At 38.4% G+C, this 72,089-nt stretch overlaps 1 long non-coding RNA gene across 2 annotated transcripts; it reads right to left on the bottom strand.

Moving 5' to 3' along the window:
• Window positions 1-30,913: 30,913 nt before the first annotated feature.
• Window positions 30,914-45,942, bottom strand: LOC118352104 (uncharacterized). Of its 2 annotated transcripts, none has more exons than XR_007405314.1 (5): window positions 45,864-45,942; window positions 44,786-44,907; window positions 40,244-40,327; window positions 38,871-39,071; window positions 30,914-31,267 (listed from the first exon to the last, which is right to left on the bottom strand). It is a non-coding gene; the product is annotated as an uncharacterized LOC118352104 (long non-coding RNA). The 2 variants fall into 2 exon arrangements; XR_004808656.1 differs by lacking the exon at window positions 45,864-45,942 and adding an exon at window positions 45,126-45,282.
• Between the last annotated feature and the right edge of the window lie 26,147 nt (window positions 45,943-72,089).

The following is a 72,089-nucleotide window of genomic DNA, read 5'->3' as shown; positions in this document are numbered from 1 at the left end:
TTTGTAAAACCTAGTTGTGCAACAGGATATCCGAATGCAAGGAACAAAAAAAGGTAAAGCCTTCCTCCTGACACTTCCTTCAATGAGCCAGAGGAAGAATGTGAACCTGGTTTGAAAGTGGACTTGTGTTTAACCAAAAGAAAAGCAAGAAAAAATATGTTGGGGCATGTGGTTTGAGCACCAAACTTCAACACTGAAAGCAAGGTAGTCTGGGGTGACTCAGTTTCATTAAAATGGTACTATGACAATGTTTGCTGCAGGAAAGAAGGAACCATGACTTTTAAAGGTTTTATTTCTTTCTGCTATTTCTAATGAGAGCATTAAAGAAGGTGGGAGAGAGAAAAGATCAGATCTCATTCAGAACTCAAGTAGTAAAGTACTCATCTATAAATTTGCTTCACATTTACATTCTCTCTCTCTCTCTCTCTCTTTCTCCCTCTCTGGTATCCTCAGCTGTAGGTGACACTGTGGTGGCCACACTGCAAATCTGCACCTGCTCTGTCATCTCTGAATTTAGGTTGCACTTTTTTGTATCGGCCCCAGTGATCTTCTCTCTCTCTCTTTTTCTTGCCTTGCACCTCTTTGCTCACTCACTTCCTGACGAAATAAAACTAATTTTCATTCTGAAACTGTATTTAACCCTCTTCACTGTTGCCAGTAATTCAAAACCAATAATTCCCCAGACTGTTTATATTCAAGGAACTTTATTAAATTTCCAGGTTACTGTGATTTTCTTTAAGAAAGCTAAAAGAAACTTTCTCACTGTGCTTCTGCATATGGAACTGCCACCTTATTGCATATTCCACCATCTTTGCAAACTCTTAATCTCTCCATAGATCTATGGCAATCACTACTCTCAAGTTTATTTCCTGGCAGTGAACTCAATAAGCAAAAACTCCCTTTATTGTGGAGGCCCAGGGAAACTTGAAAAATCGTCACTTTGCTGAATGGGAAAGATTTAAGTTTTGGATGGCACTGCAGTTAATAAAGGTGACGTCTGAAAATTTGCCCTCTTTTAAAATTATCACCATCACAGTTATACTGCTTTCAACATGCAAGATTTCTCACCTGCAGGGACACAGGAGAGTAGCAGAACCACCAGATTTCATATCTTTGAGAAGCTATGTCAATATTGTACACATAAGCGAGTCACGGACACTTAGGAGTATTGTACATTGTAGCTATCAGCATGCTAACTGAGCCGTGAGACTATTTCTTCACACTTTCTGTCAATAGTAGTTCTGGGTTAGGTAGATGTGTTTGAGCTTTGAACTGAACAACCCAAAATCCAAAAAAATATATAAAAGTTCTAAAGTTAACAGTAAATCCCGTCTTGAATACGTATAGAATCTCAATACTCCTTTGAGAGCAGAATCGTCGAGGATCAAAGTAAGTAAGGAAATAATTAGTATAAATATTAGTTGTATCATGCTTAGCAATCTTAAGTGGTTTTACATAATTATTTTACTTGATTTTTTACAATAACCTTGGGAATTATATGTGACAGGTTTTCTTAGTGTTCTTGTTTTACTGGTGAGGAAATTAAAGCTCAATGTGTAAATGACAAGCCTAAGGTCACGCAGTTGTTAGTAGCAAAGATGAGTACAGATATCTACGTTCTTAGCTTAGAATTCAGTGCTCTTTTTGCTACATAGAATTGGCATTTTTATGAACCAAAATTAAGCTGGACATAAAATAAGTAATAATAATAACAAGTTAGGGTAAATACTTAATATTATGATTATTATATTATTATTATTACTCTACCAGCAAATCCAAACATGAACATTTATCTTTTGAAAAAACTGACTTCAAAATCGACTTGAACAATTTTATTCCCATGGATTAAGTAGGAAAATGCACAAAGCAGTAAAGAATGGTCAGAGCCTTTTTTATAGATTGGAGAAAAGATGCAATCATGTTCCTTTGGCCTTTGGATAAAGGAGAGAAAGAAATTGCATTTTTCCCATGGCTAGCAAAACTGCTGAAAATGGATGAGTCGCCAATTTTGATAAGATCCATGACTGGTATCATAATTTGCAGTGATTCATCTGTGATTTTTTTTCCCTTTCCAAAATAAGGTCTGAAACAAAACCAAAGCCTTAGGAAAAAGATAACAACTGGCATTTTTATCTCTTGTGTGTGTGTATGTGTGAAATGGAACTTACTTACGATAGATTTAGAATACATTTGATTCTGGCTCAGTAAGCAATCTTAAAGATCATCTGGTCCACCCCCTCACTGCTCCTCTTCCAAATTCTAGGGCTGAAGAAAATGAGGCCTCAGGGTGGGTCCTTCAACTAACTAGTTCATGGGAAATCTAGGACGAAAATCCAACTCCCTTTCTGCTACATTAATTGTCCTTGTGATACAATATTCCTTCTTCCCGGCTTATTTTTAAAAATTAGAGAAAATAGGAGCAGTTTTCCTCCACCATGTGATAGGTCTTTTTTATTTTTTCCTAAACATTTTTAGTCATCCTCCTTTACTCTGATATATAATTTGAGATTATAGTTCATACATAAATGTGTGGTTCCCAAACAATATAAATTGTTCCATGTCATGATGTTTTATTCTCTTTTTCTTGTGCCCATATTTCTTAGTAAAACTAAAACTAACATCCTCAAGTGAACCCAGAATACTCAAGCATTTAACTCTATGGCACACACATTTGTAAGCTATATTTTAAAGGGTTCCCTCTTCAATAAATTTACAGATAAAAATAACTGGTGGGTCCTTGTGAATTTTGAAAAATAAATTTTAAAAATTGGGATGAGAAAAACAATAGTACTATGTTGTTTTTCTTGCTACTTTTTGGATGCCAGTTAACCAAAGATTTGAAGGAATCTGTTTGATTGCTGGTGATTATTGTTATCGCACAATTTCTCAAATGAACTTTTCTGTTGGGATTTCAAGTTGTCTGATTCAATTGCATTTTTGAAGAGGCTAGTATCTGTTTTCTGCATGTTTGGGGATATTGTTTTAGAATAGAGGCAAATCTCAATCAATGCTGAGGAATTGTAGACACTCTGGATTTGTGTGCGCACATGCCTCTGCCTGCCACCTTTGCTTTTCATAATAAGAAAAGACAAAAGAAAAATGAGAAAATAAACAGTGAAAAGATTTTTTTCGTTCTTTTCCCCTACTAATTTGATTTGTGGCTTTTTAGAATGAAAGGTCTTTGTAATCATCTCTTTTGTCTTTCTAGATATTTCATTCTGCAGCAAGAACCCTTTGGATGTCCAGAGACCAACGACTCTAACATGATAATACTAAGAATCACTTCTATGTAACTTTGCAACAAAGCAAATCCCCAACTCCAAATTTCATTGGTTAGAGTTTTGGACCCATTTTTGGAACTATTAATATTTATTGGCTCAGTCAAGTTTTAAAAATCATTCTCTTCTGGATCATGTGGAAAAGATTAGAAAACTTCTCTTATCAATGCTTATTCATAACTACCATATGTGGTGCTAAATTATTATAAGAAATTGAGCTGAGTATGGGCAGTGAATATTAATTTGCTGCCTAAAATCTCTTCATTTTTGGATCTCAGTGTTACCTTGACAAGCATGTTTTTTCTTTCAGTGAGGGGCTGACAAGGTGGTGAAACATAAAAGCTGAGAAAAAGCAGGGGATTGGTGAGCGGAATGCTTCTTTGGGCCAACAACATAAGAGAAACTTGCAAGCATGAAATATAAGTTCATAAATAAAACTCAGGAGGCTTGCGGTGATCTGTTCACAATCATGATCTACAGCCAGCCATGGCTTCAGCACTTCTAGGAATATATATTCCTAAAATGATAACATGAAAAGTAAATAATTCGTACTACAAAGCCCAGGGAGCTGGTGGGAGGCAGACGCTGTGTAATGGATGACAATGAATACCTACATTGGATCTCCTGGCCTTCCTAGGATTGGACCAAAGTCTAAGTCCCCAGTCTCTGACAGAAACAGGCGTGTTTCTAGGAAAGAAAGAAATAGCACACTCAAGCAGGGTAATTGAGAAGCATTTAATAAAGGAAGTCTTTACTGCAGTATAGACAGGGTTAAAGGAAACCAATGAAGGGTAGATTACTCAAGGGCTAACACTACTGGGGAACCATTGGCACACTTAAATCCTAATGGGCAAGTGGAAGAAATGATTAATGGAACCCAGAGAGAGCTACTTGTAGCTGTAGAAAAGGTCTACATGAAAAGAAATATGGCTTTTCAAAGAAGATGCAGCAGAAGTGTCATGACCCAACCTGGATGGAGCCAAGGGACTCCAATCTCCCAGTGGTGCTTCCTATTGGTTAAACTCAACTGGAAACCAGATGACAAGGGAATCAGTTGATGCAATCAGTGCACATCAGCCTCCTGTGACACAGAATAGGATCTGTGGATCTGAGAGGCAAAGACAGTATGCCCAGACCAGCTCAAGGCTGCTCTGAAGGAGGTGGTGAATTTCCAACGCAGGCAGAGTGCTTTGACAATTCAGATCCTTCGAAACTCCAAGCAGTGGCAAGGCAGTGTGTTTGCACTTCTTGTAATATGATTGAGAGGACTGGATCAATTAATCTCTTAATTCTTCAGTGACCCCTTTGCAGGTAAGATTTGTCCAAGCTAAGGATAATGCTGGCTATAGAGGCATGTGGTCCCCAAATTTTAGGATTACATATTCTATGTGTTTCTCTGCTATAGATCCTAGATCATATGATGACAAAGAGAAAAAGAAAGAGAAAATAAAATAAAAATCTTACTGATGCCCAGAACACTTCCATATTCACTAATATTCTGTTTTATATTGATCATTTATGGTAAATTTTAAGTAAAAATATGTACAGCATGTTGAAAGTCAATTTTACTAGTGTGCCTTAAAAACACAAACAAAACAAATTAACAGTTAAAAATTGTTATAATGCTACTTGGTAGTTTTCACTGCTCTGATACTAAAACTCAAAGACGATAAATAAAACACTCAAGTTATATTATTGGCAATAGATTTTTAGTGCTAGATTAAAATCTGACAAAAATAATAACTATATGATATATGAACTATTGTCTTTAAGGTGGAATGGAGGAAAAATGATATAATGGCCTCTAAGAATATTCTCATCCAAATATTAAAACATTTCTGAGGGTTGCCTGGGTGGCTCAGTGGGTTGAGCATCTACCTTCTACTTAGGTCATGATCCCAGGGTCTTGGGATCCAGCCTTGTATTGGGCCTCGTGTCAGGCTTCCTGCTCAGTAGGAGAGCCTGCTTTGCCACTCTTCCTGCTTGTGCTCTCTCTCTCATGAAATAATTTTAAAATTTAAAAATCTTTTAAAAATAAAACATTTCTGATAGATTCACCAAACATTTGTAGTAACAATTACTTTCCATTCATAAAAGTTAAATGACATTTGAGTTTTTTGCTTGACATTAGTATTTACCCCTAGATGCCCAGGTGAGGTCATTGCTGGAAAAAGGAGTCATATATTCTAAATTAATGAGAAATTTATGTCTGTTTTATCAACTAAAGTATGTACTAGACACCCAATTCAGAATAATCACTGATACAGAGATAACTAAGGTGATAATGTCATAATACCTTCAATAATCTTACAGTTAGTAAGAACTAGAATGTAATACCTATTATCTTTAAGGTTATATTGTAGAATTTTCTGAGGAGTCATTTGAGATTCTGTAACATGTTCAAGTTTGTCATCTGCAAGGAGCACATCATGCTCCTGTCACCATTTTTAGAACCATTCATCCCTATTTAAGGGAAAGCAGGGTGAACGAAAGTTTGGGATGCTGCAAAGGGTCTCAACTTTTATCTGGAACTATCATAGGTCAAATAAGTGATCTGATGAAATAATGAGTAAGGCTGTGCTGGTGAAAGAGAAGATGTCAGTGATTCTAGTAGAGGGGGAGAATGACAGAGGAGCAGCAACCCAAAGGACTGTCTCAGGCAAGCAGAGAAAGAACCATATCATAGATATATATGGTTTGGCAAGAAAGGCAGTTGGGAAAGGTAGAGTGTCCATGTTTGTTTTCTGCTCGTCTGCTGAAAACCAGATGGTTAATTCTTTGCACATAGGCTCAACAGATTTTTAGGTTAGCATGGCAACTGAGTAAGAGGATCCATCATTGGTTTTGAAAATGGACAAATAAAACAAAATAAAACTGTGTTATATTGATGCCATTTCCCTAAATTTATGTCTTGTTCCAGTGTCATAGGCTGGGGAGAGAAAGTAGAAGTTGCCTTTACCGAAATCATTTTCTCCTTTCTTTTGCTTAATGAATCCTGCTCATCCTATTCCCCGCACCCCCCTCTCTCTATATATAAATATTTTTTGGTTGCCTTTCTAGATTCCCAAAGAGGTCATTACCTTGTAACACATTCTCTTATCCTCTTAGCATCTCCCTCTGTTCTGCACCCACAACATACAGTTATTCATTTCCTCCTTTACTATCATTTCATTTGGTACCTGGAAGGAGCAGAAATAAACACTGTGATGACTAATTTTGTGTCAAGTTGGCTAGGCCATGGTACCCAGATGTTTTCTCAAACACATCTGGATGTTTCTGTGAAGGCATTTTTAGGTGGGATTGACATTTATATCAGTAGACTTTGAATAAAGATTACCTGCAATAATGCACATGGCTTCATTCAATCAGTTGAAAATAGACTGACCTCCTCCAAAGAACAAGGAATTCAGCCAGCCAATTCCCTGTGGACTTGAACAGAGACATCAGTTCTTCCCTGGAACTCCAGTCTGCCAGCCTATCTTGCAGGTTTTGGACTTGACAGCCTCCAGTCATGTGAGTCAATTTCTTGACATCAATCAACCAATCCCCTTGTCTTTATTTTTATTTATATGTATTAATATATAATATATAAATTATTATAATATGTAAATTAAAAAATAAATTACAAATAAATATGTAAATTGAATTTATAACAATATATATTATATATTATGTATATCTATTTATAACTTAATATTATATTTTAAGTTATATATTCATATATAATTAAAAATAAATAAATAAATATGTGTGTGTGTGTGTGTGTGTGTATATATATATATTTCTCTAGAGAACCCTAACACAAACACATGTTCATTCCTCCAGGTTAACTGGAAGTCACACTTTATCTGCATTTAGCATGATAAAGTGTCAATTCTCCTTATATTTACTATATTCACATAATTGATATATTGCTTTTTCTTACATAAAAGGCGGCATATTTACTGTTTTGTATCTTTTCTTAACCTAAAAATATGCTGAAGATCTCTCCATCTCAGTGTGGAACAAATTTTCTTTTTTATGACTGCCTACTACTCCATTGTTTGGATGTGTCCTAAAGAAGGTCATCAGGATCGTTCATAAGCTTTTGTAGATAAACATTTCTGAAAGGAATGACTTTGTGCATAAATATATGTTTTTGTGAGTTTAACTTATGGATTTTTAGAAGTGGAGTATAGAGGGTTGGGAAGATAATGCATGTGATTTTTCTAATTAATAACAAAATTCCCTCCGCTAGCCTTTTGCATTTTATATTCCCACCAATAAAGTAAGATAAAAAAGAAAAAACCCTTATTTCTACACAGCTTTTTTTTTTCTACACAGTTTTGTCAACAGAATACTTGTCAAACTGTGATTTTTGCCAATCCAGTAGGTAAGAAGGAGAACTTCATGTTGTTTTATTTTTATTTTCCTAAATAAAGGTGTAAGGTTGAGTATATTTTCATGTGTTAAAGAAAATATTTTCATGTGTTAATCTGTGGGCTGTCTGCTCCTGGCTTTTCCTCATTGTCTATTGGTATGTTAATTCTGTCCCTCAGATTTTAGCATTTGTGTATGAGAAATATTGATCTTTTGTGTTATAAATTTTCCAAAAGTTTTTTTTTATATTTGCTGGGTTTGCCTTTAAATTTTTTAATGGAATAATATTTACCTATATTTAGTTGCTTTTTAGATTTTCAGTCATAGTTAAGAAGAATCTCCCATGTCCAAATTATAAAATTTTCTTCCAGTATTGACAGTTTCAATATTTACCTTTAGCATCTGTGGTCTAAATGTATCCATGATGTTTCTATGAGATATATATCCAATATCATAATTGCTTTTTTCCAAAATGACAATCTAGTTAAGCCAATACTGTTTATTAAAAATTCCATCTTTCCTGCATTGATTTATGCTGTCCTTTTTATAAAACACTTTATTCCCATAATAATTGGTACCTTTTTCTTTGTTAGTCTCTCCATCTACTCATGCAACAATATTTACTATACTGTTTCAACTGTAGAAAGCTTCTAGAAGTTTACTTTTAGGTTTTAATATCTGAAAGGGCTGATATCTCTGTATGGCTCCTTTGTTGTGTCAAAGAAATATCCTTTGATTCTTATTTCAGTGAGTGTGTTTATCAATATTGTTGAGTTTTCTCCAATGTCTTTTGATATATATGAAGATCAACATATAATTTCTCCTCTTACTTCTATCAACATGACATGGTATCCTATAGATTTCCTAATATTCAACAGTCTTTGTATTCTTGGAATGATTCTTTGTATTCTTAGAATGATTCTTGGTCATAATGTATTTTTTTAAACTTTTATTAGGAAATAACTTTAAACTTACTTTGTATTATTGTAAGAAAAAATGTAAAAAAAAAAAAAAAAAAAAAAAACAAAAAAAAAAAACCAAACCTTTTTGAACCCATAATTCAGCTTTTCTCATTGTTAAGATTTAGCACATTTAATGTATCATTCTCTGTTTCTCATTCTGTTTTTCTTTACACAAAACACACACACACACACACACACACACAATTATCTAAATGCACATAAACCCAACTACGGGTAAACCTTACATAAAATTTTTTTTCCTGAACAATTTTAGGGTGTTATATCATACTCCTTTACCCTTAAATACTTTGTTGTGAATTTTTCAAAAACAAGAACATTCTCTCACATAATCTTACTGCTATTTTCAAATTTGGGAAAAACAGCATTAATTCAATACTATTACCAAATTTTTCTTTAAATATCTGATACAATTCACCAATGAAGCAATCTAGGCCTGTGTTCTTTATGGGAATATTTTTATTGGTAATTGTGTCTCGACTTGTTATTGATCTGTCCAGATTTTCTATTTCTTCTTGAATCAATTTCAGCGGTTTCTGTCATGTAAGGAATTTGACCATTTCATCTAGATTGTCTAATTTGTTAGCATGCTGTTGTTTATAGGATACTGTCATGATACTTTTTATTTCTGTAAGGTTGGTTAGTAATGTCCCTCTTTCATTCCTGGATTTTAGTAATTTTAATCATTCTTTTTTTTAGACAGTTTAGCTAGAGGTTTATTAATTTTTTTTCCAAAAAACCGATTCTTGGTTTCATTGATTTTTCTTCTATGGTTATTGTATTTTTTCCATTTTATTAATTTCCACTCTAATCTTTATTATTATCTTTCTTCTGCTTACTTTAGGTTTTACTTGCATTTTTCTTTTCTTTTCTTTCTTTCTTTCTTTCTTTCTTTCTTTCTTTCTTTCTTTCTCTTTCTTTCTTTTTTTTAGTCTCTTAAAGTAGAAGATTATGCTATCGAGTTGAATCTTTCCTCTTTTTTCATGTAGTGTTTTCAGGTATCATTTTCCCACTATGTGGTGTGATGCTGCATTTCACAAGTTTTGGGAATTGCATCTTGATTTTCATTCGTTTCAAAGTATTTTCTAATTTTCCTGTGATTTCTTTCCTGACCCATGTTTTTTTGGAGTGTGTGTTTCAATTTCCACATATCTGTGAATTTCTGATTTCCTTCTGTATTCAATTCATTGTGGTTGTGAAACATACTTGAATGATTTCAATCATTTTAAATTTATTGAGGCCTATTTTATGGCCTATCCTGGAGAATGTTCTCTGTGCACTTGAGAAGAATATAAATTTTGCTATTATTAGGTTGAGAATTCTATAGATGCCTGTTAGATATTTGCTTTACAGTTGTTCAACTGTTCTATTTTCTGCCTACTTGACCTATGCATTCCTGAAAGTGGGTGTTATAGCTACTGGCTATTATTGTTGAGTTGCCTATTTTTCCTTTCAATACTGTCAGTTTTTGCTTCATGTATTTGGGGCTCTATTTTTAGGTGCCTATATGTTAGACTATGTTTTATCTTTGTGATAAATTGATTCTTTTATTATTATTAAATATCCTTCTTTATAACTTTTTGTATTAAAATGCTTTGTCTGATTATTAGTATAGTCATTTCAGTTTTCTTATGGTTGCTGTTTTCATGACAGTTTTTGTCAGTTGACATTGGTAAGTGAAATTGATCTAAAAATTGTCTTTTATTGGGTGATCTTCATCACCTTTGCTATTCATCTATACTTGTTTTGTAAAAAAAAAAAAAACAATTTTCTTTCTCTGTGTTTGAAGAATTTGAAGAACAACTAATTATAGATAAATTTTAAAAACAATCATGAAAATTAGATTGTGGACTTGAACATTAGATGATTCCAGATAAACATGGTTAATTTTGTGGTATTATGGTTATATAAGTGTCTTAGTTTTTAATGATGCATATTGCCCTATATAGGGACAAAATGATGCAATATCTGGGCCTGCCTTAATACACTTCAGCAAGGAAAAAATATCTTAAGTCTTGATAATTATTAAATCCAGGTAATGGCCACATGAGGATTTATTATATTCTTTCTGTGTTTTTCTTTTTTTGTGTGTGTGTGTGTATGTTATTTTTTTTCGTAACATAAGATAAACTTAAGTTCTAAGCCGGATTTACTTTATTTGAATTTTCAAGTAATAAGCCAAGGAATCTGCATTTTTTAAAAAAACCTCTCAAGAAATGAAGACTATTATTTAAATATACCTGCCCTACGACCCAGCAATTGCACTGTTGGGGATTTACCCCAAAGATACAAATGCAATGAAACGCCGGGACACCTGCACCCCGATGTTTCTAGCAGCAATGGCCACGATAGCCAAACTGTGGAAGGAGCCTCGGTGTCCAACGAAAGATGAATGGATAAAGAAGATGTGGTTTATGTATACAATGGAATATTACTCAGCTATTAGAAATGACAAATACCCACCATTTGCTTCAACGTGGATGGAACTGGAGGGTATTATGCTGAGTGAAGTAAGTCAGTCGGAGAAGGACAAACATTATATGTTCTCATTCATTTGGGGAATATAAATAATAGTGAAAGGGAAAATAAGGGAAGGGAGAAGAAATGTGTGGGAAATATCAGAAAGGGAGACAGAACGTAAAGACTGCTAACTCTGGGAAACGAACTAGGGGTGGTAGAAGGGGAGGAGGGCGGGGGTTGGGAGTGAATGGGTGACGGGCACTGGGTGTTATTCTGTATGTTAGTAAATTGAACACCAATAAAAAAAAATAAATAAATAAATAAATAAATCCACCAGAACAAGGAATGGAAAAGGCATCATCAAATGAGAAATTTCAATAAAATTTTGGAGATGCAAAGCGTTAGAGGTATGGGAGTTGACAAAATGAATTGGGAGAAGGGACAGGTTAGAGTTTTTATAAAGAGGAATACAGAAAGGAGGAGAAATAATGTGCACTACAAGCTCAGATGCATCAATATGGTGCATTTAGGGGCTAAAACTTGGAGGAAATGGATTGGAAATCTGTATTTGGAGGAGCTGACCTCCCTACCTCTCACTAGGGCAAGCAGAACCCAAGCAGCCAGATGTCTACCTCTAGAAAGGAGCTTTTCTCTTTAGAAATTCAATGGCCCCAGATAAAAGACATTGGCACTTAAGAGACTGTTCTGTATCTAGCACTGTACTATTGACTGCTTAAAATGTAAAAGTTGTTTCAAGAGGAACTTGCCTTTAGAAAAGCTCATGCTGATTTCTCTGAAACAATAACCACAAGTATGTCCAACTTTCAAAAAGCTGTTAGATTTGCTCCCACTGTGCTATCTATCCACACAAATGTCACCTTCTAAGGGAAGTTTACCTAGAACCCTCATGTACTTTCCCCCCAGCTTTATTGACATATAATTACCATATAATATTGTGTAAATCTAAGGGTTACAATGTGATGATTCGATACACATATATATCACAAAATGTTCACCACAATAAGGGTAGTTAACACATCCTTCTACTATTTTGTTGTTGTTGTTATGGTGAGAACATTAAAGCTCTACTCTCATAGCAACTTTCAAATATATGATACAATGTTGTCAACTATAGTCTCCATGGTGTACATTAGGTTCCCAGAACTTGCTCATCTTACAAGGGAAAATTTGTACCTTTAAAAAAATTATTTTTACATTTTTTTTTTGAAAGTTTGTACCTTTTGACCAGTCCCCATTCTCCTAGCCCCTGGCAACCACCATTGTACTGTCTGTTTCTATGAATTCAATAGTTTTAGATTCCATATATAAGTGAGCCCCCATGTACTTTGACTCAACATCCTGACACTTAATGAACAAGTCTTAATGAACAAGGGTTGCTCAAGCTCCAATCCTGTCTTTACAACTCAGTAGACTCCATTTCCCAGACTCCTTGCACTTCAGTGTGACTAGTGGAAGGTCAGCAGAAGTAGGGTGTACTACTTTAAGACCTCCCATGTCTGATTTATCTGGCTAGCGTGGAGTCAACCATCAATGTGAACTCAGTAGCCTCCAAATGAAAGGCCCCCCCAGTTTCTTGGTTCCGTGCTTAGAAGAATGTTGTCTGCCCATCAGTAATACCTGGCTTAGGGTTTGGATGTGTGAAATAAACTTGTATTACATTAAGCCACTGGGATTTGGGGGTTTAGTTCCTCAGAGGAGCCAGATAAACTGTAGCTAATGCACCATTCTTTTCTTTTTTCTTATCTATCTGAGCAAATAAAAACACAAGTCCAGTTGCACCTAAAGAAGTGTAGGGAGAAGCAATGGCTTCCCTTTTACCCTTTGTTCTCTTGTAGATAAGTGACTGGCTATTCTACACACTGCAGGAAAAGCAGTGGAATGTTTGAAAAGACCACAGAATGCTCATTTCCAATAAGCAATGGATAATAACAACAATAACAGTAATAGCATTAATGGCAATAATAATAAACATTAATCTCTCTTCAGCAAACTCTGAATGGCATTCAGTGGCCCAAGGGCCATTATGACTTGGGTGTGACTAGGCCCTGCTGTGGGCCTTTTCTAAGGCAAAGAGAGGGACACAAACCTCTAAGCCTGGTACACAATGGAACATAACCTCCTTCTCTGTTGCTTTTCACAAGAAACCAGTGGAGATCTGTCAGGGCAAAAGCTTTCTACAGAGCCTCCCAGAATGAGAATGCCTGGTGCCATACGCTTTTACTGGAGAGCACCAGGCAGGCATAATAAAGTCGGTAATTTCTCCTGCCTGCAGCCTTGAATTAGGCCACATGGTAGAGCTTTTCAGGCTGATGAAAAAAATACCACAGAACTTCAGAAAAATGGTTACGCCTTATTAAATTATTCGAAATCTCTGGAGTTGTATCTCTTTTATGGCCCCAAATTGGCATACCTGTTAACTTACAGAGTTCAAATTTCTCTAAAATATTATTGTATTTAAGACATAGTGCCATCCCCAAAATACATATGAATTACAGAGCGTCAAGGAAAGAGAGAGAGAGAGAGAGACTCGCCATTTCCCGGCTTAAAAACCTTTACCACAATTAGTAGTTAGTAGCTTTCAGAAACATTTGCTGGATAAGTAACCACGGTCAAATCGCATAATTTTGCCCCTACCCCCTCCTTCTCTCTTTTCTTTTATTCCAGGGTTTTGAGTGCTGGTCTAAGAGCTATAATTTCATCTTTAGGCATATTTCTTCAGGCATTCTTAATGAGACATTTGATTTGTCCAGTCCTGCCTTCCTGCTTTCAGCCTTTTAGGGATTTGGGGTTGGGAGAGTGTGGGAAAAAGGGAACGTGGAATACCACCACCATGCTGCTGAGAAAATACAATGTAGGGATTCGAAGAGATTGTGAATGATCTTTTCTCCCCCTTAGGCAAGGCAATCTAAAAGTATTTTCAGCAGATCATTTTCCATTCTCAAATATTTATTTCATGTCTATTGTGTTCTATACATATTCTAGGCATGACGATTACAAAAAGTGAACTTATATTATTTTTTAAAAGCTTTAAAAATGTGGGAAGCTTGTAGTTATGAACTTCTTTTGATGAATTCAGTCTAAGAATAACTAAATATTCCACTTCTGTTATTTAGTAACTTTGGACATGAAAACAAGAAAGAAGTCATCTATTAAAAAACTGGTGTTTCACTTATATGTTTCCTTAGTTCTGAGAGCCCTAAATATGTGCTCAGTTAATATTTCCCTGTAAATGGAAGAGTTATGAGGAAGAAAGCCATTTAGATAGTTATCTGATAATTGAAATAAAACAGTTATGCTGAAATGAAATATTTCCAGGAAAGTTAAATATTTCCATTCTAGGAGTATGAATTTTTGTTTTTATCACTTGACTTTGTGTTTGTGGAGTCCCCAGTGGGTTATGTTGCTGAAGTTTATTTCAAGGGGACTGGAAACCCATCAGTGTCAGAGAAATAATGCCATAAGTGGTGGGTTGGTCCCCAGTCTATTCAACATCCTGCAATGCAACTTTTCAATGGACTAAGTAGAAACTTCTTTTTTGTCAAAATGGGTATATTTTGACAATGAAATTCAGTCAGAAACCATATTCTTTTGCTTAGCTGTTGCCTGAGAAAAGCAGGTTTAGTTAGAAAATAATGAGGATATAGGTACCAATAACTCTGGCAGAGATTTGGAGGTAGATTTTTCAATGCTGTTACTGGTTCGAATAGGTTAGAGCATTTGTTTGTTTTGTGTTTCTTTTTGTGAGGGATGGGTGGGCAAAAGGTTTAACATTTCAAAATGTATTTTATTTTCCTTTTCTTAGTACTATTATATTGATAGAAACTCCCTTCTATATTCACTGGGTAATGTTTTGGTTCACCACCAAAACACAAGAGATGGAAGAACAAAAGTGAAGTGCTTTCTGAGAAGAATAGAAAATGATTGAAATTATTAAGAGATCAAAAATGCAAGGAAGAGGGGCCCCTGCATGGCTCAGTGGTTGAGCATCTGCCTTTGGCTTGAGTTGTGATCCCAGGGTCCCGGGATTAAGTCCCGCATCAGGCTCCCCACAGGAAGCCTGCTTCTCCCTCTGCTGTGTTTCTGCCTCTCTTTGTGTTTCTCATGAATAAATAAATAAAATCATATATATATATATATAATGCAAAGAAGAGACCGTGTGGTGAAAGCAAGAGTAGTAAGTAGTAAAAATAGCGAGATGACAGGGGCCAGGCATTTGTTTACTATTTCTGAGGAGGACAAAATATGGTGTTAGAAGAGAACCTTCTGGAAGTGACTGTCAGGAACAGCCCAAGTGAGCTCCTTAGGAGAGTGTGGTCCAAAGGCAGAAGAGGGAAACTGCATTCAGTAGAACAAGGTAATCTGAGAAATGAATGATGTCTTACTGCTTTGGCTGTGAGCTTTTTGGGGAAGAAGGAAAGACACTTGTTTTTCTTCGAGGGTTGACAGAACTTGTTACCCTGAATGCCAGCTTTCCTTAATATTGAAAGGAGGAGTTAAAAAACCTTTAGTGTGTTAAGCTAGTAGCTGAGAGCAGTATTGTCCCGAAGTTGAAGGTATGGGATATTGAAGGAACAGAAGGAAGGTTTAACTCTGGGGAGAATTAAATTTGGGGGGTGGAATGGGGTGCTAGGTCTTTTGCTTTGTGCCTAGGCAATTGTGCTAAGGTTCTGGGATCTCTGGGATGGGGGATGCACAGATACTGGGACTGAACACTAAGTGTTGGTGACACTGGGAGCTTTGAAACAGATTCTTAAGGCACATTTGGCATAAGGGAGTGGATGCTGTGAAGATTCAGCCTTCTTGCTTTCAAGGGGTCTGTGTAGATTTGGACAATGAGCATCTTAGATGTGACCCCAGTGAACTGAAAGCTAGTGGTTCTCTCCAATGTTCCTGAGTTATCATAGCAGACTTCTTGTAAGATTTCAAGTGAGGAGGAAAGCCATTCTCCAAAACGACTGAGATGTGATTTCTTGGAACCCCTGATGTGTGGGGATTGAACTACATTTAATCTAAATTAGAAAAACAAAAAATATGTTCTGCTGTTGGCGTGTCCTCACATTCTTGTTTTTATAATTTTACTACATATGCAGTGGTCCTTAAAAATACATAGAATTGTTTTGAATGTTTTAGAATTTTATATAAATGGTATCATACGGTTAAGAGGAACAGGATGAGGGAGTAGAGCTGTGTGTGTACAGTGCTATTTATTTTTAAAAAGATCTAAAGCAAATATAGTAAAATGTTAACATTTGTTAAATCTGGATGGTGGATATACAGGTGTCTTATAAGTTTCTATTCCTCTGCTTCTCGGTATGTTTAAAACATTTCGTTATTTTTAAAAATAAAAGAAAAAAATACCAAGACAAAAGCCAACATAATGTTTCTGGACTCCAAACGTCATGGAATGTTTAATACCGATTTTACTTAAAACTGTTTGCAAATTGGTTTGTTGCAACTCTTGAGGTACTTTAACAGCTTGAGTTGAAGCCTTTCCAATTTGATGACATACTGACATTGCCTACTGAACATGCCCCATTTAGAACTCTTGAACTTTTACCACCATGCCTGGTTTCCACTTCTCCATTTTAGTAAAAGTTATAGCTATCCATTCACTGACTCTATCCAGAAACCTGGTGCTGATATAGGATTCTTCTTTCCTCCTAATTTCCCATATTCAAATAACTGATTCTGTCTCCAATTACATACAAGAAGTCCAGACTTTTATCTCCAGCTTTGCTGTCACTACCTTATTTGAGCTATCTTCTTCCCTTCAGAGTACCTTAACAACCACCCAACTAGTATCTCTGGTCTGACTCTTCCCATACCAGCTCTGTCCCCAGAGAGCAGCAAATGTGATTTTCTAAAAAAAAAAAAAAAAGAAAGAAAGAAAGAAAGAAAGAAAGAAAGAAAGAAAGAAAGAAAGAAATTAGATTAATCTATTCCCTGACCTAAAAGTCTCTTCATTTATACTCCAGGTATTAGTAGTTACAGGAACACACCAAGGTCCTTCTCATCCTAGAGGCCTTTGCATTGGTTCTGTCCTCCACCTGTAACCAGCCTTGCCATAGCCAGATCCTTCCTTCCTGAAGTCTAGCTTAAGTCCCTCACTGACCACTGTATTGCAAGTAGATCACCCCTTTTTCATTCTTTATTAACCTCCATTTTTGCTTCATTCCAGAACATTCTGCACTACCAGTTGGTTCACGGTATTTATTTATTGGTTGATTGATTGTCACCCATTGTTAATTTTTGGCTACCCAGAAATCGAAATTCTCTTAATATATTTGAGGAATCTCCCACCTAGGAATCTAAGCCTATCTCCTGTATGGAAGGTGAAAATGGCTGATAACACACTTTCTCAGAATGACTTGCACCTTGGACACATGACCTAGAGACTGTGCCATTCAGATCACTTGCCCAGACTCTGACTTAAAAGCTAGTGAAGTGATGAAGCAGGGACTGCTCAGAATCCATGGTGACAGTGACAGTGACAGCAGTAGCAGCAGTGATTAAATCTGTTTCCAAAAACAACAGAGACTGTGGTTTCAGTGGAATTCGTCTGCTGTCCAGACCCCGTGTGGTGGGCAGTCCACACTTGGGTGTGTCTCTAGCAGAACAGTGTGGGATGTTGCCACTGCACCTGTGGCATATCTGGAGCCTTGTTCCTCACCATGTAGCCTCTGAACCTATTCCCCCAGCATTCTTTGTGATTCTATGAGTCACCCCAAAATGTCTTTTTAACAAACACCTTTTCTGCTTAAATTAGCTCTGCTGGGCTTCTGTTTGCTTGTCAAGATCAGGACTAGGAGATACAAATGAGGCATGTGGGACATAAAATTTAAGGAGGCTCACAATCAGGTCATGAAGTGCCAACCCTGCATTTGCACATCCCTGAGAGTGAAGCCTCTTTAAATTGTGTGCCCTAAGAGTCTCACATGCCTCATAAGTCCCAACCCCATGCTTACAATATAAGAAGATATTTAATCCAACTTTTCCTGAGACCTGGAATCTCTGTAAGCAGATGATGAATGATCTATCTCATAAAACTAGGTGGCAGGATATTTCTGCAGCACCATCTAAGAATGAGAAGCGTGTTCTTCCAGAATTAATCCATTACTCCCTCCCTGTCTGTGTAAGACAAGAAATAAACTTGAATTTGAAGAAGCTGGTAAGAAGAATCTTTTCAGGGAATTGTCTGTATGCTATGTTTCTCTTCTCCCTACCAAGAGGAGAGGGGAAAGACATGCTTTCCCTTCACCTCAAAATTTCAAGGAGTGGCTTGCAGTCCCAACGTCTCTTGGAAGACTGAAGGACACTGGGAACCAGTATTTTGAGCTCATTATAAAGATGAGAGGCTATAGTTGGCTTGTTGCCCTTGGGTGGCACAGTAGACCAGGCAACCTTAGAAATGGCCAGAACTTCCTGGGTTGCAGCAGGACAATTGATAAGTGAGTCCCTTATTGGGAAATTTAGACATTGTAAATAGGAGCTGACCTGCCTAGATTTCCTAAGAGAAAATTATAGAGGAGCTGAGTAGTCCAAACCAAGAGACAGTTGAACAGCCAGAAACCACAAGCTGGTGGAGAGAGTCAGATGTTACCAACCAGCTGGTGGGACCTTGATTTTCTATCAAGGAAAATGCAGATGTGAAATCACCAGCAACAGGAAATCCCTAAAAACCCACAAAGGTGCCTTGGGAGAGAAAGATTCAACACTTGGCCTCTATCACACCCAGAGAGTATTCTAGGAGATTCCAACTGTTGGGTAAAACTTTTTCTTGTCCTGAATGCCTCAATTATTATCTCCTCCCTCATCATTGGTCTTGGCCCTGAGAGGCTTGAAAAATAAAAGGATTCACAACTTTCATACCACCAACACTTCTCACCTTGATGTCTGTAGTAGTCTCCTGATAGGTCTCTCTTTTCCTGGCTTTGCTCCTTTTCCCACCCATTCTAATCACAGCAGCTAAATGATCTTAACCCACACCATATTATGCTATTTCTCTACTCAGAGCTCTCCAGTGTCTCACATTGACCTACAAGGCTCCATGAGATCTTAGTCTCTCTTTACACGTTGGCTTCACGTCTTTCCACTCTCCCCATCCTGCCATCACTCTGCTCTAACAGAACTGTCTTCCTCACTGTTTTGCAAATGAACCAGGTCATGTTCCACTCCAGAGTTTTTGCATTTATTCACCTTTGACTTAGAAACTTTTCTTCCGTTTGTCCATTCATTTACCTTTATTTCTACTTAAAGGTTACCATCTCTGGACATCCCTACCTAACCAGCTAGCACTCCCTAACACTTCTTAACCCCCTTTCTACTATATTTTTTACTCTAGAACTTATCACTATCCTATTATACAATTAATTTAGTATTTATCTATTAAAATATAAACTCCTTAAAGATAGGAAACTTTGTCTATTTTGTTCATTTCCATGTCTTCAGCATCTAGAACAGTATCTGGTAGAGTAGGTGCTTAATAACTATTTGTTCAAAGAGTGGGTCAGTAATGAGTGGGAGTAGAAGTATACCCAAAAAGAGAAAAAGTGATCAAGCCTCTATCTCTCATACACAAATACCCACTGAAGTCTTCCAAACCCCAAACTGAGTATGTGGTGAGATTTTAAATCAAATAGACCTGGAGTTCTGATATTACACTGGAACGAACTATTTGCTACCACAAAACAGAAACTATTTATTACTTGATAACAGCCAGAGAAGTTATGGGAAAACCCAAGATGACATGCTGGGGAAATAGAAGTAAACAGGTTATTCATAAGTGCAGTGTACCAGATAGTTTAGCTTTCTGCTTCTGGGCACAGGAAAGAATTGCACTTCCCCTTCCTCTTTAGGCATTAGGCGTGGCTATATGATTTTCTTTGCCAATGAAATGTGGGTAGAATGACAAATGTCATTTCCAGACAGTACATAGTGTGCCACATACTCTTTCTTTTGCTATGATGGTTGTGAAAACATGTGTCCAGATATCACCTCAGGGTCACTAGTTAGGGTCACTGAGTGACTCCAAAAGGAAAACTCACTTTCAACTCCTGGATGAGCATACAGTAGGGATGAAAAATAAACCTGTGTTGTGATAAGCCTCTATGATCTGGGGGTTGTCTGAATGGGCTGCATATTTGGTGGAGTATGTCACTAAGTTTTTCTAGCTTCCTGCCTTCGAGGTGTGTGGTAGTTTTGAATTTCCTGCCATCTACTTGCCGTGGTTAGTTGGGCCATATGACTAGTTCTGATCAATGACCTATGAGTGAACGTGACATAGATGTCTTATAGATGCAAGCATTAAATGCAGGATGAACCTCCAGAGATCTCATTCCTCTGCCGAAGCGCCTAAAAGTTCACTTTCCTAAGTGAAGTTCTCTGAAATTTAGAGACACAACTGAGATATAGTAATGGTTTATAAAGGGTGAGTTTGCCTAATGAGAAGGCTAATTCCAGTTTGGTTTTCCTTTCTGCCTTCTTTCTTCCCTATTTCTTCCCTGCCTTCTCCTTTGTAGTAATGATTGTGGTTGACCCCTTAAAATCCACTCCATCCCAAATTATTAGTTTTAACCAGTTGGGTAATCCCATTCCCCTTGACAGAAATGTGACCTATTTCTGCCAATGAAACATGACTAAAATCTTCTGGGAAACTTCTGTGAAAGGTTTCCTTGCTGCAAAAAGAAAACACAAGAACAGTTTCCTCCTTTCTTTTAATGTTGTTGTGTCTAGTGTGATGCCTGGAATTACTATAACTATTTTTCTACTGGGTCAAGGATGAAGCAAATACAGAGAAGGACTGAGCCAAGAAAATTGCTAAAAAGCAGATATGGAGCTCATCTTACTTTTGGGCTTTTATTTATTTATTTATTTATTTATTTTTAATTTTTTAAAATTTATTTATGATAGTCACAGAGAGAGAGAGAGAGAGAGAGGCAGAGACACAGGCAGAGGGAGAAGCAGGCTCCATGCACCGGGAGTCTGATGTGGGATTCGATCCCGGGTCTCCAGGATCGCGCCCTGGGCCAAAGGCAGGCGCCAAACCGCTGCGCCACCCAGGGATCCCACTTTTGGGCTTTTATTGTGAGAATAAACAACTTGCCATATTGTTTATATTGGTTAGAGTTAGAGCTCATTGCTGGTTCTGGTCCAAAGAATCTTACCGATACACCTTTATTATTTTATTATTTCCTCACTATGCTTCAAAAACTGAATTTTCATCCAAATGACAATGAATTCAGTGAGGAAATAAAGCCATTTAGTCAATAGATCCATTAAAGAAAATATTTAGTTAAGGACTAAAAAGGTCATGAGTTTGGGAGAATGGGGTGACAGAAATGGAGCCAGAAGGAAGTGATAGGTTTGAAAACCATAGTTTTTGGTAAGACACAGAATAGAGAAAATGTGTTAAGCGGAGCAGAGGCAGATATAGATGGTGGTTTGGGATTCAATTGGTGAATGCTAGTCACCTACTGGAATGTTTCTTTAACATCAGCCAGGAGAGCTTTCGGACTTTAAAGAACCAAATTGTATCATGCAGAAATGACAACACCCTTCATTGTTTTCCATCTTGAACATACTTTTATAAATTAAGGAAATTAAAGATTACGTCAGTATTATCACAACAAATCTCTGCTTTGGGGGCTTTAGTGTCATGTTAGAGAGGAAAATATATTGAACAACCTTACATTTTAAATTTTGTGGTATCTTTTAGTTCTAGCAGTTACTAAGAGTTTTAAAAATTAAACATGTATTGAACCTACTGTCTCCAACACATTGAGGTTGGTGTTGTAGATATAAAGGGTTTAGAATCTACAGCAGATCTTTAAAGAGCAAGCAGTCAGGTCAGGAAGACAAGTCCTTACATAGTTAACATTAAACACCCAAGGAATGAATAAGTGTGAAATAAGGGTTCTTTCAAATGTGCTTTAGGAGCTCTTTGGATGATCATTTCATTTCAACTGAGTGAATTGAGAAAGGCTTAACAGAAGAAGGGAAACACCTAATGGTGTCTTGACTAACAGTAGGCCTTCAAAAGACAAAAATATTGACTGATGTGAGACCATGCATAGAATAAGGAAATTTCCAGGAAAACAAGAAATCCAGGTATGTTGGATAGAGTTATACATAAGGAAGTCAATGGGAGGTAGCCTGGACAGGCTCACTAGCAACTGACAGTACCTGTTAATCATGTAAGGAACATAGTTCTTATCCTACAGGCAAATAAATTGTTTTCAGTCAGGGGAATGAGATCAGGTCTGTGAAAGCTAATGCAAGCAGTAATGTGAGGGATATATGTTCAGGGACAGGGGAAAAGAGAGAGAAGATATACAGATCTCTTAAGGAGTTACTTTGGTGGTACTGATGAAAGATGAAGAGTATCTGTAAAAGACCAGTGTCAAATGAGGGTGGACAAAAAGGAAATACCTTTGAAGTAAGAATCAACAGGCTTGGTGGGGTTTGTGACTGAGTTCTGGTTAATGGAATGTGGGTGGAAGTGAAATAAGCCACTGAAAGTCCTGGTCCCACAAACATTTGAGGTGACCTCACAGTCTCTCTTCCTTCAGAAACAAACTTGGAAGGTGTACTTGATGGTGTGGCCCTGCAATGGAGGGAGCTCAGATAATTTTGTCAAGGGGTACTGAGGAGAGGCACCTACTGTCTGCTGGTTGGTGACATAAGGCTTTTGTTCTATTTGTTACACCAGCATAGTCAAGCCCACCCTGTTTTACTTGTGTTTGGAGAAGTCCATGCATCTGCTTTGAGATATGATGAGTTGGTGGTAACTACCAGGCAGTTGGAAAGGCATGTTCAGCATTCGACAGGATGTTAAGAATAGAGTTGCCACTTTCCTATTTATCCACATAAAAATTTCATATGAAATGATTAGTATATACAGTTCAAATAGTCCAAGAACTTTTATTTTTTCACTTTGAACCAAAGATCTACAGCTAAAGTTAGCTCCAAAATTTGAACTCTTTCATCATTTATCGAAATAAACCTTCCCACCACGGCACTCATGACCAACACTTCAGAAGGAAAGCCTACTCCATCCTTCCAAAGTACTCGGGGGTTGTAGGACACGAGAGCAGGAGAAATCTATTTGTGCGATATGGAGGTCACCAAGGAGGGCTAAAAGCTTCTAAAACCTCTCCATCAGAAGAGATTAAATTGGCATCTGAACAGAGCTTTATATCATCAGGCAAACCTTCTCCTTTAGGGATAAAAGCCCATTCAATCAGATGTGTGCTCACTCTTCTGACTAAGAGTAAAGAGCTTCTGAAAAGGAGATTAAAAAGAGAAGCATAGATTGCTAGACTCTGCCCAGCACCTAACAGGAGCAAGCCTATCCAATCAGGTCGTAAAATCAAGGGCTTTCTTCGGACCCCTAATGACAATAGCAGACATTTATCAAGGTCCTACTAGACCCCAAGTCCCCTGGTCTTGCACTTTTATCTCTTATTTAACCTTCACAATGGCCCTCAGAATTAGATTGTAATAATAGTCCCATTTTGCAGATGAAGATAGAGGCTTAGTGATTTGCTGACGGTCAGAGTACGTAGAATGCCTAGATTTCAAACCCAGGGAATCTGATCTCAGAATTCAAGTTCTTAATTACTATATTCTATTGATTTGAGAACTTCATTTTTTAAAACTCTAACATGTCAGAATTGATTGCATGCTAGACTTTCGATGGGAGTGTCTTTCTTTCCTTGTGGTATATAAAATACTAGTACACCTTACGATTGATTGTGTCTTAGATTCCATAAATATAATACAATGCTAATCGGCCCCTACTGACTATTCAGGCATGTGTAATTAGGCAGGAGAGCAGGGACTGACTTAGTAAGAAGCTATATATATTAGAGAAGAAGCTTTCCAACTTTCTCACAGAGCAGAATGCATTATGCAAACGAAATCTGACACAGAACTCCAATATGTAAAGCAGAGAAAAGTGGCATTTTATTAGTATAAATGTACTTTATGTTCAAATATATAACATGTATTTATTATATGGTTAATCAGGGAGACTATTAGTAGCACATTGGAGACATCTAGTAGGTTGAAGTTCTATTTGAACGTGCAGGGCTTTTTTTTCTTTTTTTCTTTCTTTTTTTATTAGTGTTTTAAAAATATTTGAAGATATAATTTAAGCCATTACATTCAAATCAAATATGAATGTGCAGGTTTTAAAAAATTAGTATTTTAAAAATATTTGAGGATATAATTGAAGCCAAATCATACGATTTAAATCAAATATGCAAGAGATCAGGACACGTCTTTGTGAGTCCATATCTTACAAACCATTCTTTAAAGATGGTTCAAGTAACCACACAACAGTTGTCTTTGTAAGGCCAAAAGATCACTCCAGTTTCTTTTTTTGCACTGCCATTATTATGTTGAAAGTTATCTGAAATGAATTAACTATCAAGGATTAGCAGAGTTTAAGGGAGGCAGGGGGAAGTTCAAGTTCTCTGACATCATCCACCTCATGGGACCATCACCAGGCATTGTTAGCAGTAGAACAGCACTTCCTGAGACCCGCTTCCTGGGTTCGAGTCCCAACTCCATACCTTACTAACTACATGAGCCTGGGCAGGTTTCTTTCCTACCTTTGGATTTCATCTCTAAATAAGAATCAAAATACCCATAGTTATTTTGTAATGCTTTTTTAAGAAACAAGTGAGATAATATGACTAGGCCACTACCCATAATGTCTGTAGTATGCAATTAATAAATTTTAGTTTTTGGGATCCCTGGGTGGCGCAGCGGTTTGGCGCCTGCCTTTGGCCCAGGGCGCGATCCTGGAGACCCAGGATCGAATCCCACGTCGGGCTCCCGATGCATGGAGCCTGCTTCTCCCTCTGCCTGTGTCTCTGCCTCTCTCTCTCTCTCTGTGACTATCATAAATAAAAAAATAAAAAAAAGATTTAAAAAAAAAATAAATAAATAAATAAATTTTAGTTTTTATAGTTGTTATGATGCCGCTACAAAGTGAAAACTACCATGCTAGGGTCTGGAGACAGAAGGACACTCAAGAGATGGCTTCTGCTGTCCAGGAGGTCCCATTTATTTGAGGGAATTAGAAATAAGCATTAAAGTTCAATAGCAAAGAAAGGCAACCCAAAGTAAGAGCCAAGTGAATGAGAGAGACAAAAGTGTTAAAAAAAAATCACAGGAGTCAGAGCACCTTGTCTTCAAATTATGTTTATCAAGCAAGTTTCTAGACCTCATGGCAGTACAAATATATATGACAGAAGTTGTAATCTGGAGGTCTGTGTCATATATCTGCCTCACTGATATGCTGGTATTAGACTCCAGTGTTTGGAAAGATTTGGAGTCAACTTTTAAATATCAGGGTATTTCATTTCCAAATATGGATTTCCATAGACCTGTGGCTCCTGTCACGTCCTAAGACTTCACCTCTTTCTGGAAGAAATGTGAGAAGGAGAAGTCCAGCCTGAGTACAGGAATCAAAGGGAAAACACATTCAAACAACTGCCCCCAAATCTATCAACCATTTGCAGGGGCCTAGTCTTCCTCTGAGATGTGCCTTTTGGGAAAAGTAAATCCAAATGGAAGAGGAAGCTTCACTGGCCATCAAGGGATTGGGCTGAGATCTTTTGGAGGGGCCTCTTCCATTTGCTCAGAGCTATTGTGTTAAGAGGCAGGAACCAACAATCTTTGTGGGGAGGCCCAGTTCTGCTCAACACAACCGAGCATCAGATCAGAATATCATAATAAAAAAAATGTGAATGAAGTTTAGATTTAACTTTTGAGGGAGCAGGATAAACTACCACCCCACCATATGTGTGTGACTTCTCCATTTCTTACTGCAATTTCCATTTCTTAAATAGGGATTTTCAACCTTCTGTGCTTGTCTAATGTCTGCTCGGAACAGTTTGAGACCCTGTTACTGTTTTAAAATGCATGCATGTTAAGATGAATCTCCTACCCAAGGAAAAAAATAAAACTCAAAAAGTTTTGTTTAAAAATAAAATCTGAATTTCCAAGGGTTGTTTTTTTTTTTCTTTATACCAAGAGATCTTATGTGCTGGACCTCCAATTCTGCATATTAACAATCACTTGGGATCAAGCAGTGGTTGCCACTCTTATAAAAGTGAATGGACTCTCTCCTTGGCCACAGGCCTCACCACTCCCTATTGCTCCTCTAGGCTGTGGTTAATCTTACATCTCTATTAGCACTTCCCTGGGCTTTTGTTTGTTGTTGGGTTTTGTTTTGTTTTGTTTTACATCTTCTTTATGGAAATAAAAATTCTAGTTGGCCTTTGAACAACATGGGTTTAGAGCGTACATGTCCTCTTATGCACAGATTTTTTTTATGAGTACAAAACAGTACTATAAATGTATTTTCTTTATGATTTTCTTAATAATGTCTATTTTCTCTAGCTTACTTTGGGTCAGAATACAGTATATAATACACGTAACATACAAAATACATGTTAATTGACTGTTTATGTTATCAGTAAGGCTTTTAGTAGTTAAGTTTTGGGGGGCAGTCAAAAGTTATAGGTGGATATAACCCTAACCCCTGCATTGTTCAAGAGTCAATCATATCACTACATGTTTATCATGCAAACAAATGTCTATTGTACCTGGTTTGCTTTATTCATTTACCATATATCTCTGTCTCCTGTAGGCATTGGATTTCTATCCTTCTATCCGGAATGATTTTCAAAGACTTAGATACAAAATAACACTTGAAGAATGCTTACATTGGGAAACAAAACAAAACAAAAATGTGCAAGGAGAAGAGTGATAACAGGAGCAAAAAACAAATGCTACAGGGATCAAAGAAAGGGATTGGTATGATTAAATAGAATTTCATAGGAGAGGTGGGTCTTGGAGAAAATGTGAGTTCTTGGACTAGAAGGAGGATGTTTGGGCAAGTAAATGTCTAAACTATGCAAAACAAACAGTTGCCTAGAGACTTGATGTATTTTGTCCTGTCCCCAAATATAAGCACACTACTCCCTTGCTTAATGGTTTTCAATGGCTTCCCATAGTCTTCAAGATAAAATCCAAAGGCTTTGGACTGACTGGCATTGGAAACTGTGATGTGGCCCCTGGCTACCTTCCTAGGCTTGTTTCAGGCAGAACAAGCATCTCATATTAGCCCCTGTGACTTAGCCATGCTCAATGGTTTGCTGTTCCCTCAAAGTACCAATCTGGTATTTTGAACACACTGTTTGTTCAGATTTACCCCCTGCCCCACCCCACTGTTGTCTCTTCTGAGAAACCTTCTCTGATATCGTCTTCCTCCAAGGCTGAATCTAAGGCTCCTTCAGAGGGTTCACTTAGCACACTAAGCAGGACTGCATCTTCACATCTGTGCCCCTTGGGTTATCTTGGTCTCCTAGTTCACTTGTCCCCAAGGGGACCAGAGTGCAACTCTGTGAGGAAACATAGTAGGACCTACTACCTCTGAGGGAGTTATTGTATGACTTGGCAGAGCACTGTAGAAATGTTCTTTCTCTCATGCTACTAAACTGACAGCCAGGGTTTCCTGTCCCTCAGGGATTCAAGCTGACTCCTCATGAACTTCTCTGAAAGTCCAGAGCCCTCTCTACAATTTTTGCAAATTCCTGACATCTTACTTCCTCATGTGTCAGTCCATTGACACGCAAGCTACTACACATGAGTCCTCTCTTCCATCCTACGTTGTCTTGGAGGCAACATCCAGCCTCTCTGTCAATCTCTAGGACAGATCCTCTAGAAACTAGCTTTGTATCAATTTAGTTATTTTATTGAAAATTTGAGGGGACGAAGGAGAGATCACCACACATAATCCTCTATGATGCTCGCCTTCTTCCTCAAGCCTTTGTCAGGGTATATCCCTAAGCAAATATTGTATCCTTGCTATACGCAAATAGGATGCCAGCTGTTATACAACGACACTTTACACCACAAACTCATATTAACCCTAAGAGTCTCTCTTCATATATTTCTACCCATTTTATTTAGTTCTACCCTATGGAGTGATCCAAAACAAGTTTATCTTCTGCAAGACAGATTTTCAAATCTTTTACATAGTACCGACTTTCACAGGTCAAACTTCTACGTTATCTTTATCTGGGACTGGGGGCTTTGAGAACTAATTTTTTTGTAGGAGAAAAAAGCTCACAGATTTCCATGGTAATGTTTTTGAGAGTTTTTATGTGCAAACTTTTTTCAAGGTTAGCCCAAATTAATCCTATGAAATCTAAGCTTTCTCTTGCCTTCAGGTGGATGAACACTTTGGGGACAAGTAAAATGGATTATTTCACCTGACTTATTTACACAAAGTAAAAAACAGGTCACAGCCTTTTTATTTAAGCTGATCAACTTAATTATAACTCTTTGGATGCAAGCATTTGCAATGTTTTCTGTGGTTTGGGTGTAATTTCCTGCCAGAGAGGGATGTGGGGGCGGAGGGGAGAGGAGGGGCTGCTGAGTTTTGGCATCAAGTTCCCCAGTCCAGCTGCTCTCTGTTAAGTGTCAATGACCTTACTCAACGGCACCCAGACAGGCAAGGTCCCTATAATGAGAAAACCAAATTACAGGTATGTAATTCTCATAGTTTTCTGCCAGGATCTCCAAGCTGGTGACAAATTGATATACTACTGTCTGTACGAAAGGCTGGCTTTCAGAAAACAGGCCACTCTCAGTTGAAATGCTATACCTGAAGGATTGTGCAATTTCAAACCTCTGAGATATAAAAAACATCCTTCACCCAAGTCTCTGGTAGAATTGTGAACTGTAGAGCACACTTGTTTACACTTGGAAAGCCCTGACAGGAAAACAAAATGTGCAAAAATCTTCAGGCACCGGGAACCAGGAGATCATGGAAAAGCAGCTAACTATGGGAAGATAACGCAGATCTTGAGATTAAAGTCTCACACGGTGAATTTTATTATTCATTCCCCTGCCTAACTTGTACACGTTGACAGTTCTACAATAACTCCCTTATAACTACATGTTTCTGGAAGGTTATTTCCTAAAACAATAATAAAAAATAGTACTCATAATCATAGTAGAAATCATTAACACTAATTAAGATTTGCCTACACATCGAGTTCAGTTCTAAAGGTTTCCCATGGATTTGCTCACCTGACCCTCAATCACTTCACGATATAAGGACTATTGTTGTTTCCATTTTGCAGGTGAGGATGGAGGGGCGCAGAGAGGGTGTAATTTGTCCAAGGTTGTACAGCCAGAGACTGGTAGTTACCAGTAGTCATTCGAGGCAACCTATCTCTGCTAGCTCTCATGCTCAGTCACCAGACTGGGTCTTTGTAAAGCACGGTATCTTTTCCCATACGAGAAAAAGCATCATCAGTTGATATATCCTTTGGTCAAGAGCTTAGCCTTGAATAAAAGTAGATGATAAAATGAATGTCAAAAAAGTGAAAGTATCACTAAATGCATCTCTTTTCAGTAGAAACAGTAAACAGTCGAGGCGAGGACTTCGTTCTCAAATGCAGAAATAGACCCTAACCCTCGAGTTATTCATTGCGCTCAAGATCAAGCACAAGAATCTATATTTCTAACATTTCTCTAGGTGATTCTAAGGCACATACATGTTAGGAGATCAGTCATCTAAGCTTTATTTTCAAATACTTATTGAGCATCTACTATTCACTGGTTAAATAGCAGTTAAAAAAATGCAGCCATGACTTCAAGGTGCTAAAAAATCTAGGTTTGTGTGGGGGTGGAAGGAAATAGGCAAGTAAACAACTATAACACAGTACAACAAAAATCTCTGATAGAGTAAAGGGAGTGAGAGGAAATCCAAGAAAGACCAAGGAAATACTTTGCAAAGAAGACCTTCAGGCTGAATTATCTGAAAAGGTGAGGATGAGTTACTCAGGAAAAGGAAGGTGGCAGAAAAGGGGCAGGGAGGATGTCTTCTGGATCCAAGGATGTGTATTCATTCAAAAACAACAACAGCGACAACTGTTTATTGAGCATGTACCACGTGCGAGGTCCTGCTTACTGTGACAGAACATGCATAAAAGAACATAGAGGTGAGGGTACGTGGTGGGCTCACGGGACTAAGGGCATTGTATTTTGTTTAGATGGGCCACCAGGTTGACGGGCAGTGTGGTGAGAGACATCTCAAGTTGTGTTGCGTGAGATGCAGACACCAAGATGAAGTTTAGCAAGTAGGTTGTTCATCAGGGAATGCTCCCAAGGGCAATACTTGTGGAAAAGAAGGAGAGGAAGTGGGACTGTGCCAAGGCAGAAGCTGAGCTGTGATGCCATCCCTACTGAGACAGGAAGCTCTGGATCTGGGTGGCCAGAAACTCAAAAATCTGTTTAAAACAGAAAAAAGAAACCTTCTAAAAATCTGTAAGTGGACAAAATGATAGGTGTGATTCCTATCTGTTGCCATAATGAGAAGGATGGCGTAAGACTGAGATTTCTGTTTCAGATGCTTGCTATTCTCAGAATACTTGACCACATCTCTCCAGAAGATTCCCTTTTCTTACCCTTTAACCCCTTCTAGTTAATAACCCAGGATGGTGGACTGAGAGACAGAGATGGAGCTTTTTTTTTTTTTTCTGCGCCTCTACCATGCTGCCTATGAACTGAAAACAGAGCGACATGTGGTCCTCTTGCCCCAATGTCAAAGAGCATTGGCTCGTTGGTTGTGAAGTCAGCCAAGAGAGCCATTTTGTTTCTCTTATATTGACAGTTTGATGCTAAGAATTACACAGAATAATAAGTAGAATCACCCCAAATGGATTACCTACCTACTCATAACCAGAATACTGATTTTATTGCTGATATTAATAGCAATTACGTAGGATATTGCTTGCAAAAACACTTTTATTTTAATGGGCTCATTATGCCCTTAACATAGTCTTAAGAGCCAGGTGGCAAGAAATTTAGTTCCATTTTGTGGAGGGACAAATTGTGGCAAAACAACGTTAAGTGTATTACTTGGCCTGATTTCTTCAGGTTGAGGGAATGGCTCTCTCTCCTCTGAACACTTTTATTTTCTCCTTGCTATCTTGGATGGCATTGATTTGTGGGCATGTGTCTCATTCTGCGCCATTAGGTGGTAAGTCCTTTGAGAGCAGGAGTGTTTTGCCTCAATCACCCTTTATATTCCTGAATACATGTCCTCCAGTTCTTACACATCTTCAGCACTCACTTGGCAAGCTGACAGGGGAAGAAAAATGAGTGAATTTTATAAAGTATCACTTGAGGGGCGCCTGGATGGCTTAGTCAGTTGAGTGTACAACTCTTGATTTCAGCTCAGGTCATGATGTCAGGTCCCAACTGGGGGCTCCACACCTAGTGGGGCTCTAGACTACACTTCTTCACATTTAAAGGTATTGAGTTGTTGACCACAGATAAATATACATGCATTAGTCTTCATTATCTGAAGCTTACCTGTATGGTTCAACCATGATTCAAGTGCAATAGACTAGAAGCATATATGGCAACACTTAAGGAAATTGACCTGAAACTAATTAGTTGTGGAAATCAACATTTCATTAAAATAAAATTGATAATAAAAATAAACATAATACTGAGAGATAATACTTATTGAGACTATGGCAGTACTGTCTTAAGTATTTTATTACATAATTTATTATATACCTCATTTACTATATGCCTGGTACTTCTCTAAATATATATATGTGTGTGTATGTATCAGATTTTTCACTTACCATATTTTCCCCTTGATTCTCATTTATTATTAAATGAGACTTATGGGACACCTGGGTGGCTCAGTGGTTTAGTGCTTGCCTTCAGCCTGGAGTGTAATTATGGAGTCCCGGGATCGAGTCCCACATCAGGCTCCCTGCATGGAGCCTGCTTCTCCCTCTGCCTGTGTCTCTGCCTCTCTCTCTCTATGTCTTTCATGAATAAATAAATACAATCTTTAAAAATAAATACATAAATATATAAGACTCATATGCACATACAACTATGTGGGTTAAGTTTTACAGTTGTCTTCACTTCTCAGATGAGGAACGAGGACACTAGCATCCCAGATCACATGGCTACATGTGGAGAGGCTGGACTCACACTTAGGCAATTTGGTTCCTGAGCCCATGCTCTTAATCACCAGCTGAATTAGACTTATAATAACTTTGGTCTCTACATCTACAACAATAAAACGGCTTTGGCAAGAGAATCCCCATACCTAGAAGTAAGGGAAGGGAGCACAAGTTGGGAGATGCAATGGGTCCACTCTGCCTGGATTTTTGGCACCAGACCTTGCTTGGATCTGGGCCTGAATGTCCAGACTCCTGCACCAACCTCCCACATCTTATTCCCTTAAACTCTTGTTACAGCTTAAAAATTCCATTCCATTGTCTTGTGTTTCTGCCTTTCCCCTTGACCCCTCATGCTTATGTATCTATATAAAACTAATAAAACCTTGAACAGGAAATATAAAATCACTGTGAAACCAAACCAAACCTGCAGCAAGACCTCAGAGGGCCCTGTGCAATCAGAACTGTGTGAAGCTATTTTCTGGGAGCTGTAAACCTAATAGCTCGCTCTGTGCGAGGCACAGCTGCAAGGCTCTGGGGACAGATATGCCCCTTGTTGGAAAACAGAAGGGCTTGTAAAGTTATTTTCACAAATATTTTTTTCCTTAATATTTTCCCAGCTACCTCAGGCCCTCCTTAGCTCCTCTGCCCTACTTAGCTAAATAACTGGAGTCTGGGAGAAACAATGATGAAGGAATAATGATTTTTTTCCCCGTTTATCATTATTGAGGAATAGAAGTTATTTTGACAATATTTTCTATACAATGTTTGAATAAATAATTTGTTTGGCTTTTATTTTAATTTGGGGATTTTCTTTCTTTTTATTTGTGGTGTGTTTCTCTGGGTATGTGTTTGTGTTTGTGAGGAGGTCCTCCTAAGTTTGTGGACTTAATTTTGCCACAGGAACATTCTCTTGCCTCCAATGGCCTTTCTTACATCCAAGGCAGTCGTTTATAACTTTGTACCACAACGCTCTCTCCTCATCTCACACAGACATGGCTCTACCTCAACTCTTCCTTCTCTCCCACCCTCCCAGAAGCCTATTCCTCTCTAAAGCTGTATACCTGCACAGTTCTCTGTGTTTCTGGATACTGGGATTATTTTTTGGTGTGTGTTCCCGAGCCTGTTGTCCTGTTAAAAGGGATTGGATGCTCCTTTTATTTGGCTTGTGTTTCCATTCTCTCAGGCGCCAAAGCTTTGGAATCAGCCACAGCCAGGTTCAAAGCTTGTTTTGGTGATTCGTACACATGTAAAATCACCCTGAATGCATCAGCCCATCTCTCTCACACTCAGCCTCCTTAATTATAAAATGTATTCAACAGTATGGGCATTTTAATAACTATTTACCATGTGATCAGTCTCTGTCCACATAGTAACTCGTTTAGTCCTCACATAATCTTTAAAGGAGATACAATCAAGGGGTGCCGGGGTGGCTCAGTCGGTTAAGCATCTGCCTTTGGCTCAGATCCCAGAGTGCTGGATCAAGTCTCAAGTCAGATTTCTTGTTCATCAGGGATTCTGCTTCTCCCTCTCCCTCTCTATGCTCTCTCTCTCTCAAATAAAGAAATACATAAGTCTTAAAAAAGAAAAAAAAGGAGATTCAATTAACATCCTCTTTTATGAAGGAAGAGAAGAGAGGGTAAAATCATGCCCAAGATCACAGATACAGTAAATAAAGACCTGGAATTCACTCATGGGTGTTATGACTCAGGAGTCTTTGTTTTTAATTACCCTGTGATGAGATCTTCTAAACTATAGCATCATTGTGAAACATGAAGAAATGACGAATGCTAATTCCGTGGAAGGCCAGTACCTGGCTCCGAGATTGTGTGCCGTGAATGTTCTTTTTCTTCCACATTTACGCCCAGTAAAACACTTGGAAAAATCACCATTTCTCCCATCTCTTGGTTCACTCTGGCATAACTTATTGCATTTTATCACCTCTGTAGAAAGCTCAGTTGGTTATTCTGTAAGGGTATGTTATCCTAAGTCCATAACCTTCAAAGTTCACATCAAATATCATACGCAAATATGTGGCTATGTGTGCATATGTCTGAGTCTTGTCTAAGACAAGATTAAAATTTGTCACAAACGTTTCATCTTCAAAAGATGGAGAAGGGACAGGCACAAAGGGATGGAGTAGGTGGTAGAGACAGGCACCATCGATCTATGTTCAACATTCACTATAACTCTCCTTATCACTCCTCCCTCCAGATTCTGATGCACACCACCTCCTCATGGACCCACAATAAAAGAGAAGGAGGAAACAAAGACAAGAATTTGATTAAAATGATCATCTCAGGGTGCTTGCATTCACCAAAAATGTAGCAAGATAGATTTAGGTTTTCAGAATAGTGTTCTATCTTAAAGTCAGCAACTGAAGTCCTGTATACTTATAACAGTGGTTCTCAAAGTGTGTGCCCTGTGCTAGCAACATTGGAATTTGACAGAAATGCAAATTCTTGGACATATCCTTGATCTACTGAACCAGAAGCTCTTAGAGAGGGCCCACAAATCTGTTTTAAAAAGCCCTCCAAGTGATTCTAATTTGAGCTCAGATTTGATCATTATTGGTTTGGGAATCTGTGCAAACAACGGCCAAAGTTTTAAAACTGTAGGTGCAAGCTAAATACAACCCAAAACTTGTCTTTATAAATAAAATTTTATTGGAACACAGGCATACCCTATTCATTTATTTATTGCCTTTGACTGCTTTTGTGCTGTAAATGCAGCCTTGGGTTGTATGAACTGCACAACTAAAAATATTTACTAATCTCTAGTCCTTTATAGAAAAAGTTTTCTGCCCCCCGGCTTTGAGAATTGTAGGAACAGAGACTTCCAAACCAACCACTTGGAAGTGGCTCTGTCACATATATGCTTTCTGACTTTGGAAAATTTCCTTCTGATCTTTGTGTTTCTCCTCCAAATGTAGGAAGAATACTCCATCCACTTTGCAGGTTGTGATGATCAGTTAATCTATGCAAAGGTATAAGCAGAATTCCTAACACTTAATAATCAGAGAATAAGTGTTAGTTATTATTGAAACGAATACTAGATAAAATTTAATAATCGATTAGTTTTTAATTAAGTTCGAACAAAAGTAGAAAAAAGTACCCGATTAATCAGCTAAATTAATCAGTTTGGTGGAGACCAAAAAAAATAGTTTAGGTGTATGGTCCTTCAATGGGAAAAGCAAGTTTTCAAAGTAATATGATATACTTCAGTTTGCAGCTCAATTTTAACATTTAAGTACTTAAGTATTTGTATACTTAATGTCTTTTGCCTTCAGCATGGCCAATTAATAAACATTTATCTCTTAATATTTCAGAATTTTGTAAGTATTAATCAATGCTTTTATTTAATTTGAGTATAAATACAGAGAAAAATACTTTTGGAAAAAAGATGTTCATTCAACACAATCTACACTTGACAATTTGTCTTTCCTGTCTACTCTGGGCATTAAAGTTTGATGTCTATACAAATAATAAAAACAACAACAAGAAGAGTCATTCATATCATAATTGTATCTTGTAATATAGATATTATATCTTTTTAAAAATATATACATATATGCATGATTTCTTGCCTTAACTGAATTTTTGCATTTATTGCATTAACTGAAATGTGTGGTTAAAACCATATAACCTTATAATTCTTTACATCTTTACCCTGAAGTTTAAAACACAATGATTCATTATTATTTGTTATTATTCATGATTCTGTGGGTTGACCGGGCTCAGCTGGGCAGTTTCCTAATCTGTGTAGTAGAACTGAGGTCACTCATTTGGCTGCATTCAGCTCAGGTAGCTCTGCTGGAGTTTGGGACTTCTAAGACAATCTCTCCTCTTCCAGGGTCTTTCTCTACATGGCCACTCATCAATCAGAAGTCAGATCAAGCGACTTTCAGAACAACAATGGGCTTCCAAGATGGGATATTCCAAGAGGATAAGATTCAGTTTGTAAGCACTTTTCAAACCCCCTGCTTGCATCAAGCTTGCTAAGATCCCATTGGCCAAAACAGGTCACATGTAGAAGCATAGAGTTAATGTGGGAGAAGCACGAATATACAAGGGCATGAATACCAGGGGCTCACTCATGAGGGGCACAATTCAAGCCAACCACTACCAGTATCTTCTGAATAATGAGAATTTAGTGAAACTGGAAGATGGATTGGCTGACTAGACTGTTTCCAGCTTTGTGGGTCCTGGAGAGGGCACACTTATTTATTTCAACATGTATTTGGAATCCATTTAATAGAAGACAAATTTGTTTCTGAATGTTTGTTTAAGGGCCTAGTTTTGAATAGCTAAAGCACAAAAGGAAGATCTATTTTCCATTATTCTATATCCGCTTTTAGGGATTTTGAGCACAAAGTGCAGGACAGATGTTTTGGATTAGCTTACCACACTACACCAGGCAGAGAGAATTTGGAGTGCAGCCATATAATACACAAATTATGCCAGATTATTCTGAGATGAGTCAAAAGCCAAGCTTTGGTAATGAGAAATCAAGGTAGTATTTAGCTGGTATTATTGGTACTGCTAAAAAAATAAAAAATAAAAAGTAGAATTTTCCACCCAAACCACCTGTCTATAAACAGGATCATAAGTACAATCAGATGCTACAGTGACAGTCGATTTTTAATCCATGGGCAAAACCTCTGATTCCTTATTACTTGTGCTGAATATTTTAGGAGGTTTACACTTTTTTCCTCAACTGATACTGGATTCCATTACGATTATTCAAAGTAATAAAGGTAATAAAAATAATAAGGTAATAAAAACAATAGGAAAATAAATAAGAAGATGTCATAGTCTCCTGGTAAGGACCAATTAATTTGAATGAGTTAGATATCATTATAAAACTTCCAGAAATCTGTACCAAACTTGAGTGGAGATTTCATTTGGGGTTCTTGAGGGAATCTGCTCAGATATGCTTGAATTTAAAAATGCTTTCCTCTCTTTGGGGAGACCATCCTCTCTGAATAAATATGGAACTTGAGGAGTGAATACATGCCAGTTCAAGCAGCTGAAGCGACTTCTGGTAATTAGTGGAGTGACTGATGGGTTTCTGGATCATTCTCACTTCTCTACAATTGTAATCTAGCTTCTATGGAGTATGAACCAGTCCTTAAAATTTAATAATGCTATTTGGTTTGCAGATAATAATAAATGCAAGTGGATATTTAATAAATTATTTTGAGGGATATATTGCATTTATGAAAATAGAGATTATGTAGATCATGGGATAGATTTAATTCATTCACTCCCTCAAGGAACATTTCTGAGTACCTATTGTATGCCCATTGTGAGCACCTTAAAAATTTAAAAATTTCCCCTTCTTACAGGGCAATAGGGGAGAGATTTCTGGAGTAGGGAAATGGATTGAGGTTAGGAGAGTCAAAAACATCTGAGAGTCCCCTGGATTATTTCCAAAATTTCTGAAATATTACCTTTTTCCCCACAATTTTTGTTAGATTCTCAAAGGAACCCATAACCCCAAAATGTTAAAGCCAGTAGAGCAGTATGGATGGCTGGAAGCATGACTCTTTGCCTTACAGCTCATTTTCTAGGCTAACCCCTTCATTTCAAGTGAGAAAAATGTAGGCCCAGAAAGCTAACGTGATTGCTTTGTTTAAAAATCACTCATTTGGTTACTGATAGAGCTCAATAGGCTTCACTCCCTCTGGAAATAATAACTGTAGTTTATCCAAATGTCTTATTGATATACACATCCCACAACCAGAATGGAATTTCTGTACCAGCTATGAAGAGGTGTTTGTTATCCTAGCAGGAAATAAAACTTTTACCCTGGTTTCCCCATTCTTTACCCCATCATTCCCAGGGAAAGAACAGGGGTAGGCAAAAGGACTACTTGCTTGGCTGAGGGCCATAGAATCTGTGGGGAATGGCTTCAGTGACCTAAAGTCCCAGGTAGAGCAATTGTACCCACTGACTTTTAGAAAATGACAGCTGGGAGCAAGATTGTGCCTTTTCCTTTCTAAGTTCCTCTTTCCTAGTATAGTGTATTGGATCTATTGATTAGAAAATGATCCATCATGGTAGCATACTTAGTAGACAACATGTTAAGTCAGAGAATTCAGGAGGATTCTGGAGGACCTTGGGAAAGATAAGACACAGTTGTGGGAAGGAAGTTACACATTGCTTACATTCCTTTGGACCACAAGACTAAGGTAAGACAAGTTAGGGTCCAATCAAATGGAGTAGAGGGTCCAGTTGTGACTGAACTGCCAGGACCCACTTCCAGCTGCATAATTGCAGGGCCCCTCTTCATGTGACTTTTGCAGGAAAAAGAAAGCCACATATAAATTAAGTGAGCCATAGTTCTGGGTAGAGCAGCATATTAGCTCTATCAGGAGTTATGGTGTGGAAAAGAACTTGGTAGGGTTCTTGCAGTTGACAGTGAGAAAATCTACTTGCATTATCAGCAAAAGAGGTTGTCATTAAGTCTGCATACTTTAGAAATTCTCAGGCATTGTATGTCTTTTTCGTTGACTTCTGACATGATCATGGCTAGTTTAAGAAGTAAATGTATTTCCATGTGACTTTTCCCTCCTGCCTGATGGTCGTTGCAAGGTGGGAAGGAAACCCAGATGGGGAGCTTATGAAACCACTTCTCCTCATGTAATGGCTGGCATTTTTACACTGGCCTTGTTTATTTGTGTGGATCATGTGGATTCCTTTCCTACTCCTTTGTAGCCCCTGAGGTGGGAATACGATCCCAACACAGCTACTTACCTATGTTGGCATAAAGATCTAAGCATTTAGAACATCTCTTTCAGAATATTCAACTTCTCTAGTCAGGGGATCAACTCCACCCAGTGTGGATTCGTCTCTGGTCTAGGAAGCAGCACAAGATGGAGAGAGGGGTCCAATTCCAGGTTCTGTGTTGAGACTGAGGCCACAGCAAGTTCAATCATTACCTCTAATTTCCCATGTCTCCACCACATAGAGAGAGAGAGAGAGAGAGAGACTTTAAAAATGCATGTTTTTTTAAAGCTTGGAGAACCTGGGCTACAAAACTGCCTTATAGGCATAAAATATTAATGCCGTTGGCGCTGCCTGCATTTACTTCCACCCACACCATGAGTTTTTAGACCAGTTAAACTCAGGAGACTTCTTTTGTGGGAAAAGAAGGTTAAGCTGTAACTGCATTCCCTAGACCCTATTGCTCAAAGAAATGTGTCCCAGGGGGACTCCCGTAGGATAGTTTAATTAGCCCCCAGGTAGAGCAGAGGCAGAAAAATCCGGGCCAAATTGGGACTTGGCTTTGTATGAGTTCATCATGTTTGTCTGTAGACTCCAAGAAGAAAAATGTGGCTGTCCAATGGTAAAATGCTTGGATACCTGGATGCCTGGATGCCTGGATACATGTCAACTCCATTTTTTTTTTTTTTTTTTTTTTTTTTATTCATGAGACAGAGAGAGAGAGAGAGAAAGGCAGAGACAGAGGCAGAGGCAGAGGGAGAAGCAGACTCCAAGCAGGGAGCCCAATGTAGGACTCAATCCCGGGTCTCCAGGGTCATGCCCTGGGCCAAAGGCAGGCTCTAAACCATGGAGCCATTTTCTACACAGGTGAACAGCAGTACTTTCAAGCACAAGTTTTAGATTCTGCCACTGCTTTGCTTAAGACTCTTGGATGAGTCCATGTCACCTCCCGAAAATAAATAAATAAATAAATGAACAAACCAACCAACCAACCAACCAACCCAGTCATCCAGGGATGAATTCAAGGCTCGTTCTTACCTTAATCTATTTTTTTGGAGGGGGGAGGCAGGGGCCTTCTCTTATTTTCTGCAGTCCTCTTCCTTCAGCCATGATTGGTAAGATCCCTTTCTCTGAAATTGCTACCTCTCTTCACACCACAATACTTGTCTCTCCAACTGGGACGTCTCATGACCCTTGACAATCACTCAAGGGTCTCCTTCTTTTGAAAGATTGTCCTGGCCAGGCTTTTTCCAAGTTAGAAAAATTTACTCTTGTATCTTGATTCTTCTGTCCCTCTATACATGTCATTAGTGGGGACTTCCCTTACTACCAGTATTTGAACCTTTCAGGAATCCTATGTTTTGTATCCCCAGCATGTGAGTGCAGGCCATGGGAGTGCTTACCAAGGTATGACGAGAGCGTAGCTGGGTGGCTCTTGGTCAGATTTTGGATAGCATTGCCACTGAAGGTGTTCCAAACGTCTCATCCTTTGATTGAGCGGGAGGAGCGTAGGTCAAATCTCTTCGTTTATGTAACAATGCATTAAAAAACTTTCTTATTAAAACAACTATAATTTCAGTGTTATTCCATAGCACCAACTCCTTTACAGAAAAGAGATTGATGACATTTCCCACCATTTCCAAAGTCTCACTGAAAATTGAACAACACCAAAGGAATACTCACTGGCATTGACTCATAGGCTATAGAGATCTAGTACTGCAGCCTTTTACGTTGAAAGGCAACAGGGTGTAGTGTCTGGGATCGCCAACTGAGTTGATATCTTAGCTTTATCACCTACTAGTTGTGTGACCTGGGACAAGTTACATAACCTCTTTCTGCCCTTTTCCTTTTTCCCACAGGAAAAAAAATTAAATGAGGATAATGATTATACCTCTTTATAGATACCATGAGAAAAGGAGTCAATCTGTTGATATTAAAAGCTTAAAAAATGCCTGGCAAAATACCGCAGTAAGGAATATAAAATAATGGCAAAAATCAGCAATTTTAGGGCAGATAGATCTGAGTTCTCCCATTTACTAGCAGTGAGATCCTGGGCAAGTTGTTCAATGTCCCTACACCTTAGTTTGCCTTCTCTCTAAGTTGGAGCTAATAATTATACTTCCTTCAACCTTTACCCATAAGTGAGGGTCTCACTGAAAGTGCTCAGCACAGTAGGTGGTCAACAAATGCTGCCCCCTATTGTTACACCACAAGATAAGCTCTTGACAAATATTTGAGGCTAAATCTCAATTTGGGTCAATGATATAAACATATTTAGCCATTAGAGTTGAAAAAAAAGATCTTTTGCATCAACAAGTCAGCTATGGATCTAGAGTCATGGAATGCTATACTCGTGGAACCTTAGAACAGAAAGTTATCATAAATTTTGACTGCTTTGATTTAGGCCATTGGTTCTCCATAGAGGACAACTTTGCCCTCTCCTCCTTCTTTAAAGGATATCGGCAGTATCTGGAGACTGTCACAATGGGGGTGGGTGGGTAAACTACTGGCATCTAGTGGGTAGAGGCCAGGGATGCCACCAAACATCCTACAGAGAGTACAAGAATTATCTGTCCCAAAAAGTCAATAGTGACAAGGTTGAGAAACTATGTTTAGGCTTAAGAGAAATGAAGCCAGGAGAGGCTAAATGACTTGGCCATGGTTGTTGGTCTGATGACCTCCTATAGGCTCCCTAAACCAACTCAGAAGCCAGAAGACAGCCCAACATTCAGACTCCCTTCTTGGCATTCCAAACCCCTCTACTATGAGAGTACAGAACCCTTATTTCTCCCACATGTCACTTTTTCCCCCAGAGACTCCCATCCACTGAAACACACACATGCGCAGAGAATTTCATCACTGGAAAAGTAAAGCAGAGAGTGACTGACTCAAGCAAAGGCAGATTCCCCCCTGAGCACACTCTGTTTCAAACCAACCAGTTTCACTACCACTGAGAGCCCAATGGAGCATAGGTGAAAAGGCAGTCCAGGTTACAGGTCTTTGTTGCTCTAGGACTAGAACTGGGCCAAGGTTCTCACATATGACAATCATGGTTTGTGGTAAGCAGGGTCCACAGACAACTGCAGAAACACTGTGACTACAGAATAAAGAATAAGAATTAAAAAAGGGATATGACTTGATGAGCAAGCCACACGAATTCACAGGAAGTAGACTTCATCAGTTCTAGTATCTGTGGTTTTCTTGAATTCTCTTCAGATCTTATTCTGGGAAAAGAAAGTTATCAGGTCAATAGTGTTAATGTGCTTTGTTTTGTTTTGTTTCTGCTCTGCTCTACACGAGCTGAATGAGGAGATTCGCACACTCACAACGGAGTGGGGGAGAAAAGAAGGAAAAGGGATCCTGAGAAGAGATTCCTGATGCAAATTCAGGGAGGGATGGGAGAATGGGAGCAAAGGCAAGGTGCATAGCCTTGCGACAAGAAGAGACTAACTGAAATTAGTTTGTTCTCCTCTAATATCATTAATGAAACCACACAGTGATGTCACTTCTGATCACATTGTAATTTGAGTTGCTGATCTTGCGATAACAAGCTTCCTTTTTGCGCATTCACAGCGTGTCTACAGTGGAAAAGACCTTCGGGTTAACAGTGAGTAGGTGGAACTCGTCAAGAAAAATAACTTCACCACAACAACAACAAATGACAGGAGAGAAAGAAACTTCTTTGGGAGAGCGGAGGGAAAAAAAGTGAAGTTTAAGTATTATTACACATGTGAAAGAAGAGTCATTTATTTAATAGGAAGTAACTCATTCACACGAATGTAACTTTGTGGTCCCTCACAAGTACGTAAATACTACCAATCAGTCCTCCCCAGATTATCATCAAAATTTCCTGGGAAATGCCTCATTAAAGAGTCTTTAAAGAATAATATGAGTGTGCATTACTCAAATAATTTCAGAAAGACATTCTATGCTATCGACTATAATATAAATTTCTTTCCCTTCCATGGGTATCGCATTTTGCCAAATTCAGTATGAGTTTTGAAATGAGGCAAAACATGAATCCTTTGAACAACATTCATCTTTGCAAGAGAAAGCCCTTTCCTGTTTCTAAGAGAAAGGCCTTATAGGGACTGAGGAAAAACTGTTCTTTGGCATTAAATACCTCTTTCCAGGCATGTTTACTGGAAATAATTCCACCTCATAAATCTTGATGGAAAGTAATTGGTAAAAACTAGTTAAGGATTCATAAATCCCAGACTTGGAAAGATAATTTTTTTTAAAAAATTGATATTCTCAAACCTAGCTACCCTATGTAAATGATCTTTTTTTGTCTATGACTTTATCCCTGGGGTTGTAGACTCTGTATCCCCTTTTGTTAAAAGAGTGTCAGTAGTCACAGTGGTTTTGCTTTGATTTGCTGAAGTTGGCTCCAGCACCTGGAGCCCAATGCAGTTCTCGAACTCATTACTCTGAGATCGAGACTGAGCCAAGAAAGAGTCCGTCACTTAACCAACTGAACCACCCAGTTGCCCCATATCATGGTTTCTAATTACACATATCATTAGAAGACGAACATGTGACATATTTGGAGTTGTTAATTAGTTCATTCTCTAGGGTCCACTGAAGTTTGTCTCCATCAGTTCCCGGCCTGCTGAAGACTTGAGGTGTCTTTGTTTTGGTCCTAGGCCAACGTGTTTCTCGAAGTAGAAGTTCCTGGTCCCCCTGCCCCCAGATGTGCTTGTGAAAAACAATGTGCCCAATCCCAAGTGTACTAAATCAGAATGTCTTGGCAAATGGAATTCTGAAATCTGCACTCTGTTTCTTAAATGACTCTCGTCTGTTTAGGAATGACTGTTAAAGATTTAAAGGCAAGAAAGACAAGTATGCATCCTTACGAGTTGAAAACGGAGAACAAACAGCATAGGGAGACATTTTAGAAAATCAGATTTTCTTGAGGAAGCAAAAAGCATACTGTAAAATCGTGTGTGTGTTCACAACTAGTTTCTATATTTCATCCTTTATCCAGGCTCTTGGGTTAGCGAATTCCTCCATACTGATTTTTAAAAATTTTTTTTTACCATTTAGTCTGTCTTAATACCTCTGCCACAAGAGGAGAAGGAAAACAAGGAGTAAGAATGACAAAAGTAGGAATTTAATATGCCCTTAAAAGTCATTTAGCATTTTTAGAGTGTATCTGTTTTGACCTTTTTAAGGCTGTTAACTGGCATTATCCAGTTTGTGTTTTGTATAGTATCATATGTTGGGAAGTAAAAAAAAAGGAGCTAGAATTATTTTTCAAACCTAAATTAACATTATTTACTGTATTAAGTTGATGTAGTTACTTATGTGATTATTTTAAAGGAAGAGTACATGCAAATGGTGCAGGTCACTTCCTAAGCATGGAAGAAGAAATGTGACATTTTCAAGTACACCTTCTGTTTAATCTCACCTGCCCTCCTGTGACTTTAACACCTCTTCCGTTTTCCCTGCCCTAACAGCAAACTGTAGGGATTTTTAAAAAACATTTCAATATAGTGAATCTTCTGAAAACTGCTTCTGATAAAGTAAAAATGTTCTGTTGTCACCAAAGTTCTGTCACAACAGTAGTCTTACTTCTGCTCTCGACCTGATTTCCAATATGAGGAAGAAATAATGGTTTGGTAACCACGATGCAGACTGTGCCTCAGTTCCCCCAACTTCTAGGCCCACATTTCATTTCCAGCCTGTTAGGATTAAAATCTGAAATTATGTTATTATTTTAGTTTAGAATTCTTAGGATTCTCATAATCATCATTGGAGAGATTCTTGCTTTGTTCAGAGAGTTACTGTTATTATCAGTAGTCATGACAGGTATTATTATGAACCGCACAGGGCAGACAGAGCATGTTGGACCAAGTGGAAGACTCAGCCTGTGCATCACTGTGGTCACCATGCACAATGGCACCCAAAAACAGCTGGACAGTTGGTCTGGTGTGGTTACTCACGCAGTGTCTTGGAAAGGCCGTGGCAAAGTGAACTCAAGACATCGTCAGGGTAGGGAATTTGGGGGCTGGTCCTCCAGTGACTTGAGAAGAGAGACCTTCTGGAATGTGAATATGCTTACTCACTGGAAGATAAAAAATCAGGCTAGATTTAGAACATTCGTGAAAATGTCAGTGATGGCCAGGTCAAAATTCAAGCAGGGTAAGACAAGGTTATGTGTAACAAGTCTGTTGAAAAAAGGGTGAGTCCCAGTCAAGGTGCCTGGAGCCAAAGAATGAAGAAAAGCACATGCAGTTTGCTTTCAGGGCAAGCTGCACATCCAGGAGTGCAGGCCTCGCTCACCATCTCTGCAGATGCAAACTCTCCTTTACGCCAGGGTGCTCTCTCTGCCAGCCTGATACCCAGCACTCATCCACGAGCAGCTCTACCGTCATTTCCAAGCCATCACAAACACGCTCATTCCCCAAAGGCCTGCGCAGTGGGGAGAGGATGTGGCAGGCTGCAGGGGACATTGCGGGAAGGCAGGCCCAAGCAGACTGCTTTGACTTTTACCAACCTTCGAGTGTCATCCTGGGAGGGGTTTAGCTGGGGCAAAATGAAACTCCAGCCTCACATCTGGAGCTCTGGTAGCCTTTCTTCAAGCACTAAAACTTTCAAAGTTTGTAGGGGATTTCTCCTTTGCCTTTAACAAAAATTAGCACAGCATTCTGGTCTTCGTGTTATTTTGGTACAATGATAACTGTAATCCTAAAAGTGTCCTGTCTTATTTGAAAATTTAGAAATGTGAGCTATCCTTTTAGGTATTGAATGAACGTATGCACAGTCCCTCTCTGTCTTACACAATCTCTCACATACACACTCTCTCATAATCCACTCACACACACTCCCATACACACTCACACACTTTCTATCTCTCACACATATTCTCTCACACTCTCTGACACTCTGTCTCAGTGTCTCATGCACACTCACACGTACACACACACTGTCTCACACACTCATTCTCATGCACACACATACACATTCACAGCCTCTCTGTTGCATACACGCATATACAATCAGCCATAATATTGATTTCACCTTATCTCCAGTGAGCCTGCATTTATTCCCCTCTCTTCTGAGAGGTGAGGGCAGCAGGAGGTGGGGGTAAGGAGCCGAGTTTGCAAAAGCAATAGAGAATTGAGACTGCGGGAGGGGCAAGGGGGAAGAACACACCTTGTCCCAGGGCTCTATGCTGGGTTAATGGACCATAGGCTTTTTTCCTCTTTCTAAAACAAAAGTGAGGCCAAGTAACCGATGACAAGTGATGTGTGCCACCAGTATCAGGACACTGAGTTCTGGCCCCCTCCTCCACTGTGACCTTTGTTAGAGCTCTCAGCAGATCACTTCACCAATCTATGCTTTCAGTTTTCTCATCTGTAAAATGTGTTTAATCATATTGACTTGTTTCCCAGGGAAGTAATGTGATATATTAATATTTGCGAAGCACTTTGAGATCTGACGATAAAAGGTGCATTATACTAAGTAGTGTTCACTTCTCTCCTCATCCTCCACCCCTCCCAGATAATCTATTCCCCCATCATATGCATATTTTGGCAAAGTTCATGTAAATGATTCCAGGCTGCATTAAGAGAAATTAATGCTTGTGATATTTTTCAAGAAGAACCTGACAAAATCACCACAAAATAAAAAACCACAAGAGTAACTGTGACATACAATGAAAGGTAAGGTTTTAAAAAATCCATAAGGAAAAAGATTTCAGTTCTAGGCTCATATAGAGTTATTATCAGCAACAGTGAGTAATAATGATTACGAAAATGAGGGAAAATACATTGACAGTGTCATTTGAAAACAATTGTGTTAAGAGGCTTTTTACACACATTTTACACAGTGTGGATATCCGAAATGGGTTTTAAATATTAAAAGGATTGTTTTTCAAGGTATTAAATACACAAAGAACAAGAATGAAAAATGGAGAGTTGGTGGATAGAACTCTGCCCAGAGAAGTGATCCGGCGACGTATAGACCACAGTGGGACCCAGAACAGTTTCTGCATCTCTGGGCTTCTGGGAATTCAAATATCCTTAAATAATATCATTTTCCAACCTAAAATGTTTCCTCACTTTTCCTCCTCTTGCAGTTTATCTCTGTATCTGTGGACTTCTGATATTAAGAGTGAAGTGCATTTGACGGTTATCCATTTGATTGGCAAAAGTTTGGGTGACACAGTTCCTCTTTCCGGAAGCCCAGTGGCATCATTCTGCCTCTTCCTCACTCCCACTTCAAACCAGTTCCTCATCTCATCTTCCAGATTTCAGTTAACGTGACCATCATTTTCCTAGTCACCCAGAATGAAATCACAGCCTTCTCAGACCTCACCATTACGCTGCCTGGAGCACCTACCACGTCACTGGCCTCCTTAAATTAGCACGTGCTTTATTTAGCTCAATGATTCTCAGATCTCAACACACACACAGATCACCTGGGGATCTTGTTCAAATGCAGGTTCTGATTCCATTAGTCTTGGGTCGGGCCTGAGATTCTGCATTTCTCACGAGCACCCGAGGGATGTCCATGTCCATACTGGTGCATGGATCACATTATGGGTGATGGCAAAGCGGTAACCTTGGTTTTCAGGCAAGAGAATGGTTTCTGCTGATACAGCTATGGCTTTCCGCCTTTCCTGCCCTTTTTATGGAAATTCCTAGCCCAGGCAGGAATGTACTGATGATCCTGAGCACATCATGCTCTGAGTTCAATTTTTTATAGGAAATAAAACAAGAAACGATATAAGATACAGAATCCAAACAATGTGGAGCTAAACGAAGCTCCTGTATCTACCATCTTCTCCTCTCGGACAGCAGTTTTCATTCCATTCCTTTACATACTATTGTATGCTTGTTTTGTCATAATTTCTTCCTTCAACCAGTATTTTTTGAGGGTTCATTATGTGTGAGACACTGAAGTACACTCAGAGGATAAAAAAATTACTGATTTCCCACCATCGACAGCTTGAAATCTTACATAGGAAAGAGCCAAGTAAGCAAAAAAAAAAAAAAAAAAAAAAATACAGCAAAGTTCAACATTTTCCTGTGCCTAGAATGTCCTCACTGTTTGAACTCCATTTCTCACCTCAAAACCTTCATTCACACACACACACACACACACACACACACACACACACTTTTTTTTTTTTTTTTTTTTTGAGAGAGAAAGAGTAAGAGAGCACACCAACAAGGAGACAGGGAGAGGGAGAGAGAGAAACTTAAGAGGGCTCCATGTGGGGCTCAATTTCACCACCCTAAGATCATGACCTGAGCCTAAATCATGCGTGGGATGCTTAACCAACCACAGCACCCAGGTGCCTCACAACACACACACACACACACACACACACTTGAAATGATAGCAATACTAAACTACATTCTGTAATATAAGTCATAACTGGATTCCTTAGAATTATGGCACTACTAATGATTCAATTTCTATACATTTTCAAAAATTGTGTCGTAATAATTACTTTAGTGAAAAGGGCTATGATTTTGAGCCTGGATTGTTTTCAGGTTTACAAAGCCTGATAATAAAAAATAAATAGGACTCTAAATAGAGGGTGCAAAACAAGAAATCCCTGAGAAAATGTGGTGAGTAAAACCCAGCAGTACTAATCCCAGTAATAATGTAAATTTGAATGTAATGTGATTGGTGATTGGCTCACCCAGTCATCTTCATCATCCCAGTCCCTGTCCTCACATGGAGAGTTCTGGAGGAGCTGAGGGGAATGTAGAGGACTCTAAGACAGAAGGGAAACAGCTATCAGGCAGCCCCATCTTGGGAAAGAGAGGAGCAGAGTGCAGATCCCAGGGACCCCCAAATCATCTCAGCCCAATATCTTCAGAGTAGGATGCCAACATAGGTGTTTAGTACTCAGAAGATTTCTGGAACTTCGGTTGATGTTCTGGACATTTTATGTATCCCCAAGATCTCCAAAACCATCCCAAGAAACGTCCCCATTGATATTTAATCTACCACGAGTTGGTGCTAACTGTAACCCGAACTAGGACAATTTGAGATCATGTGGCTAGACTAGAAACTACAGATCACACCAGGAATGTGTAGATTGCCCAGCTGGTTTCTTTCCCATTAAAGTGGTGGCCCCCCATGTTTTATACACTTGGGAGTTTCCTCTATTTGATTCCAGGAAGCTTGTTACCTCTACTGACAGTATTTCTCTTTCTCCCTTATCAGCCCAGGGCTCATTCATTTTATCTCCTTTTCATATTTTTTTGTGATAAAGCCCAGAGGCACTCAAACAAAAGTAGCTTGATCACTGCTAATTCCTGATCAAGACAACCCAATATCCAACAGCAATCTGCTAATACACCTCACTAGCCCATCATAAATCATCATAAAATATAAAACATAGTGTTTATAATGTGCCAGACATTATCCTAAATGTTCTTCTGAATTGATTTACTTAATCTTTACAGCTACCTGATGAGTCCTTTCCTACTATCATTCACATGTTACAAATGAAGAATGTAAAGTGCAGAGAGGTTAAGTAGCCTGGCCAAGGTCACACAGCAAGAAAGTGTTGGAGCTAGGATTCAAACCTAAACAGGTTAGCTTTGGAATTCATATACCCTACTGCCCTTCAATCACGAAGACTCTCACATGCCTTACAGGGTTGTGTTTAGATATCATTCTGGAAGCAACAGTGAGCCACTGGAGGATTTTCAGAGAGAGGTATGATCAGATTAAATACCGGAAAAAGATGGAAAGGAGCTGGAAGATGCAAGACAGACATTGGAGGCAGAATCAGTAGGACTTGCTGGATGGAATGAAAATCTCAGGAAGCTGAAATTAGCTTTCTTTTGTTCATGAAAACTGCAGTTCCCTTTTTTCTTAAATGTATACCTGAGTCTCCTTCCAGATGCATTTTTTACCTTGCTTGTGGAGATGTTCCATGACTCAAAATATACAAGAAAAACTTCTCAAATGTTTGGGATCAACCTTGTGATATATGTTTATTTTGAGTCTCCCTCTCCAGTGGGTTCCCAAATAAATTTTGGGATACTTGTGTGGGGAAGGCTTGGGGCTTTACTCATAATAAAAGAGAATCTTTAAAGATTAACATGTTAAGAACTGAGGTGTGATAGTCCTTTGTTTTTGATTGGGGGGTCAGTCTTCATTTCTTTATGGATTAAGGTCCATGTAAACAAAAAATCCAGTTTCCGAGTCTGTGATCCTATTTCCACGATAATGGTAAATATATTTACATGTAGTAATATCAGAAAAACATTTTAACATTATATGTTTTTCATATTAATTTGCTAATATTAGTATCAATAATAGTCATAGTAGTAGTATTCATGCTATTGGTAGTACTAGCCTAGTTATTAATCAGATTGTAGCGTTAACAACCAAACTTTAAAAAAGAGAAAGTACTGAGATTCCAAGCAGTTGAGTGAGCTATTCACAATCATGAAAGAAGACACTTTCATAACTAAGTTAAAAATTAATGAACAGAGGCCTGATTCCTGTTCTCCATGTATGAAACAATGAATTCTAATAAAAGAACTCTTAATCACTGCCTGAATAATGACATCTTCAACAATACTGTTAATTGCAAAACAACTTTCATGTGTTTGCACATAGCTGTTCATCCAAACGGCGAGCTTTGCATCATTTTTCTTTTAGCTTCACACTCGCATCATCCGTTACTTCATTCATTCACAGAGCAGGTGTTTCTGAAGCCCGTGTGCTGTTACAGGCACCGTGCTACGTACTAGAAACAAGAAATGAGTAAGTTACCATCCCTCACACAAGGAAGCCAAAATCTTCAGGGTTTGCTTCACATGATATGTTTCTCAGTTTCCATTTCCTCTTCTTTCCATTTCCTTAAAGGCAACCCCAAGTGCTTATGACAACTGACCCACCTCATTCATTTATTCAGTCATTCATTCAGCATGGAGAGCTCATTATATGCCATGAGGATGAAGTGATGGATGAGACGAACATAGCTCCTCTTTAATATTCTTTAAATTTTGTAGTAGAATATACAGATTACAAACAAACAAATAAATAATTACAATGATAAACACTATAAAAAAACAAATATGAGAGAAGTAATAACAGAGTGGGGGACCAGTTTCAGAAAGGGTGGCTGACATTTATTCTGAAATCTAGAAGATGAGAAAGAACTATCCACATGAAGAGTTTAAAAATCATTTCAGTAAAATAGAGCATAAAGACTTAGAGGCAGGAAAGAGCCAGGAGTTTTTCAAGAGAAAAGAGACATAATCTGATTTTGTTTTTGAGACTATAATTTTGGCTGCTGCAATATCATAGATTGGAGTGAGGCAAGAATGAAAACTGGGGAACTCTTGCACAGTTAGGAGATAGTTCTTGTTGTCTAGATGGCAGTCAGGGTGCTGGGATGAAGATGGAAAGGAACTGGGAGACATAAGATCGACGATGGTTGTAGACCCAACAGAACTTGAGGATGGATTGAAAATGGCAGGGAGATAGAATTAGCAATCCAGAATAATTTCCAAGTTTCCAGCTTGCAAAACTGGATGATCATGGTCGTCATTGACTGAAATTGGGAATCCTGGGTGTTGGGAGGCAGGTTTGGGAGGAGGGAACACAAAAATTAAATGCAAAGGAAGAAAACATCTTTAAAAGCATTCCTCATATTCATAATTTAGAAATTCAATATAATATAGAGAGAGACTGAAATGAGTAGAGCAGTCTCTCCGGAAGGATATTTTTTATCTCATTCTAAAAGTAAGATGCTTGTGCGTAACAGCAAAACATCTCTGGTACGCCAGGACAACATTGCCACAGAATATCTTGGTCAGAATGTATTGATTCCAAATACTCTTCTGATGCTTAAATCTTCTGTTATATCCCTGCCAACGGATCAGACAGACACTGTTTGAACAGGCACAGTTGACAGAGGGTGCAAGGTAACAATAATGGCCAATTCTAACATGGCACGTAATATGTGTCAGGCACACTTGTAAGGAGTAACACAAACAAGATCTGCTTGCCAATCGTTTCTTCTGGGCTCAGCAGGAATCCGCTTCCCATTTTCCCTATTTATTCATCTTTGGCCCCCTCCAGATCATGGTGCCAAGAGAGACTATTAGCAGGGGAACTTGTAGGATCTGGAAGGTTTCCTTGTTCCTCGATATTTCAGGGGTTCTTCTCATTGTTCAGTGATAAAGTTGAATGAAATGACCTTTGACTTCCTTCTGATTCTAAACTTCCACAGTTCCAAAAACATGTACCTTTATTTGTAAATGGACAAAGGAATGTGCACAAGCTATGAGAGGATGAAACTGGGAAAGGACTAAAGTGATCCAACCTTACACTTCCTATGAATGAAATGTTATATTTAAGCTTATAACAATTAACAAAATCCTTAGTCTTCTTAAAGAACAGAAGTGCCATTCATATCTATATTCATTTTGTACATTTCTGAATTTTTTGCCAAAATCCAACTTGAATGCATTGTCTACTATTACACAAGATATTTTTCAGAGATCCATGTGATGAATACCTTCCTGAGTCCCAAAAAAAGATTATCTCTGCAAACAAAAATATATGTTTTCCATGCCAGTTTCAAGTGCCACACCCTAGTTGCGTGATATCCCAGGAGAACCACTGATGGAGAGGGAGAAGATAGGAACTAGCCAGGCCATCACAAAGTGAAGGTAAGGAAAACAAGTGTTCTTCCACTTTCCCACTCATCCAACCCCTTCCTTACTTCTTCCGGAACAAAGAAGACATGTGATAATGATAGCCATAAAATTACCCTCGTGTCTGGAGATCTAACATGGGAACTGCAAATTAATTCCATGATTTATGTCACTAGTGAGAAATCTGAAAGATGATATAAAATAACTCCACAAGGCCCCCTCTTACCCCATTTGCTGATGATGAGGACATAGATAATGTATCTTCAAACCCAGTCCACACTGAGTTTGAGATGGCTCAGAGCCAGGATGGAACTGAGCTTGCAGGTGGCACTTTCTATCATGGGTCAACAGAGTGGAATTTTAATAGTAATGCAACATGTTTCCCTTTTTTACTTTACTGCCAGGGCACTCAAGGTCCAAATCAATAAGCAGGTCATATTAGATGCCTGATAACATCTATGCCATTAGTCTAAATACTTCTATTTTACTTATGCTTATTCTCTAATTTATACTAACTATTCTTTAATCACTTTGCTGCATTAATTGGTTTTCTCCAGTTTGGAAAAAAATTTTGAATGATGTCCTTTCTTATTAGCCTATGAGTTTATATTTCCACCAATTGAACAGAATGTTTATCAGGAGGCAATTGTGTTTGATCCTGTGCTAGTCTATCCCAGTTGTGTTATAACAATTATTATAATATAAATTTTAATTAAATATTTCATAAAGTTTGAAATATTAGTGCAAAAAGAAATAGAATCATTTTTATGAAAACAAAGTTGTATGCTTTGGAAAGATGCAATAATGTTAAGTTGCTAAAAATAATGATATGGAATTAGGTACCAGTGAAGCAAGCGGAAATGCTTGGGGAGAAAATCAGTTCTCTAAAGAATTCCACATTCTGGTTGTTTTGAAAGTATCTTTAGGTTCTTCCTTCATTTTAAGGAAACCAAAACTCGAAACTGCAGACAGTCACGGATTATGCGTGCAGCCATATATTCAAAGAAAAGATTTTTATCTTAACTCCAAATATTAGTAAATGAATGCATATTTATATGTTTCAGGTAAAAGGAAATGATCAAGGTATATAGCTTTCATTTATAATTTCCTAAATTTGGGCACCTGGGTGGCTCAGTCAGTTAAGTGTCTGCCTTCAGCTCAGGTCATGATCCCAGGGTCCTGGGATAGAGCCCTCTGTCAGGCTCCTGGTAGGAGCAGGGAGCCCGCTTCTCCCTCCCCCTCCTGCTCATGCTTTCTCTCTCTCTCTCAAATAAATAAATTAATTAATTAATTAAAAAATTAATTGATCCTTTGTAAAAGTCCATTTTAATCAATTTGTGAGAAGGGGTTTAAATCTAAAAATACATGAAAGAAATAAAAATTAATACATAAGTGCTTAATGAATCCAATATCATTACTTCAATTTGGCTCAATTATCCTGGTAACAAAGTGATGAGATGAGTAGGGAAGATACATATTCACTTACCCTGGGATTACTTTAGAGAAGAGCTGTCCTGCTATAATTAACACAAGGTCATGCAGAGTATGGATGATCGTAAGACAGGCTGATAGCTGCAACCTGGGACATCCTTGGAGACTGTTTTCAGCAGGTTGCTATGGTAACGGAAAGATCTTGAGCTCTGGAGTCGGCCAGACATAGGTCTCATGGCCCAACTCCATGGCTGGCCAGTGTGTGAGCTTCAACAAGTCACTTAACCCTTTGGAGCTTCGGCTTCCTCATCTGTAAAATGGGATCGATATTCCTCTCTCAGAGACAGAAGTAACCACAATAATTCATATACAAGTATCTGGGCTGGTAATAATCTTTAGACACTCAAGAAAAGAGTCTTCCCTCTCCTGTTTCTTCTAAATGCAAAAATTAGCATTTGGGGTTACTGAATAGATGTACAAAACATACAGGCTATCGCCCTGTTGCTCCGTCTGTTGTTTTAACATCAAAGCTCAGATTTGTTTACCCCTTACACATAAACATTATATTAAAGAAATGCATCAGCTATTGGCCCTTTAGTATGTCTCAGTATTTAAAATATTGTGGAATGGGACGCCTGGGTGGCTCAGTGATTGAGTATCTGCCTTTGGCTCAGGTCATGACCCCAGGGTCCTGAGATCGAGTCCTCCATCAGGCACCCCTGCAGGGAGCCTGCTTCTCCCTCTGCCTATGTCTCTGCTTCTCTCTGTGTGTCTCTCATGAATAAATAAATAAAACCTTAAAAATAAAATAAAATAAAACATTGTGGAATGACATAAACATATCCCTAGACAACTGTTGCTTTTGATTCATTCACATAATGTTGCAAAGACAACATTTAGCTTATCCACCGGGTCGGACAAGAGATGGCAGAGGGCTTCTGCTCTTATTTTGTAAGTCTACATGAATAAATGTGGTAAACTGAGACACATGTTCCCCTTAGGGTCTGAGGCTCAGCCTGAGTATCTATAATTATCAGGCAATATTTCAATGTCTTGGTCTTTAAATTTCTAAGAATTCCATATTCACTCCCCACCCTTCTTTGAAGTGAGTTGGGAATTGTAGGTGAAGAAATGCTTTTAAAAGATCCATCGATAGGACTTCGCAGGGCATGCTGTTCTCTGGGCTGCTGTGGTAAATCTAGGCCAGTAAACTGCTTCGAGTACTTGACAAATTCCACCGTTGCTTACTTTTTTTTTTTCTTCCATGAAGTTTAAAATAAACAATTAACCTATTTCCAACACAGTGTTTGGTATTGATTTAATTTAGCATGTGTTATTCATCTGCATGCCTCACAACGGTTGCTTAATTGTCTAAATCTTCCCGTGTAGAGTGCTGCCTATGGAATCTCTTTCCACAGAACACTCTGAGCAGAGTGTGGCTTACTATTTCCATAACATCTGTCTTTTCTACTAAAGAGCAGATTAACAATTATGCTTCTTTAAAGGTGTGTGGATGTGTGTGTGCGTGTGTGCACACAAGGGCATGTGATTGTGTGTGTGTGTGTGTGTGTGTGTGTGTGTGTGTTTAGGGGAGTTTGGGCCAAATAGTCTCTTATCCTACCATTGGCTTTCTGGTACAATAGTTTGTGGTTCTATCATGAGGTCAGGGATTTTGCTTGTACCCAGAATGCCACTGGCAGGATTGCCCCCCCGCCCCTTTTTTTTTTTTTTTTTGCCTTAGTACGCCACAGAATGCCACATTATTTCCATTAAACATGATTGTCTGCAGAGGAGACAACATATGCGACCCCCTCCTTCTGCTACCACTCCCCATGTCTCTCTCTCTCTCCCCCCCTCTCTCACACACACACACACACACACACACACACGACACACATACACACACGCATGCACACAAAGCTCCTTTCAATTGTGTTAAGCAGTAAAGCAGAAGGATTTTTTAAATTAGTGTTTTGTTTTGGCAATGGTTGCTGATGTGTTCATGTAATACAGTTTTAATCAAATCCCCAAAGCTGAAGACCTTTCAGCGTATCTTAGGCTGCACTGTGCAGGGCTTATTCCACTTGAAGTGGCCACCAGGGAGGTACAATTAGCTGTTCCCATGGAGAAGTTTGTTATAGTAATAAATAATAAGTAGCATAGGTAGCGATGGAATCAATTAAAGATATTTTTGACCATCTAATGGTTTATGGGAATGCTAAATAATTGACGATAAGTTTTTGACTATGTTTTCCATCTGCATGTCTCCTCGTAACTAAACCTTGACCATGCACATAGGACGGTGTCTGAGGTCACTACTTTTTCTCTCTTAAAGCCACCTTGGCAAGGGTACTGTATGAAAGACGGTTGCAGCCCTTATATTACCAAGCTGATTTTGAGAGGGTTAAAACTCTGCTGTAAATATTTGCTGCAGGCGGAAATCTAACATATGAAGCCGGAGAACAAATTGTGTTATCAGTTTCAAAAACAATCTGTTTCGCCATTCATTTATTTATTTTTTTAACCCGTGTAAAACAGAACAATAGGAGTTGACTGGCTGAGAGGGCTTTGTGCTTTGTCTCAGGGTTCCAACAGCTTTGATGTTAAAATGGAAATTTGGCAAGTGGGATGTTGGTAAAGCGCTCTAAATGCTTTTGGCATCTTGACAGGGAAAAAAAATGTCAGGCTACCTTGGTTTGAAATTGGTGAGTGCATGCTCACGAGTCACTTTATGAATAAAATCTCAGAAGGAAAGAGGGTGGATGAGTGCGTTGTGTGTATTCAGGGAGGAATTGATACGCCACACATCACCTAAAGCAGGTCAGTGATCCATGAGCTCAGCAAGATTTACATGAAAAGACACAATGGTTCCTTCAAAGTTATTGGATACGTGGCATAGGGTCTCAGGGCCAATGTGGGTATCAGTGGGGAATTTATCAGACTGAAATTTGGGCAAAATAAAGTTTAAATTACAATTTCCATCATTTGATTATTAAAAGTAGTTCTATCTGATGCTCTATTTTACAAATGTTAATTATATTTGTAAAGAAACCCACTCTGTGGATTGGTTTCCCTTAATGCAGAATGCTTCCACTCTCTCTTGAGGGTCTCTGCGAAGTCACAGTGAGCAACAAGTTACACAAAAACAATAGAAACTGCCCCTATGGGCTGCTGGGGTGTGAGATTTTTTTTTTTAATAACTCAAGTAAAATGTAGTTAATATAATAATCTCTTTCCTCTAGCCGAGATTGGCAAACTACAGACCATGGGCCAAATCTGATCTGCTGTTTTTATAAATAAAGTTTTATTGAGACACAGTGACATTCATTCATTTACTTATACTCGATGGCTGCTTTCTTTTTTTTTAATTTCTTTTTTTTAAATATATATATATTTTTAATTTTTATTTATTTATGATAGTCACACACAGAGAGAGAGAGAGAGGCAGAGACACAGGCAGAGGGAGAAGCAGGCTCCATGCACCGGGATCCCGATGTGGGATTCGATCCCTGGGTCTCCAGGATCACGCCCTGGGCCAAAGGCAGGTGCTAAACTGCTGCGCCACCCAGGGATCCCTCGATGGCTGCTTTCATTGTATAATAGAACTCAGTAGTTCCAGTTGCAGCAGAGACTACATGTATGTCCCGCAAAGTTGAAAAATTTACTTTACGGAAATGTCTGCCAACCCCTTACTTAAAGGAGTCCATGTGCTGACAGTGTAAAATTTACCTACGACCTTCACCATGTTCCTTTGAAAGGGGATTTTTCACCAACTCTCTCCCATGCTACCTCCCTGTGGAAAGTGGACAATTTCTACATTTTCACAGTAGCTACAGTCTGTAGCAAAATGTAGGCGGATCCCTTTCTCCTTTGCCACATACAGGATGAGTTGCAGCAAGCTAGTTAAAAATGATGAGAATATAAAGCATAGAAAGGTGGTCTTTGTTTGCCCCTAAGTCAGGAAATAACTCAACTCTCACCCACACAGTTGAAACATATTGACACTACCGTTGTTTCCTTTGTTTGGGGACAGAATGTAGAACAGCATATATTCTAGAGTTGGCTCATTTGAAAATTTCTACATCTTTTCTAACAAGGTAGGAATTAGTATATGTGACCTGGGGTTAAGATTCCTCCACTCAGAAGAGAAGGACTGTTTTATTGGTATTGTTTTTTATTTTTTTAAACTACTTGGTAAATAGAGGAAAAAAAGAATCAAGTGAACAGAAAAGATTGAGTGGTTTGACCCCCTTACTTTCTCTATATGTAAAAGGCTGAAGTCCCCTGATTTCCATGCTCCAGCTGCTCTGTAGTCCTATTAGCCCTGCAAACTCACCGTCTCCTTTTCCCTCTCTCCCCCAGAGTTTTCTCCTCATTTTGTCCAAATCCTTTCTTCTTCTTCTTTATTTCTTAACCTCGGGTTAGTTCTTCTTGGACATCTACTTGACTCCCCAGACAGACAAGTTTGGGTCTTCCTGTTCCTTGATTCCATCATATCCTGTGCTACACTGTATAGCATTCCTCGTGTCCTTGAAATTATTAATTAACTTCTGTTCTAACCTGTAAACTCTATGGGAGATTATTCACTGCTGGTTTCATCATGATGATGTGCCAGAGACTGGATTCGGAAACTGGATCTTTGAAGACCAAGGAATCTGAGGAGAAATGTCATGAATTTCAGTTCCTTTAGATTGGTTAATCTTTATAGTTCTCTAATAGAGTTGGTAAAAGCTACAGCTAAAGGTCTAACATTTATTGATCACCATCTTTGTGCAGCCATTGTACATTAACTTCAAGCATGGTATCTCATTTAACCATCTCAACAAGCCTATGGGACTGGGGCTCCCATGATTGCACCAAGACAGAACAGATCCAGAGAAGTTCAGTGACTATCCAAAGGGCATGTTGCCAGGAGGGGAGGGGCCAAAATTAGAATCTAAGCATAATAATTCATACAGCCCAGCCTTTCTCGTACCTCCATGCTACTTCTAGTAAAGTGCTTTTTCTGGATGAGTATCAGAGAAAGTCAACAATTATTCTTGCTCCTCTTTTCTCCTCTTTCCTTCACTCCTTTTTGTATTTCTTTGTTCCTTGTCTACTGGCAGAACCTGAGACCTGTAAAAAATATCTGTAAGCACTCTCTACCCTGACTATGACCCAGAAGTTGCTGACCTTTGTTTTATTTGTTGGAAACAGCATATTGCCTTCTCATTCTACTCTTTCCCAGTCCAGACCCTGCATTTTCAACCACCTAAAGTGCTTGCAAACTCATAATTAGGTTTTGTGTAAATATTTAAGGGTTTTATTTTCCTTTCAGAAAGGGGTGTTAAGTGAGATTTGGGCGGGGATTTTGGCACATCCAGTCTTTATTTTTTCAAATGACTTATTAAAAAGCAACAACCCACATACTTTTTATGTAACACAAGTAGGAATTCAGCTCTTCAAACTTATCATCCCTACCCCATGTTCTATAAAATTAGCAAAAGATCAGATAAAAGTTATTAATCAAGGAAATCAAAACGGGACAAATGAAATAGGTATTCGCTCAAAGTTGTTTTGCCTTTGTTGTTATCTAAAGAACTCAGAGATATGCCTGTCAAGGTGCTCTTTTGAGGCCTTTCCATGAACCAATATTTAATCTTCAAAATTAAAGCCTGAAGAAGGAAAAATTGTTGTTGAGTATCAAGATAAATTTGAAGTTGAAATTATCTTTGAATATGACATTTAATTTTTGAGAACCTGTGTTGCCTAGTAATTCATATCTACTACTCTTCTGCTTGTATAATGAAGGCAATCTTCCTGAAAGAATAAGACATGGATTTTTGTTTTTCAGGGTGCTGGGTTTTCACTTATATTTTCATATTCTATCAGTCTCTTTGATGACTGACACTCTTGTCATCAGATTGGTAGAGCCTGAATAACTATCTAATTTTGAGAGCCCTGTACTCCTAATTCCCTCTGTAGCCTTTTTTCAGCTTTGGTCTAGAATTCTCCACCCTCTATCTTGTGCCTTCCTCTTCAGCTTTACTTGCATGCAAAGCCCCCAACCATGTCCCATCATCTTCCAGTAACACCAACAGAGGAGAGTTGCTCAGATTGTTTTATTTTGTAACTGTTCAAATTCTATTCCTTTTTTATCCAAATCCATTCTCTTTCCTCTTAGTTATGCTCAGGTATTATTTCTCTTCTTGAAGCCAACTTCAGTGCCTTACTTCAGATGAATTGCTGCTTCCTCTGAACTACTTCAGCACCTCATTCACATCTCTCGTGTTTCATGGATCACACAGTCCAGTAATTTATTTGTTAAATGTGTATTTATCCAAAGGGCAAGTGCCATGACCTGCCTTTGTTCCTAGTACTTAACTTAGGAGTTGGCATATATCTCCTTTGGTAGGTCTTCCTACCCCAGGTATGTGTTGAACTGAACTGATGGGCAGATAAAACCAAAATTGTCTGGTTCCTGGAAGATCAGACACAAAGCCTGGGCCTTCTAACCTGCTGGGACATTTAAAAATTTTAATATAGATTGTTGTTAGGCTTATTAGTGCTGCTTTTGCTAGCTCCTACAAAGTTGACTGTTGGGCTAAGATTTTTAGAAGTAGTGGTTAGGAGACAGAGTGAAGTTTAATTTTTTTTTTTTTAATTGCTAAATTTCAGTTAGATTCATCAGTGTTTGGGAGACATAGGCCAAATTTACTTATATAAAAAACTGATATCATCTAGTATCTGCAAAACCAACAAATACAAACAAATCCCTCCCCCTAGTGAGTCACTTGAATGCAAAATCAACTGTAATTCAAGCAAATGAAAACATTAAGGGGTGAGCTTTGTCAGACTGGACTAACTTGTTCTACCTGTTATGGACTCCAAAGGACAGATGAGGGCTCAAGGTACCTGGAGTTAGATCTTGGATTACAAGGAGCATTCTGTGTCTCCCCCTGCTGGCTGGTGGAATAATAAATGAAACAACCCCCCAGAAGTCTTAATGGCCATGACCTCACAGCTCTATATCAACCAGGTCAAGTTGATCCTGTGAACTTTGAATAAGGAAGGTTGATCAAGAGTTCATGTCAGGATATTTTATCTCATCCCCAGCTTTTAACTCTAGTTAATTAGCATTCTGCATTTCTTAACAATTCTAACTTCACATCCCATTGAAATAACCCATTAAGAAACCCACTTCTTGCATATTTAATTCCAGGCTATAACTACATTTTGATTAGATTAAAATTGTTTTAAAAAGGTTGTGTTTGAAAATAATCTTGTTACCACAAGGGATAACATTTCCTCTAGTCTTCAAAGGATTGTTTTAGTCCACCAGTACCTTTGCAAACATGAAAAAAAAGAAAGGTAATTCTTATAAACAAGAATACTAGATAAAGTAAATTCATAGAAAATGTGGAGAAAAAAAAGATTTACCCAAAATTTGTTTGTATTATTCCATTACCTTTATTTGGTGATTATATATCTGACAGACTCAAATTTCAAAAGAATTTGAAAAGGCTTTTTATTGTGAGTATGTGAGTATTCATGACAAGAGCTGAGACAAGCCAAGAGTCCACAAAGAATATATTGTATGATAGATGGTTTACAAACCAGAAAGTGCTCTTATTCAGGGGCAACAGCTAAAACATTCAAGCCTTGCCATTATCAGCTGAAAAGCAAAGACTATACAACAAAAAGTGAGGGGAAAATGAGAAGGAAAAACAAAAATGAGAAGAAGTAGGGATTCTTGCATCTACGAGTAGATATGAGAACCAACAATGAAGCCCCCAAGAAGTCAGTGCAATAGTGAGCAAAACAAAGTAACATCAGAAATAACCATGATAAGTAGAATGGTTTTTGAAAAATATAAAGGGCACACCACAGAGTACATTGCAGAAGTCTTTGTAGGTCTGGTTGTGTAGCATAGAACAATATTTGACACTACTGGCTAACTTGAGCTTATTATATTTTATTGACTATGTTAGAGAGCATAGTATTATGTCTTTTAAGGAATGATTAAAAATATATTTTTTTACTTATTCAGAATATTCACAAATATTTATTAAGTGCTATATGTTTCAGAGTATGTTAATTCCTTAAATGATTCTAAAATATCAGTAGTTTAAGGCAAGGATTTACTTCTTTCTGTGTCACAGTCTAAGACACATGCTCTGTCTCCCTGAAGGTGCCACCATCTATAACAAATGGCCTCCAAGTTTGCTGAACAAGAAGTGAGAAGAGCATCACTCATAAAGGGTTTTATAGACTAGGGCTAGAAGTGCCTACAGCTCTTCTGTCCACTATTCCACTGAACATGAATCATAAGATTCCAATCTAACTGCCAGGGGGCTCTGGAAACTCTTGTCTTCCTACTGTCCAAAGCATACAATAACATAGATATTGATTGGCAACAATATTATCTGGAGATTCTGCAGTGGGTGGCAGGTTGGAGGAACAGAAAAAAATTCTGCTTTCTAGACAGGGAATAAAAATCGTAAACAAAATAGATGAGCTAAATGCATGGCATATTAAATGGTAATAAGAAGTAAGAGTTAGGTAGAAAACTAAAACACCTAGGTAAAGGAGGGACTCACTTTTCATTGAAATGAGGTGGTCAAGGAAGGCTTCACTGTGGAAACATTTGAGAAAAGATCTAAAGAGGTAAAGGAGTAAGTGGATATCCAAGGGAAGATAATTTCAAGCAGAAAATACTACAGATCCAGGAACCTGAGGCAGGACTATAGCTGGTATGTTAGGAAAACTGCAAGGAGGCCTATGTGGCTGGAGTGGAGTGGAGCTGGTGGTAGTGGAATAGTGAAGATGAATTAATAGGAGTTGAGGTCAGTGAGGTAATGGGGAAGGCAGATTTTATATAGTGTTTTTAGGCCATTGTGAGGACTTCAGCCTTTTCTTTGAGTGAGACTGGAAGTATTGGAGGGTTTCGAAATGACTATTGATATGCACAGGGATACCTTTTAATGGTATCATTTCACTTGCTTGATCAAGAACAGAATGTAAAGAAAAAAGAATGGTTGTGGGAAGACTCATTGGAAAACCATTGCAATAAGTGAGGTGAGATTGGTAGCAGTAAAAGTGATAGGAAATGACTAGATTATAGCTATATTCTGAAAATAGAGTCAATAAGATTTGCTGGTTGAAAAGAAATATGGTGAGGAAAAGGAGAAGAATCAAGTATGACTCCAAGATTTTGTGTCTTAGCAAACAAAAGAGTGTGAGAGGTACAGACTTTTGGAGAGACAGTGGCAATCTGATCAGGAGTACAGTTTTGACATGTTAAATTTGTGATAGTTATTAGGTAGCCATGTGAAAATCTGAGAAAGTTCTCAGAATGAGTCTATACTTCAGTGGAGAAATCTGGCTGGAGACAGAAATTTGTCATCAGATCCTGGTCAGATGAGATTCCTCAAGCAATGAGAAAAGAGCTCCAAAGGCTCAACTTTGAGGCACTCCAGCATTCCAAGGTTAGATAGATGAGGGTGACGTACCAAAGGAGGTGGAGAATAAGTAGCTAGTAAGATAGAAAGAAAACCAGGTGGCCAAAGAGGGAAGGAAATGCTTTAAGAAGTAGGGAAAGATCAAATGTAACAACGTTTGCTGATAGATCAAGTAAAATAAGGATTGAGATTTGACTATTGGATTGAGGGGTCCTTCTTGACCTTGACAAGAGCTTTGTTTCCATCGAGTGACAAGGATGAAACCTTGGTAGAGGGGTTCAAATAGAATATGAGGAGAACAATTAGGAATTGTGAGTGTAGATACTCAACATGCTGTAAAGAGAAGGGGAGAAAGAAGGTGCTGGCTAGAGTGGGAAGTGGCTTAAAAGATGGGGTTTTTTTCTTTAGATATTTATGAGCTGATGAGAAACAGTTTGGGACAGGAGTTGTTGCTATAGGAGAAAGAGAGGAAATTTCTAGATAATTTTCTCAAGTAGGTGAAAGCTGATAGGATCAAGCACATAAGGGAAGGGATTGGTCTTTCCTGGCAGAGGGGAACACTCATTCAGTAACAGGCAAGAAGGCAGAGTCAGATGACACAGATGCAAGTAGGTGGTGGGTGTGGGTGTGAGAACTTGTAGAGCTTCTCATCTGATCACCTCTACTTCCTCAGTAAAATGAGAGTGAGAACAAAGGAGGACCTGTTAGGTATTTGAGGAGAGAGTGGAAAGTACAAAACAGTCACCTGGGAAAATAAGAAGGTGAATGGACTGGGGACAGGTAGTATGATTGTCCAGCCACTGTAGAGATTCTATTGTGGAGAGTGAACAGGAATTCAAAGTGAGGGAAGTGAGCAGTCCTGTGTTTGTTTCCAATTTCATTTAGTTTCATGGGCAGAGATAGGCATATGGGGAGAGTGGGATTTGAGTAGAGCTGCATTTTTCAAGTGAGTGGCCCAAAGAGAGAGCACAAGGGAGACAAGGGCATATGCAAAGAAGTGACTCTAACAATTGGCTTTAGAATTTTACCTGGATAAGAAGTGAAGTAGGGGTGTAAAGAGTTAAGAGGAAATTTAAAAGGTCAGATCAATGGATTGTAGATACTCATGCTGAGCTGGAGTAGTAGAGGATATTAGCTAGAAAGACTGTAGGTGGTGAGCAGAGAGGGGTGAATAAAGATGAGGTTACACACTTGGTAGCTAAGAGGTCTAAGGCATCAGGACTTTGAGAGGGGATGGCTGAAATAATGTGAAGAGTTTAAAGAAATGAGTAAACAGGATTTTGAAATTCTCATCTGTGTGGATATTGAAATCACCAAGAATTATGATGGAGGTGGCTTTGCAGTAAATGACACTGCGCCAGAAACCAAATTCTTCAAAGAATCAGAGGATAACCCATTAGCCTGTACATACTTAGAGTAAGAAAGAGTGGTCTGTAGTGTCATCTAATGACAAAGGATTCAAGCTGAAGCGTGTTGGGAAGTGGGAGGGAAGGGTTTGATGTGGTCAGGGGATTAAGTGAGGGCACCCATCTCACAACCATCCTGGTGGTATAGAAGGGGTGAAGAAAAAAAAAGGGTGCAGTGGAAATGGTGTTCCCAGGAGAGAATCTGGTCTCAGGTTGAAACACATGATAAATGAAAAGAGATTGAGGATGCTGGAGATTTTGATGATGTCCAACAGTGAGTTCCAAAAGGCACTGTGAAAAGGAAAGGATTCCACTGACTGAGAGAAGTGAGAGCTGTATTCAGAAAAGCAATTAACACAGATCTGTAGGAGGATTAGAATATGGGGACAAGATTTCCCACTAAAATAAAAGGCACTCAATTAAATTTGAAGTTTAGATAGACAGTGGATACTTTTTTGTATTTGTACCCGCTCCCATCTCACTATTACCCTCTGCCCCATCCTTGTCCTCTTACATCCACTAATCTATTCATGTCTATAGTTTTGTCATTGTAAGGATATGATATCAGTGGATTAATACAACATGCAACCTTTTATGATTAACATTTCTTCCTAAGCATCATGCCCTTTAGGTTCACCCAGGTTGTTGCATGTATCAATCTTCATTGCTTTTTATTACTAGGTAGAATCCTACTGTATGGATATGACAGGGCTGGTCCAGTCATATGCTTATCTAGGGACATTTAAGTTGTGCTTTGAACTGAATGTTGATGTCCTCCCAAAATTCATATGCTGAAGTCCTAACCCCCAATGTGATGGCATTTGGATGTGACATCTTTGCTTAAGATTAAGTCATGTGGTTGATTAGCCCGAATTGACTAAAACAAGTTATTTTTAGTGTTTTGAGATTACTCGTAAAGTTGATATGAACATTTCAGGTTCAGGATTGCAACTGTCTTCTTGAAGTTCATTTTCTTCTAAGCTTCCTCAAAATCATAGGTTTGGTATTCTTGTTGTGTTCTTTTGCTTCACTCAAAATAAATAAATCCATAATCATTAAAATTATTTTTAAAAAGCTCATCCATGGAAACTACATTGAGACACACTCTATAGAATATAATACAACACACACATACAATATGGATGGCTATTGCCCACATAAGGTGGGGCAATAAAGCCAGTCACAAAAGTTTTATTTCATTTATATAAAGTATGAACAAGCAAAGTTAATGATCAGAAATCTAGATAGTGGTTATCCTTGAGGAGAGGTCATCCTTGGCTTTTGGGGTGCTGCTACTTGATCTGATTGATGGCTTCATTTGTCTGTTGGTGAAAACTCATAGGGCTGTACACGTGTAAGAGGTGAACTTCTCTGAACATATGTACACTCCAATAAAGTCCCAAAAAAATGAACTTTAGCATATGACTCAAGGACTTCCTTCATGCGTTCCTTTGTTTCATTGCTCATAGTCAGCTGGAATCCATGATTCTACTTAAAGTTGCAATCATCAATAACATTTTATTTCCTAATGCTCTCTGAGAGAAAAGGGGAGAGAAATGTTTCAAGCTTGGTGGCTTGAACAAACTCTCACTAATTTACTTATAGTGGTAGCATTGATTTCATCTGTAATTCTTTTTTTTTTCTGTAATCTATCTCACTGTCAAAACCCAACCTGAGAACAATGGAATGGGTAAGTGGAGTTTTTATTTATTAAAAGGGCAACATCTCAGAAATGAAATTACAATTTAGTTGGGATAAATTGTCTTATAACTTCATTTTTTTACATTAAAGCTATAATTGAGGGGCATTATATGCTGTTTATCACTGCAATGAAAATGTAGTCAGAATGAACTTCTTGAGGCTGTTAAACTGCCTCTTATTAGCACTGAAACTATACTCACAGCCCATTATCTTGGGCTATATTTTTTGGTATAAGAGAATTGCTATCAAACTGTACTTAATCTGAAAGGAATTGGGTTATAATTGGAGTCTTTGTGAAAAGGGAGTTAAAATTATTTGGTATTGTCATAAGGTAACAATGTTCTGTTCAAATATTAAAAGAATGCAGCAGTGGCACGGGAAGGGCATATTGGTTATCATTACTGATGACAAACTATACTCTTCATTTTTGCTCCTAATCAATCTGGGTAGCAAAGGAAAGAAAACATTTATTCATCAACTCATCTGATAGTTCTGGTTTTTCAAAGAGCATGGAAGACTTTTCATCATGTCTTGTTACCCAACCATAGATATCACTTTTGTCCTTCTTCATAAGCAGTGTTAACATCTGCAAGTAAGAATCTCTATTTTTGGAACACAGTAGGTGTTCAAATGTCAGTGAAATTAAATCAAGTCACCAGCAAGTCTAGGTAAAAGGAAACAATATTCTTGCTAATATATTATTTCAAAGGTAGCAAAATAATGGATATAGAATGATTTTTTTATCATTTTTGTATTATGATATGCCAGCCTAATTATTGCCAGGCAGGCCCGAGAAGATAAAAAAAAGAAAATTAAACACTGTCACATAATCTAGGTCAGATGCTGGCAACTTTTCTTGTAAAGGACCTGATAACAAATATTTTTAGCTTTGTAGACCATACAAGTCATTGTCATAACTACCCAATTCTGCCACAGTAGCCTGAAAGCATCCATACACAGTATGCTGACAAATGAACATGGTTGTGTTCTAATAAAATGATAAAAACTGACAGCCAGCTGGATTTGGCTTGTGGGCCATAGTTTGCAGACCCCAATCTAGATGATTGCCTGGTAACTTTGTGATTGTAAATAGGAAAACAAACTCAGGCACTGAAGTCTCATGTCTGTATAGGGTCATAAGTTGGCCATCCAAATCCAAAGTATGGCTTTTTCTGTTATAATGATATTTATCAGATTACATTATTATTAAATTAGAAGGTAATTGTAATGTAACAATGTATTTTAATTATAATATACTTATAACATCTACTGTATCATTAAAAACAAACAGCATTTTATTATTTTCTCTTCCCAAACACTGAACTACAAGCATCCCCTAATCTTAAGTAGAAACATAGAAAGCAAATTAGTATGATTTCTAAACAAAGAAGGATTTTAAAAGTTCATTTTCAAACTTGCTTCCTCTCCTTCCTTGATAGAATATTCAACCTTTGAGTGTGTGTGTGTGTGTGTGTGTGTGTAGCGTTGATTGAAGTGTTTCTAGCTGTGGGTGTTCCCCAACTCACCATTGCTTTCCCTGTCTTTAAACAAGGCAGACTGAGAGGGGGTTTGTCTTTTTCCTGACTCATGGGCAATTGGTTGCATTAATGAAACAGTAGTTCCAAGAGGATCTTATGGAAGCTATGAAGCATTGGAAAAAAATGCAGAGATGGCTAAGGGGACTTCTTCCACTTAGTGACAGACACAGGAGGTCTCATTGCTGATCCATGGGTTACAACTGAAAATTCACTCAGCAAAAAGCCATTAAAAGTTGACCTGTGCCATCATTTGAGAATGGCACAAGTTACTTTGTAACCAGTAACTTCACTTGTCCCATTGCCAGAAGTGAGATAGTATCCCACTTTCCAGGGTTGCCATGAGCAGTAAATAAGTGCTTGGTACACTGCACCAATTGTACTATACACAATTTTGTTACTTTGTTCAGGTCTTAACTCAGTTGTTATTGCCCCTTTTGTTTAGGACCAGTACCAGGTGAATTGCTGGCACTGATAAACAATCACTAACTTACTTTCCTACCTTCCAATTTATATTCCTCTTCAAAATCTGCCAGACTGACACCAGAATGCCGACCCTGAGCTGCAGTGCCTGGCATCTTCATACCCTTGAGCTGTACAAGACATCTAGGGCAGCAGTTGCAGCCCATTTCCCAATACTTGTATTTCCAGTATTTTTTGACATTTAACACCATTAGAACATATAGCAGAATCCAAGTACAGTTTCTTCGAGGTAAAAAATGTGACTGTTTTTTCAGATCTCAGTGTGTTGAATAACCTTTAGATGTAAAGTTAGCACAGCAAACATTGACATGATGCAAGCAACTCAGTGCAGAGTGCCTAAAAATAAATATAAGAAGTTCATATGCTACAAAAAAAAAAAAAAGAGAGAGAGAGAGAGAGAAAGAGAGAGAGAGAGTCAAACATTTAAATGGGAAAAACAGCTTTGAGGCTTATGGATCCATGAGATCCCACTATTGTCTTTGATCCCATGGATGCAATCGGTTGGAAGACACTAAATGTAATTGTACCTATTATATGTACATTGCTTAGATGAACCTATCAATTTACTTTGGGGCTTATTGTTTTAAACCTTCTCTAAAGGCTGTGAAGTTTGGTTATTTCAAGTGGGGCCTCAATTTATGCAAGTTTACAGGGCCATGTTATTTTTAAGTCAGAATTTTTGGATTTGAGCTCTAAACTATCTTTGTAGGGCAATTTGGATGACTTTTAGATTCTTGATTTTTCTGCTTGCTATGGTTATTGTGATATCCTTTAAGGGAGAGCCTCTACCACGCCTGCAAAATAAAACCCTTCTGACTCTCTACCTTTGCCTTCTACTGGGTGTGGTCCTGAGATGAAGCTCTAAAACCTGGTTTCTCTCATCGTTGAAGACAAGGTCTTTTCCAAGGTGCTTCCTGGTCCTGCAACCACCATTATTTGCTGGTAGGCTTCCATTCCCTCTCTTAAATGGTAATAGTATTTCTAAGGTCTTTGGAAAAAACTTCTTTCCCATATTTTCCACCTTGTAGATTAAGGAGATTGACCCTAATTCCAGTTTCACTAGTGGGTTCGGATTAGTTTAAGCAAATAGTATATCCCATCTCCCTAATCACAATGAGTTGATTAAAGGACACACAAATGTCCCAGTTTTCAGCTTTCACTGGAACAGTTGGAGTCATGTGCCCTTTCCTGGAACCATGAGAGTGAATGTGAAGACTTTGGCTTGAATGCTCAGATAAAGACTCCCTCTTCCCTGCTGAATGTGAAGGCACATGCAAGTGCCATGGAGAGCCTCTGGCAGTCACTTTTGGAATTAGATATGAAAATAACTGGGCCCTTCATGACATTTTAGAGTTATAGGTTCAAGCTTTGTATGAAGCCAGTGTTATTTCTCTACTATAGTTACATGAAACAATAAATTCATTTTAGTGCTTAAGCTGTGTGAGTCGCACTTTTGTCACCAGTTAAAAGAGTCCAAACTGAAGTATGTAAGCTCCAGATATACACATGCATATTTGAATCTGAGGGGAACACACAATAAACTCAAATGGAACCTTAGTTGAATATCTTAGTTCAAGATTAAGAGCTACACCAACACTGTTTCTCCAGTATTCTTCTATTCAATCCAGCTTCCCAAGTTTCCTTCCTTCTCTCTCTTAAGTCCCAACACTTTTCAGACTATCCATATTCAATTCCATTGGCTATCCTATTTCTGAGAATAAGACTATTATTTATTTCACATCCATTAAGCTAGACATTGTACCGGGTGGTGATTAAGAAATGCCCAATTAGGAATGCCTGGGTGGCTCAGTGGTTGAGCCTCTGCCTTTGGCTCCAGGTGTGATCCTGGGTCCGGGGATCAAGTCCCACATCTGGGTCCCTGTGGGGAGCCTGCTTCTCCCTCTGACTATGTCTCTGCCTCTCTCTCTGTGTCTCTCATGAATAAATAAACAAAATCTTTTTTTTTAAAAAAAGAAATGCCCAATTATAGATTAGGCAACCCTAATAGATATACATAACAATCCTAGGTTGTTATTATCTTAGGTAAGTATTATTATTCCCACTTTAGGATGAGGAACTTGAAGTTTAGAATAACTTACCCAAGGTCACACACTAGTAAGTGCCATAAATGGGATTGTAGTCCAGGCATCCTGGTACCAGAGTTTGTGCTCTATCACTTTGTTGAACTAACCGTCAGTTTATAGACATCCTCTTAAGACATGAGGTAAGTTGATAATGGGTCTCCAGCATTCCATATTTATTCAATTCAAATCAAAAGCACTTATTGAATGTCTGCTATGTGCCAAACAATTCGCTAGATGGCTAAATATAATCGTAAACAAGCCAGGCACAGACACTGCCATCCTGGAGCTTATAGTATAGTAAGGTCTACATATCAGATAGACTGCAATTATCAATCTAGTGTAGTCAGAGCTCTACAGGAGAAGCTGCAAGAAAGGCATGTAACAAAGTACCCAACCCATCTTAGGGCATCAGGGATAAAGGGAAGCCTGTGCCATGACTTGATAGGAATTAGCCAAGTGATGGGTGAGTGATAAGTATTTCAGGGTGAGGGAAGAATCTAAACAAAATCCTGGAAAGAGCACAGTGTGTTCAGAGAACCAACGAAGTTTTGAATCATGTAGAGAAAGTGGCGAGAAAAGAGGCATGCTAGGTAATCTTAGGGGCCAAGCTATAGAACTTTATCTTTTTTAAGAATGGTGGCAAGGATGAAACATTCAGGTAAATGTCTTGATCAGAATTGTTCTTTAGAAAATTACTTTGGCTGAGGGTGCCTGGGTGGCTCAGTCAGTTAAGCATCCAACTCTTGATTTTGGCTCAAGTCATGATATCAGGGTTGTAAGATCAAGTCCCACATCAGGCTCTGTACTGGATGTGGAGCCTGCTTAGGATTCTTTCTTCCACTCCCTCCTCCCCTCCTCCTCTTCATCTATCTATCTCCCTCCCAAAACAAAACAAAACAAAACAAAATCACTTTGGCTGTTTGGAAAATGGATTAGAGTTGGGTGAGCATGACTGCGAACTGGGAGACCAGGTTAGGCAATAATGTGGATGAAAGATGGGATGGTCTCAACTCAGAAAGTGGGAATGGACACAGAGAGACACATGACAAATCTGAGACTGCTATAGGAAATGGAATTGGCTTGACTTGGTGACTGATTAGACCTGAGGTTTAAGGAAGAAGGGACATTAAGAAGTACTCTTGGGTTGTGTCTAGGGAAACTGGGCAGACAGTGACCATATTCACTGAAATGAGAAATACAAATTTGCAGAGAAAGGAGATGAAGTCATCCCTTTACCATGTCAGTGGTTTCTGGTCTCTATGCTACAGGGCCCTTGATTTAATTTTCTCCTTCTGCTCTTTTCCTCTGTAATGGCAACTATAATCACTATACAGGTCTTCTTCGACTTATGATGGGGTTATCTCCTGATAAACTCTTTGTGGGTGAGTATGTTGAAATTATCATAAGTTGAAACACATTTAGTACACCTTACCACCGAATATCAAAACTTAGCTTAGCCTACCTTAAACATGCTCAGACCACTTACATTAGCCTACAGTTGGGGGAAATCATGTAACACAAAG

The sequence above is a fragment of the Canis lupus genome, chromosome 23, assembly GCF_003254725.2.
Source record: "Canis lupus dingo isolate Sandy chromosome 23, ASM325472v2, whole genome shotgun sequence".
Taxonomy (NCBI): domain Eukaryota; kingdom Metazoa; phylum Chordata; class Mammalia; order Carnivora; family Canidae; genus Canis; species Canis lupus.
The sequence above is the reverse complement of the archived record's forward strand: the minus strand, read 5'-3'. Positions and strand labels throughout refer to the sequence as shown.